General features: G+C 38.9%; 6 protein-coding genes and 1 pseudogene across 11 annotated transcripts; 4 read left to right on the forward strand and 3 right to left on the reverse strand.

Annotated features, from left to right (window-relative positions):
- Window positions 1-13,728: 13,728 nt before the first annotated feature.
- Window positions 13,729-17,384, reverse strand: LOC121983971 (serine/threonine protein phosphatase 2A 57 kDa regulatory subunit B' kappa isoform-like). Of its 4 annotated transcripts, none has more exons than XM_042536693.1 (4): window positions 17,150-17,384; window positions 16,990-17,079; window positions 15,578-16,819; window positions 13,729-14,287 (listed from the first exon to the last, which is right to left on the reverse strand). In XM_042536693.1, the coding sequence occupies exons 3-4, from the start codon at window positions 16,739-16,741 to the stop codon at window positions 13,922-13,924; spliced, it is 1,530 nt and encodes a 509-aa protein (XP_042392627.1). In that variant the 5' UTR covers window positions 16,742-16,819; window positions 16,990-17,079; window positions 17,150-17,384; the 3' UTR covers window positions 13,729-13,921. The 4 variants fall into 4 exon arrangements, with proteins under 4 accessions (XP_042392627.1, XP_042392629.1, XP_042392628.1 ...); XM_042536695.1 differs by having other exon boundaries at window positions 16,894-17,079; XM_042536694.1 differs by having other exon boundaries at window positions 16,990-17,384.
- A 229-nt stretch (window positions 17,385-17,613) lies between these two features.
- LOC121983972 (trihelix transcription factor ASIL2-like) lies at window positions 17,614-20,573 on the reverse strand. The gene is made up of 2 exons (XM_042536697.1): window positions 19,348-20,573; window positions 17,614-17,964 (listed from the first exon to the last, which is right to left on the reverse strand). The coding sequence occupies exons 1-2, from the start codon at window positions 20,463-20,465 to the stop codon at window positions 17,925-17,927; spliced, it is 1,158 nt and encodes a 385-aa protein (XP_042392631.1). The 5' UTR covers window positions 20,466-20,573; the 3' UTR covers window positions 17,614-17,924.
- Window positions 20,574-20,745: 172 nt separating this feature from the next.
- LOC121983973 (heterogeneous nuclear ribonucleoprotein Q-like) lies at window positions 20,746-25,181 on the forward strand. Of its 3 annotated transcripts, none has more exons than XM_042536701.1 (9): window positions 20,746-20,902; window positions 22,810-23,196; window positions 23,272-23,388; window positions 23,482-23,622; window positions 23,751-23,927; window positions 24,027-24,231; window positions 24,319-24,482; window positions 24,597-24,682; window positions 24,857-25,181. In XM_042536701.1, the coding sequence occupies exons 2-9, from the start codon at window positions 22,840-22,842 to the stop codon at window positions 24,969-24,971; spliced, it is 1,362 nt and encodes a 453-aa protein (XP_042392635.1). In that variant the 5' UTR covers window positions 20,746-20,902; window positions 22,810-22,839; the 3' UTR covers window positions 24,972-25,181. The 3 variants fall into 3 exon arrangements, with proteins under 3 accessions (XP_042392635.1, XP_042392634.1, XP_042392633.1); XM_042536700.1 differs by having other exon boundaries at window positions 20,760-20,902; window positions 22,503-23,196; XM_042536699.1 differs by having other exon boundaries at window positions 20,771-23,196.
- A 20,857-nt stretch (window positions 25,182-46,038) lies between these two features.
- On the forward strand, window positions 46,039-46,182 carry LOC121988010 (annotated as a pseudogene).
- A 1,189-nt stretch (window positions 46,183-47,371) lies between these two features.
- On the forward strand, window positions 47,372-48,049 carry LOC121987216 (40S ribosomal protein S30). The gene is made up of 3 exons (XM_042541109.1): window positions 47,372-47,512; window positions 47,629-47,766; window positions 47,873-48,049. The coding sequence occupies exons 1-3, from the start codon at window positions 47,509-47,511 to the stop codon at window positions 47,917-47,919; spliced, it is 189 nt and encodes a 62-aa protein (XP_042397043.1). The 5' UTR covers window positions 47,372-47,508; the 3' UTR covers window positions 47,920-48,049.
- A 774-nt stretch (window positions 48,050-48,823) lies between these two features.
- On the forward strand, window positions 48,824-49,891 carry LOC121987217. The gene is made up of 2 exons (XM_042541110.1): window positions 48,824-49,562; window positions 49,655-49,891. The coding sequence occupies exons 1-2, from the start codon at window positions 49,223-49,225 to the stop codon at window positions 49,717-49,719; spliced, it is 405 nt and encodes a 134-aa protein (XP_042397044.1). The 5' UTR covers window positions 48,824-49,222; the 3' UTR covers window positions 49,720-49,891.
- Window positions 49,892-51,834: 1,943 nt separating this feature from the next.
- Window positions 51,835-54,217, reverse strand: LOC121983974 (sulfite exporter TauE/SafE family protein 4-like). The gene is made up of 11 exons (XM_042536702.1): window positions 54,011-54,217; window positions 53,766-53,925; window positions 53,415-53,677; window positions 53,290-53,338; window positions 53,153-53,208; window positions 52,988-53,074; window positions 52,873-52,923; window positions 52,533-52,772; window positions 52,361-52,454; window positions 52,142-52,282; window positions 51,835-52,060 (listed from the first exon to the last, which is right to left on the reverse strand). The coding sequence occupies exons 1-11, from the start codon at window positions 54,200-54,202 to the stop codon at window positions 51,981-51,983; spliced, it is 1,413 nt and encodes a 470-aa protein (XP_042392636.1). The 5' UTR covers window positions 54,203-54,217; the 3' UTR covers window positions 51,835-51,980.
- Between the last annotated feature and the right edge of the window lie 16,658 nt (window positions 54,218-70,875).

The following is a 70,875-nucleotide window of genomic DNA, read 5'->3' on the forward strand; positions in this document are numbered from 1 at the left end:
ATTTATATAAGTTTCTTTTTATGACCAACCACGAAGGGGGTTTTTTAAAGAGAAATTTTTATTTTAAAAATTTCCGAAAACAAATTAGGAAGTTTTAATTTTGTGTTTAAAACTTTCCTTGATGGGAGGGATTAAGGTGGTCGGCCATGTGTAGTTTAAAAGGGAAATTTTTATTAAACTTTCCTTTCATTGGGAAAGAGAATAAGGAAGTTTTAATAAAACTTTCTTTATTTGCCAAGACCAAGGAATATAAAAGAGAGGGTACAGGTGTCTCACCTCATAAGATATGATCTAGTATTTCTCTCTTCTTTTCCTTGTGGTGGTCGACCCTTCTCTTTCTTCCTCTCCTCCTTTTCTTCTTCATTGGTGGGCGGCGGCGGCATCAACCCTCAAGGATCTTATTGGTGGCCGAATTTTGCTTGGAGAAGAAGTAGAGAAAGGAGGCTTTGTTTCTAACATCCCTTGGAGTTTGGTGGTGGTGGTCGAACCTCATCTTCTCTTGGAGTTCTTGTGGTGGCCGAAACTTGCTTAGAGAAGAAGGAAGCTTGGGTGGATTCTCGTCTCGGTAGATCGTCGCCCACACGACGTCCGAGATAAAAAGAGGAATACGACAGAAGATCGTGAGGTCTATAAGTTATAAATGGTATAACTAGTTATTAGTTTCCGCATCATAACTAGTTCATCCTTTTATTTAGATCTTGAAATACCAAACACAAGAGGCTAATGAATCTAGGTAATCGAATTTATGTTTTTCGATTTTGTGTTTCTTTTGGTTTTCGAACTTATGATTCGATTGTTCCTTTTGGTTAAACCTAGGATTATTATAAGGAAATTAAATATTAAATTTCATTGAAAGACTTTGTCTAGGAAGTGGTGGATGCTCCCATACCCAAGAAGGCCTAGGGCCTCGCCATGTTTAACCTGGAAGCCAATCTCTGAAATTAATATTGAATTGAATTTGTAACATGGGTGGATTTGGATCAATAATGTTAAGCATTGTTTGCGATCCAAGTCTAAACCACTAAGAACAGATAAGTCGAATTTGGAATCAATAATGTTAAGTTCCGTTTACAATTCCGAATTTAATTTCTAAAGAACACAATAGGTTGTTAGAAATGGTTCAAGACTTGTAAAAAAATTTTGTACAGGGGAATCGGTACGATATTCCCAGTAGCAACCAACAAGGGAGACTAACATACTCATGATAAGAAGGAGTCCATATGGTAATATCAGATTTGTACGGTATTTCAATAATAACTCTTTAGTGGAATGAGATATTATTGATGAACTTGAGTTGGGTGTTCAGGGCGAACACGGGAAGCTCAAGTTCATCGGGAGACCAAAACCAATTCCTCCTCTCGGTCCCTGTCGTAACCTCTTATTTATAAAGTCTTATACCCACCTATACCCACCTTCTTACCCATCCTTAGGTGGTCGACCAAGCCAAGCTTGGAGCCCAAGCAAGGGCCAACCAAGACATGGCTTGGATGGGTCGAAGTGTGGTCGACCCTAGCTTGAACCCAAGCTTAGGTGGCTACCCACAATAAATTAAAAGGATTTTATTTTTTTAAAATCTTTCTTATGTGAAAGCCATAGTTTTAAAAGAGAGTTTAAAATTTAAATATTTCCTTTTATAGTTTTCTACAAAATATTAAGAGAAAGGTTTGATATCTTTCCTTATTTGTAGTTAAAAGAAAGATTTTAATTTTTGGTAAAACTTTTCTTTTTTGTAACCATCCTCATGATTTTAAAAGAAAGTTTTAAAATTAAATCTTTCCTTTTATAGCTTTCTACAAAAGATTAAGAGAAAGATTTGATATCTTTCCTTATTAGTAGTTAAAAGGAAGATTTTAATTTTAGAGAAAACTTTCCTTTTTGTAAATCGTCCACATGTTTTAATAGAGAGATTTTAATTTATAAAAGTTTCCTTTTATAACCAAACACGAAGGAAATTTTTAAAAGGGAAATTTTTATTTTAAAATTTTTGAAAACAAATTAGATAGTTTAATTTTGTGTTTAAAACTTTCCTTCCTTGGAGGATTTGATATGGCCGGCCACATCCATAGAAGAAAAGGAATTTTTTTTATCAATTAAATTTTCATTTCTATGGCAAGGAAAATAAGGAAGTTTTTATTAAAACTTTCCTTATTTGCCAAGACCAAGGAATATAAAAGAGAGGGTAGAGGCGTCTCACCTAATAAGAAGATATCCTCTAGTATTCCTCTCTTCCTTGGTGGTGGCTGACTCTCTCTTCTTCTTCTTCCTCTTCCTCTTTTCTTCTTCTTTGGCCGACGGCATCAATTCTCTAGGAGACTCTTGGTGGCCAGATTTTGCTTGGAGAAGAAGTAGAGAAAGGAGGATTTCTTTCTTAGCATCCCTTGGAGCTTGGTTGGTGGCCAAAGTTCTTCATCTCAAGGAGTTTGTTGATTGGCCGAAACTTACTTGAAGAAGAAGGAAGCTTGGGTGGATTCTCGTCTCGATAGATCGTCGCCCACACGACGTCCGAGATAAAAAGAGGAATACGACAGAAGATCGTGAGGTCTATAAGCTATAAAAGGTATAACTAGTTATTAGTTTCCGCATGATAATTAGTTCATCCTTTTATTTAGATCTTGAAATACCAAACACAAGAAGCTAATGAATCTATGTAATCGAATTTATGTTTTCGATTTTATGTTTCTTTTGTTTTTCAAACTTGTGATTCGATTATTCTTTTTGGTTAAACCTAGGGTTACTATAAGGAAATTAAATATTAAATTTTGTTGAAAGGCTTTGTCTAGGAAGTGGTGGATGCTCCCATACCCAAGAAGGTCTAGTGCCTCGCCATGTTTAACCTGGAAGCTGATCTCTGAAATTAATATTTAATTGGATTTGTAACATGGGTGGATTTGGATCAATAATGTTAAGCATCGTTTGCGATCCAAATCTAAACCACTAAGAACAAATAAGTTGAATTTAGAATCAATAATGTTAAGTTCTGTTTGTGATTCCAAATTTAATTTCTAAAGAACACAATAGGTTGTTAGGAAAGGTTTAAGACTTCTACAAAATTTTTGTACAGGGGAACTGGTACGATATTTCGCGTATCAACCAACAGTGCTTGGGCTCCTTCATACCTGCACATCTTAATTCATGCATTTCAAATGTGGAAAATAATTCCTCTAATGAAATAGTTTCTAAATCCTTAGAAATATAAAACACATCTACTAGTGACACCTATTTTGAATTTCTAGGAAAAGAATTGAGTGCGTACCTTAGCGAATCTCGGTTACTTACCTTTTCTCCGAGATTCGAAAGTCCGGTGATGATTTCCTTAATTCTCGAGTGCAGATGCACAACTATTTCGTCTTCTTCAAGTCGCAGGTTGGTGAGCTGGTTGCGAAGTAAATCTCGTCTTACGAGCTTGACTTCAGACGTCCCTTCATGGAGCTCAAGGAACTTTTTCCACAGTTCCTTTGTTGAGTCATAGTTACTAATCCGGTTGACTTCTTGTGGCTGAAGGATGCCCAGCAGATGTAATTCTACTTTGTCGTTTGCCACGTAATCAGTCTGCTCCTCTTTCATCCACTGGTATTTTTCTTTATGTTCTGATGCTGTAAAAACAAACTCCATTATTAATAATAAATCGAAATCAATTTAAAAAAAAATACCTGCATTCACTTTTTCCAGCTAGCGAATTCCCCTTCGAATTTTGGTGGGTAGATGCTTGGTCCGACCATTAATTTGGTGTTTTGTTCGGCGGTTAGTCCTCCTGAAGCGTCCTGGCTCTGATACCACTTGTTAGACCGCGTTTGCCAACTAGAAGGGGGGTTGAATAGTCTGCACAAAAAAAAAACTACCCTTCTCAAACTTTCAAAATAACACTTGCATAAATAAAGTAAACAAATAAAACTGAAAGAAGAGGCAAAGGGATTTTTACTTGGTTACAACCGGGGAGGTTGTTAATCCAAGAAATGAGTCACACTAATATCTCCTTCAGGCAAAGAAGTCTCTTACAACAATGACGTACAAACAAATAGAAGTTAAACTATTAAAAGTAAGTGCACAAGTATTGAGTACACAATTCTTGAATTGATTAAAACTCTTCTGGACCAAGGCTATATTTATAGTCTTGGTCGGGACGTCTGAAAGGGTTCCAGCGCCTGGGAGGGGTTAAAATTTTATCCCCTTCACAACGGATCACGTTTGACCGCGATCCGGTTAAAACTCAATTCCGGACCCCCGGACTGGTCTGGGCGCTCGGACCACTATAGTCAACAAAGTTGACTTTTGGTCCGGGCCCTCTACTCCGAGGTTGCTCGCCTCGGTCCGGGTCTTCCGCTCCGGCTCCGCTCGCTTGGGTAATTTTAGCCAGCCGAAATAAGGCTCACCCAAACCCAATTTCGACCTTCTCGAGCAACCTTCCGCTCCGGCTTCTTGTCCCTTAGAAACGCCGCGCACTTCCTTCTCGTCCGCCTGCGTACTCTTTCGCAGCACCTCGTATCTCAAACGCATCGAGCCCGTCGGCTCTCTCCTGTGCCGTCCTTCTCGCTAGCTGCGTCTTTTGCTCGACTCCCTGTGCTCCTAAGCTCCTGTGCACTTACATCAAAACTGTTGGTGCAATATTCCCTAGGTCAAGGTTGACCTGATTGACTGAGCTTGAATTGGGTCAAGCTCGAGTCTTGATGTTTTGATGTTTGGATTTCGATGTTTGACAATACATGGAGACAAGACATGGAGATTGCATGTGTAATTGTTCATGTGGGGTGATTGTGAAGAAGTGTCAAGTAGGTCAAGGTTGTCTGGATACTTGACTGAAAAATTTTGATAAGTGAAGCCAGGTGAAAGTCCTAACTGGGAGATTAGGCAGACTAGAAAGTCCTGGTGAGTGAAGCCAGACAGTTGTGGAAAGTCCTAGTGAGTGAAGCTAGACAGCCTGGTGAGTGAAGTCAGGTGAAAGTTATAACAGGGAGGTTAGGCAGACTAGAAAGTCCTGGTGAGTGAAGCCAGGTAGTTGTGGAAAGTCCTAGTGAGTGAAGCTAGACAGTAAGGAAAGTCCTGGTGAGTGAAGCTAGGCAGAGGAGAAGTCCTAATGAGTGAAGCTAGGCAGAAGGGAAGTCCTGGTGAGTGAAGCCAGACACAGGAAATCCAGATGGGTCAAGGTTGACCAGACATCTGGTGGAAGTCCAAGTGAGTCATGGAGGACCGGACATTTGGCACGAGTAGAAAAGTTCAAGTGGGTCAAAGGGATTGACCGGACACTTGGTGAGAGAGTCCTAGCAGGTCAAGGGTGGTCGGATGCTAGGCATGGTGTACCAACAGGTCATGGTTGACCGGATATTGGTTTAGAGGATTTTGGACTTGATTTTGGGCAAAAATAAGGAGCTGGATCGATCAGCCGATCGATTGGCTCATGCCCAATCGATCGGCTGATCGATTGGGTGAGTCCCCGCGACAAAGGCTTCCCCAATCGATCAGCCGATCGGCTGATCGATTGGGGAGAATTCCTGATCACATAGAAAGCCTCCCAATCGATCGGTCGATCGATTGGGAGCCTCCAATCGATCGGCTGATCGATTGAGAGCTGCGATTTCGCGGAATAAGCCTGGATGGATCGACCGATCGATCCAGGCAATTCCCAAGAGCACAGATGCGCTCTGGATCGATCGGTCGATCGATCCAAAGCCTCCCCAATCGATTGGGAGCAATCCAATCGATTGGGATCCGACCGTTGGCGCAGATATTAGCCGTTGGCGAGCGTTTCTTCGATATTTTTTCGATCCTACAAAAACAACCCTGCGGTTCCAACATGTTCTACGTTGTAATTAGACACTAAAATGATGTAACATCTTATTTATATAAGATTTTTTTGACATATCCAAAAGTCTTTTAAAATGATCTCTAATGATCTTCACCGCTAAGATATACTCAGTTTCTCCCATATCTGTTGTATTAAATTGTGATGATAATCACTTCTTTGTTGGGACACTTCGAAGCTAAAGGGAGGTGAATAGCTCATCTTGCTCACTCACTCACTTCATAGATGTTGTTGTAGTAGATAAACTCGAAGCAAAGCTTCCCAATGCTAACACAAGGATTTACTTAGTATTCATCTCAAGATAAGGTGACTAATCTAAGGATTCGGCCTTCTCTGACGCATCCACTATGAAAATACTTATTCTCAAAAATAATCCAGAGGTAAAGAATGTTAGGACCAAAAGTAGCTAGAGGGGGGGTGAATAGCTCGTCGCGTTCGCTCGTTGCTCGGCGTTGCTTGTTTCTTCAAAGATGTGCAGCGGAAATACAAAGAAACAATCACACAACGCTAACACGGTTGGTTTACTTGGTATCCACCTCACAAGAGGTGACTAATCCAAGGATCCACACCAACACACACACCCTCCACTAAATAAAACTCTCCTTTATGGTAACTACCAAGGGCGGAGAAGCCCTACAAGACTCAATACAAGAAGAGAGGGAAAGGATACAAGAAATACAAGCTTACAAGCTTACAATGAGTATAAACCCTAACCCTAGCTTCTCTTCTTGGCTTTGATCCGCCTCTTGACTTGGAGAACTTCCAAGATCCTTCAAGAACTGGCGATCTGAGCTTTGTGAGTGCTGTGGAGGAGCCGGCGAGAATTCTGGAGTGAATCGGTGAAGAGATGCCGAAGGAATCGTGCGCCTGCGGCCTTTATCGACGCCAACGGTCGGATCCCGATCGATTCGAATGTTCCCAATCGATCGGGGAGGCTTTGGATCGATCCACGGATCGATCCAGAGCGCATCTGTGCTCTGGAGTAACGCCTGGATCGATCCACGGATCGATCCAGCGCTTATCGCGCGAAGCAGCATCGTCCCGATCGATTCACTGATCGATTGGGACATCTGGATCGATCCACGGATCGATCCAGAGGCTCTCTGTTCGCTAGAAAAGGCCTGGATCGATCCACTGATCGATCCAACACTTGGTTTTTGCCCAAAACCAAGTTCCAAGCCTCTCAAACCAATATCCGGTCAACCTCGATCTGTTGGTACATCATGCCTAGCATCTGGTCACTTCTTTGACCTGCTAGGACTTCCCACCAAGTGTCTGGTCAATCCCTTTGACCCACTTGGACTTTTCTATTCATGCCAAGTATCTGGTCACTCCCTTGACCTACTTGGACTTCCATCAGATGTCTGGTCAATCCCTTTGACCTATCTGTATTTCCTCGTGCCAAGTATCCAGTCAATCCTTTGACCTACTTGGACTTCCCAACACCAGATGTCCGATCGTCCTTGATTCATCTGGATTTTCCCTTGCCTGGCTTCATTCACCAGGACTTTCACCTAGCTTCACTCACTAGGGTTTTCCATCTGCCTAGCTTCACTCACTAGGGCTTTCACCTGACTTCACTCACCAGGGTTTTCCATCTGCCTAGCTTCACTCACTAGGGCTTTCACCTGACTTCACTTACCAGGACTTCCATTCTACCTAACATCCCAGTTAGGACTTCCCAATCAAGTATCCGGTCAACCTTGACCTACTTGACTCTTCTTCAATCAATTTCTTATTGTCAAACATCTAAACTCAAACCAAGACTCAGCTTGGTCAACCAGGTCAACCTTAACCTGAGGGATGTTGCACCAACAAAGAAGTCTCGTACAAGTTCACACACAAAGTAATACAAGAAGAAAGAAACGAGAAGCTAATACAATAAAATCTTACAAAATTACACAATGAAACCCTAGTTTGCTCTTCTTCATGCTTGGAAACACCTCTTGATTAGCTTGGAAGTACAACAACACTCCTCTCTAAACTTCTAAGAGCATATGTGTGCCCATGAGAAATGTGGACGAGAGAGATCTGTAGAAATAGTGCAAGCCAAAATCCTTTTCTAGGGCTCTTCGGACACCTTAATCGATTAAGAATCTTCTTAATCGACTACCACGTTAGCAATCTGTATAACGACTATTTTTCTAAAGATTAATTGACTACCTTAGTCGATTACGCATACCTAATCAACTAGCCTTATTGATTAGGCATGCTTTTGTTTACGCAAGAATGACCCATAAGTGATTAAGCTTCAGAGCTTAATCGCTTATTGTACCTATTATTTCTTATAGAAATGCTTTAATCGATCAGCCTAATCGATTAAGGCGAACTAAATCGATTACCCTAATCGATTCAATTTCATTTATCGCGACAATGAGCTTAAGCGATTATCCTAATCGCTTAAGCTATGATAATTGATTAGCCTAATCGATTATCAAACCCTAACTTCCAAACCTAAGTCTAGGGTTTGTCCACCCAACATAGGTCAACTGTGACATATTGGGATTTCTTCACCAAGTGTCCGATTAATCCTTTGACCCACTTGAATTTTTATACTCATGTCAAGTGTCTGGTCAACCTTGACCCACTTAGATTTACCATATCGTGTCAAGTGTTCGGTTAGTCTTGACTCACTTGGACTTTTAATCACTAGGTATCTGATCAACTTTTGATTCACCTAGATTTTCTACTGTCTAGCTTCACTCACCATGACTTCCTCGCTGCTTAGTTTCACTCACTAGAACTTTTCACCTGACTTCACTCACCAAGACTTTTCATCACTTAGCTTCACTCACTAGGATTTCCATCTGCCTAGCTCACTCACAAGGCTTTTCACTTAGCTTCACTTACCAGAACTTTCATCTACCTATCTTCACTCATTAGGGGTTTTCACCTGACTTTGCTCACCAAATTTTTCATTTTCCTAGCTTCATTTACTAGGACTTTTCACCTGACTTCACCTATCAGCTCAAGTAGCTCCTTGTGTGTGGAGAAACCTCACCACAACTTGTACAAGCACGCTTGGGATGCTAGGGCACTTGGAAGACTACTAATAGGGGTTAACCATCTCTATTTCATCAATCTTTGTCAAACACCTCGAGCTCTATTTAATAGAGCTCGGGAGGAAACACCTAGCTGTATTTCCCGCCACCAGTTTATTGGTAAAGATACCAGTCGACTGGTCCTAAGTGAAATTTGATCGTTATAAGCCAACGGCTAAATACTAGTCGACTGCTACAGTGTACCAGTCGACTGCTATAGTAACTATTATAGTAATGGTTGGCTGCTATAATTCCAAACGATTATTTTCGCAACCAGCGGGCACAAAAACATTCTGTGTCCTGCTCTAGTCAACTAGTTGAACCTTAACCCTAGGATTTGATCTTCGAGTATATTCACTCAGCACTCGTTCTCGCTTGACCAACCTAGACTTAGCCTTCTAGCCTCCTCCATCAGCCTCGCATTCCTGAATGTCTCCCCATCTTTCACGCCTTGCCTTCTGGAGTTTTCTTCGGCCTTGTCCTTCTTATCGGATCTTCTTTTGTCAAGAGGCTCCTCACTTCGGGACTTCAATCATTGCCAAGTCACATTTAGACTTACGTTTCCAAGACTGCATGCTTGGACTTACACCGCCAAGATTCTACTTGGACTTTCACCTTTTCCAAGATCACACTTGGACTTTTCCTTGTTTTACTTGTATCCTGTACACTCACAATGCATATCAAATACAACAATAAACCTAACTTAAACCTTTGCCCAAACATTAAAACCTAGGGGCACATAAATTGCTCCAACAACCTTCACATTCATTAGACCATAAATATCTGAATAAATTAATTGCAATGGTGATTCAGCTCTAATAGTCTTACTAAATGGTTTCCTAATTACTTTTTCATTAAGACAATGCTCACATATAGACAAGTGAATCTTAACCCAAGTGCCCAATAGGCCCTCTCTAGCCAATCGATTCATATATTCTTGTCCTATGTGTCCTAATCTAGCATGTCAAAGCTCATTAGATATACATGCATCACTAGTTAGAACAATATTTGAAAAACAACCCTTAATAACACAATTAACATCTGGTTCTACATCAAGAACCATAATACCATTTGATAAAAAATTATATTCAATTGAAACTAAGTCAATTTTAAGTTCAACACATCGACTGTAGAAATTAATGTTGATACAGTCTGACCTGGCTGTTGTTTTGATGTTGACACTGATTTAAGTTTGTATCGGATATTAATTAAACTCAGATTGATTACTGATCAATGTTGATCAGGTGGAAGGGAAAAGTCCAAGTATGGAAACTTGGCACGCGAAGTCAGAGAGGGCCCGGTAGCTCGTTCTCTGGACCGGACGAAGTCGGAGAGGGCCCGGTAGCTCGTTCTCTGGACCGGACGAAGTCGGAGAGGGCTCGGTAGCTCGTTCTCCGGACTAGGTCAGAGAGGGCTCGGTAGCTCGTTCTCTGGACCGGACGAAGTCGGAGAGGGCTCGGTAGCTCGTTCTCCGGACTAGGTCAGAGAGGGCTCGGTAGCTCGTTCTCTAGACCAGGAAGGATTTAGGGTTTAGGGCTGGGAAGCTCTAAACCTACCTACATAGGCATTGGATATCTGATCGGTCTGTTGACCGATCCAGTGATACTATGGTTATCTGATCGGTCACCAGACCGATCAGTAACCAATCAGTAACTCACTGTGAGAATTACTAATCGGTCTGTAGACCGATCAGTAACCAATCAGTAACACTCTGTGAGATTTACTAATCGGTCTGGAGACCGATCAGGAGGCAATGAAGTTCGAGAGAGAGTATAGGGGATCGGTCTGTGGACCAATCCACCTATAGCCTGATCGGTCCACAGACCGATCAGAGCTCTCCTGGACCGATCAGGCCATAGCCTGATCGGTCCAACAAGCTGTGGATTGATCTGTTGACCGATCCAAATACTGTCTGAAGTTTCTGCTGTTTCTTTGCAACTTCTGATCCATCTGATTTGACCATCTGCTGTTAGCTTTTTAAGTTACAGGTTGCAGGTATCATGCCAATGCTTAAATTCAAATTAAGCTCCATCAGAAGAATAAGACAAAGGGTTCTTTCTACTGTGTTTCGCTGCAAATGGTGCAATTAGAGCATCAACGGTTACTGGCTGCGATCAGGCTGTGATCTGGCTGCGATCAGTTGGGAATCAGCTTGACTCTTGCTCATTGGTTCGAGCTCAGAGATCCTAGTGAAGACCATGGGTTCTATTGGTGTGAGTTCAGAGAACCAGAGGAGGAGGAAGTGTGATTGGCAACGTCGTAGCTTGCAGTAGGGATTCGGTGCAGGTTGACAGCAATTCGGGATAGGCTGAACGCAGTGGAAGCAGAGGCATAGGAAGAAGGATGAAGAGAGGTTCGAGAAGAGAACTCTCGGTCGATCAAGCAAGGGTGCTGAGCTTTGAGTTCTTGGCTGTGCTTCCTTCTTGTGCTCTGTTTAACTGTTGTCTTCGCGTGGCTGTGAGTTTTTTTTTCTTCATTCTCTTTAGCCACTGATCTGTAAGTCTTGTGCTTTATTTACATATCTTCTGAGACTTTGTGGAGAGGTTACTCCACCGAGAAGGAGAGATCTTTAGCCGGTATCTATCCGGGGTGTGATCTACCGAAAGATCAAGGGATCGTCCACCTTACAGACACGCCGAGGAGTAGGGGCAAGTTATCCCCGAACCTCGTACATACTGGTGTTAGTGGTGTGTGTCTTTCTTTTCCTTGTATTAGATTTTCATGTGCATATTTCCGCTGCGCTAACGATTTGATTGAAGATTTTAGTTAAGTTTTAGAGGAGGCTATTCACACCCCCCCCTCTCTAGCCATCCGAAGATCCTAACAATTAATATAATACCCTAAATCAAGAAGACATGTAATGAAAATAAGATTCTTTTAAATTTCAGGAGCATACAGGACATCATATAAAAATAAAACACTATCACCATGGAGGTTGACTTTGCAAGTGTCGACTCCTTTGACTTCAACTCTTGTATTGTTTCCTACATAGATCTATTTGTTGCTAGCTAATTCCCGACGGCACTCTACAAATGTAACTCGCTCCAGAGATACATGGTTTGTTGCTCCTGAATCTATAATCCACAAAGGATAAGAATCAGCTAGCAATACTAAACTAGCAATAAAATACTCAGGAATATGAGTCACACTTGGATTTATCTTTTTTGGCTCAGTGCACTCCCGAGCCAAGTGACCCTTCTTGCCGCAGTTAAAACAATTTAGTTTGCTTTTAGGTTTCACTCCAGGCTTCTTTCCTTTCTTCTTGATTGAGTCATGTCCCACATGTTAGATTTTGAGGGATGTCCTAAGGTAATTACCTTACGATTTTTAATAAATATAAATTTACTATTTGAGTGCATATTATATGTTTGATTTTCTTAAACTTATTTACTGAATGTCTGCAATATAATTCATAGCATGAGAGAAATTATGATTGGATCATAACTAGTGATTATCTCTACATGTGTAATTATGAACGTATTGGAATTTCCCTAGTCATCGAATTAATGCATTCGGACATCATCAATTATATAAGACTAGCACGGGTTATACTCCTTGGTTTTCTAAGTGGTTGCTTTCTCACCGGTTGGAGACATTGGTATGTCGAGAGTTAAATGTGGATGCTAGTTATAGTAACTAGTTCATTGGAGTGACTCGCTGTAAGACTTCATATAATTATCTATATATATGGATATGTCTGTGAAACTCTTACTGCAGCTCGAGTGCAAGTTTCCTTCGACTTGAGGTTTTCAAGTCATCTTGGCTATGAAGATTTATACTTTGACATCTTAAGCAAGCACCTCATCAAGGTGTGGACCCGGGATGATTGGGTATAAGTCGAAATGTCTAAAGATGTTTGGATAGCCCACAAAGGATTCACCGCTACTTGCGAGGAGACGTATACCTTATGACTACTCGTTAGAATTATTACTCAAAGTCTTTGGCCAAAAGCATCACATGTTAAGTGTACGAGACTCTTGTACACATGTACGAGTAATTTGAATCCGTAGAACAAGGAAATATTACTTGGACTATGTATGATGTAGTGGGGCAGACACATAAACCATGTCTTAAACTAAGTGAGTATAAGATAAGTGAAAGAAACAAGACACGATCCACTGTAACTACTGAAGGATTTAGAATTAGTTCTAAGATAACTATGATTTTACAATTAATTATAGATCATGATATACTACTCGTTATTAAAAGAGTGATCATAATTTCACAAACTAAATCCCTTTCTTCCCACGATGAGAAACAAATCTCACGTTCTGGATAATACTCTTTTTTTTTTTTCTTGGGCGCACCTGTTATAATAAAAATTATCTTAAAAATAAAAATGGATAATACTCCTTTTTTTTCTTGGACGCACCAGTTATAATAAAAATTATCTTAAAAATAAAAATGGATAATACTCCTTTTTTTTCTTGGACGCACCAGTTATAATAAAAATTATCTTAAAAATAAAAAAGATGGAGAATATGGACATGCCCACGTTATGAAAACTCACGTTCCCATTTCCTACACCGGAAACATAACCACTCGTTAAGTGTGGGGCCTATCACTCCCGTCTGAGTAATCGTACTCGGAGCTACTTCCCATCATTTTATATGCTTCAGCGAATTATAAATTTTTCTCAAATCTAAACGAAATTGTTTGTTTAATTAATTATTAAATACAAATGAATAAGATAAGTTACATTACTTATTAATAACAATTAATCACTTAAAAAAAAACAAAGTAGGACTCATGGCACTTAATCTTTGTAACCACTGCATTCAATAACGATCTGTCAAACATTGCCAAATTTCACTGAATCTTTGGACTCGCAATGCACGAACGCAATAAGATCTTGACAAAATTCTGATCAAAAGCAATAGACGAAAAAGATGGAATAAGCAATCTGCTTATGCTGATAATAAATATCATCACAACAATGGATGCCATAACTCACACAAGCTTTTCTCTATGACACATCTCAACACGGATAATAGTAACTAGAGGATCCAATAAGGTTCAAATACAGCATGACCTCGAGATACTCTTTGTAGGTTTTCTCACAAACGATAACATCTCTGATACTTCAAGAGAGAGCAGCAACAACTGGAGGAGAAATAACAGGTCTCACCTGGACAGCTACGTTCCTAGTTGCTGGTTGGAAAGCAGCAGTCGACTCCAGATGCTCCCAGGTCATCCTTCGCTTCTCCATTAAATCTTGTTTCACTTCCTCCTCCTCAAACTTCTTTTTGCATGCTAGAAATAGTTCTTCATCCATCTCGTATAATAACTTCTTAATGTTTTGCGTCAGGTTCAAAACAGCTTGATTCCAATGACTGCGAATGTTCCTTTCCAACGCCGGCAATATTAGTGGCATTACTGATTGCCAATTTTGTGATACCAGACTAATCACTCGGTCATTGTTCCACATGAGTAAGGCTCTCTCTGCAACCTGGAAGCCATGTAAACCCTTTTGTAAAAAGAAGGCGCAAAATTGGGTATTGAATATCATTATCATCACCAAATGTGCTAGTCCATGCAGATCATTCCAAGAACCAATTTACTGAATAGAAGGGATAGAAACACTTGCTTAAGAACTAAACATGATTCAAAAGGGTTTAGGTCACTAATTGCCATCTACAGACCACTATTACAATCAAACTAGTGATGAATTTTAGAATACAAATGGAGAATCAGACTTTGAGTTTGTGATCTAAGCTCTGGGAATTACTGCATGTTCTTCATGAATACTCACACTACAGGTAACTTTTTCGTGGACATACAAATGCTTACTTGACCCACAATTTATTGTTAAAGTCAGATTCGAAAGAGGCACTAAAATTGATGTACCTTCATTTATCAGATGCCCTGTGAACAAGGTTTTACTAATCACAAACCATTTGTATCTATACTTCAAATTCGTTCAGTGATTTAGTATAGGACTCCATAAAGAAGCAGCAATCCAATTGTCTATTTGATACTAAATGACTGGTTAAACAATTAACTAACACCAAACATAGGTCCATATTAACACAGATATAATGACAGCATTTAGCTAATTACAGGAGCACGGCGTCATGCAAAAGTAAGAACAGTCAAAAGTTCATTGTAAAGGTTACATGAATTACTAAATTCCATATGCATGCATTCACCCTGTGCTGTTGAAACATATGATACAAATAGAACAAAGTGGCATTCAGCACTTGCAAGTTCAACTAATTCAGCTGCAGTTGAGCTAGAATCGCATAGAATGCACAAATGTTAGAGATAAGTGAAAAAGTTTTCAATGCTTGAAGGTGTCAACTAGCTCAGTTGGACCGTGTTGGTGGTCTTGCTGGAATAAAATCCTAAATTTGTCTAGGGTAGAAGTTACTCCTTTCATTCTCCTTGAGAAGAGGTTTTTGAATGCTTGCCCTTAACTTTTAACAAGCTATGTCTTAAATCGTAAGGTCATTATTAAGAGCAAATAATGGAACATGAAAAAACCCACATTGGACTCTCTTTTTTTTAACAAGAAAACAGAAAGTACGAGGAAATTAACGTACTCGGCGACAATAATAATATTTTCAAGAAAACCTATCAGTGAACCTCACACAAGAATTCATCCCCATTCATCAGTAGGTCAAAAGGATTTACCTTTATGCTCTCAATAACAAGATCAGACATAACTTCGTTACGCAGTCAAAGTAAGTTTACATAAATAAGATAATTTGAGCATGACTGGTTAAAGGGTTTAGATCACCTGGAAATGGGGGCTATTAATACAATATCCAATCCTCTGGAACAAAGGAAGCATACACTTCTGGATATCCACTTCATTAGTGGCTTCCAAGATTTCCTCCAACTCACTTAAAAACATGATTTCCTTTTGACTGTTAGTCACAGGCCAATATCTCAATAACCCATTTATAACTGCAATTATTAGCTTAGGCTCTTTCTCTACAAATTGTGTCACACAGTAAATTAGCTGTTGATGATAGACACCTAGGCCTTTTGGCTTGTGCAAAGGTATTAGGACCCTCCATAAGAACAGTTTATGCTCCTCTTTTAGAGGCAACGCAAACCCACTGATGACACTTCCAAAAACTTCAAGCAATTCAGCAATACCATTATGTCGGTTTGTTTCAAACACAAACTGGTAAAATATATTGCTCACTGCTTTCCGGATGAACGGACGATGCACCATGAATTTTCCATAGATTCTGTGCAAGATTGCTTTCAAGCAATCTCTTTCCCTGGGATCCTCGGAATCAAAGAGGTGCAGCAGTCTCACAATGAAAGAATGATGCACATACTTCTTCGCAATCTTGGCATCAAGTGAGGACGACTCTAAAAACTTAAGGAACAAATCATAGACAAGTTGCAGGTGTGACCAAGCTGGTTCAAACGTGGGCTCTTGCTCTTCAGTCTCGCCACCACCAGAACTGGAGCGAGTATTAGGTGGGAAGGCCCTAAACAAGTTGCTAGCAAACATCTTACAGCTAGAAGAAATGATGGGCTCAGTGAAACAAGAACCCTCAGAGTCAACGTAATCGATGCTATCTAATAGTGCCTGCCGCTTCTTATCCTTCTCAGCAGAGTTCTTGTTGGGATCCGAGAAATCGAAGACAACACAACAAAGATTCAACTTGCTGACGAAAAGGTTCTGCTTTTCTGTATCAGAAACATCATTGAATAAAAGTAGAGGATCGATGCTGGTTACTACACTCGACGGGAATATGGAAGAAGCAGTCCGCTTGACAGTGGTCGATCGGGAGGCAACTACATTACCGCTGCTGGTCCTCTGGATTGGGTTCCCGTTCGCAGACGTCGTCACATCGCTGCCGGATTGGCCATGGGAGGAGCGAGGGGAAGCATCAGATTTGGAAGACTTTCGAGGTAATCTACTTAGGAATTGCTTCCACATGGTGCCCAAGTTGGGGGTGGAGTCAGATCAAAAACTCATGCTGCCAAAGTTTGGCGACGAGAAAAAAATGTCCCAAACCTACAGCAAATTGCAGTTCGATTTCAGACAAGATATAACAAAGGTACTTTTTGCGCAAAGAAAAAGAAACCAACAATTGCAACGCAGGTTCGAATTGTTTCGAGAAGGAAAAAGGATCATTTCTTTCGTAATGAAAAGAACGGACAATCTTGGCGTCAGAAGTACTGTACTTTCCAGTAGAAACCAAGCAAACACGAGGAAGCATCCGAGATTCAAGAGCAAACACAATGCCCGTCCACGTAGCGTCAAGGCCGAGCAACCTGAAGCGAGACCATCGAAGACGTCAACCTGGAAAGCGACTGCAAGAAGGAAACCAAGGGAAAGCAAAACCTCAAGTCGTTGGGGAGTGAAATCGGACGAGGGGCTCCGAGATCACGGATCAGGCTAGAAAAACTCGATCAGAGGCCTTGTTCGGCGAGAAGAAGCCGAGTAGCAGCCGGAACTCGATAGATCGGAGCCTCCCTCGTTCTCCCCGCGCCCTCATTCCGAGATCGGATTGGATCGCTCAGCAGAGGCGAGGTCGCAAGGGGAGGAAGTACAGTGCCCGAAAAGGGTATATAATGAAAATAAGACACGGCGAATAAAATAGCAACAGCAAGGTCCCTTGTCCTCGAAAGCGACGGTTACGATTGCAACTGAGGGCCCACAAGAAGAATCTTAGCCGTCGATGAAAAATTATTAAATTCAGAATAATAATCTGGGAAATGACATTGATGTGATCTGAGAGACAGGGCAACGTCTAAAGTTGCGTCAGGATGTGATTAGTTTAAAAATACATTTAATGTAGCATTATTAGCAAAATTATCGCCAATAAAAATTCATTGATACTCTTGAGAAAAGAATATATCATGCAAATGTATAAGTTACTGATGTCTCGTCATGAACTCTCCATTGTCTTCAGTAGCTATTCAACGTGATGGAAACATCACTCTTCCTATCCACCAACAGCTAAATTGTTCTTCATTCTTGGCACATAATAAGATTATTTCAAACGAAAATAAAAATTTCAACAGCTTCCAAGCACAACATTCTGGTTCTGAATCTCTTGTTGAACGTAAATAGAGTACCCAAATAGCCAATGGAAGAGAAGCAATCACTGGATCGATCATACAAAAGCAGTGAGGAAGAGGGAAGCAGAGATAAACCTACAAGAAGAAGACAACAAATTAGAAGCCTAAAACAATCTGTGCTAAGAATGTTGAAGAAAATAAACATAGTGTTAAAGAAATTTGAAGGTAAAAGGCTTATACCAATCAAGACACCAATCAGAGAAAACTTCTGAAGAAAGTGTTCAAGACCCACAATCTATTATTGTGTCCGAACCAAAAAAATGAATCAAGCCAAAAGTTTCAGTTTTTTTTTTTTGGTGTGTGTGTGTGATTTTACTAAATCAGTTGTGTTTGATTTGCATTGCAAAATTAGTCAATTACAAAAGAAACTAAATTAAATAACCAAATTTACAATTCCAAATAATAAATATATTTGTCATTGAGATTTTCTGAGTGATTAGACATACAAGAATTGTCACTTGATACTAAAATTAGAAAGTACAAACTTATGGTAGGTTGCATGTTATTTTGCTCCCATTATGTTTTTGAAAATTTCAATTTCATCTTATTCGGTTGGGTTTCAACAGGTTTGATTTGCAATACTCGAGCTAATAAAAATGCCTCATAGAGAACTTATCCAATATGGATATACTCAGCTTCAGATCACAGGACCCAGAACATGCCATTGATTCTATAATTCAGATTTCTGATTTCATGATAGCATATCCTAGTAGTACCTATAAGTAAAGCCATCGATTATAGCTTATGTTATTACATTACATCAGTAAACATCAAAGAAATTTTAGTAGTCTATATGACAGGACATTTTATCTGAATCACCAATTACAATAAATAATCTCAGGTTTTATATGAAAAGTTAGCTATAAAGCCTTTGTAAGCTCAATAATTCACAGTAGAGAAATTTGCATGATGAGAATTTGATCAGAATAAATTATCAAAACTTGGTTGAGGAGATATGGTATGAATCATTAATACTTGTAAAGTTGCATCAAATGGATCCATCAGTATGTCAAGCACCACATTTAATGTTATTGTACCCAATAAAAATAGAAGCCTAGACCTTCTAGTCTTCTCTCACTTAGGAGTGAAGATTAAAAATATATCTATATTGCAACAAACTCCCAAATGTTATTATTAGAAAGTCATAAGTGAATAAGGTACAATTGTAGCAACTCACAGCCCACCCTAAGATAATGTGAAGGGAAGTAAATCACACAGTTAGTTTATAGCCGATTGCCAAGTGGATAGAGGGTGGGAGGAGTTTTTCCCTGAGGGCATGCGCCCTAAGTGAATAAGCTACAAGTACTAAGAAAATGTATCATGCACAATTTCAAATTTAGAAGATAATTTGTTATCAATTTACCTAAGAAAACGGTCAGCAAGAAAGTACTGATATAAAAAGAGATCAAACGCAGTATACACAACAAAGGAAAAAGTTAAAAAGTGATAGTAGATTACCCGCCCAAGTTCTCAGTAGAACCACTGTTATCATCTTCGTCTTCTTGTTCTTCATCATTACCATCCCCATGTTCCTCACTTAATTTTGCAATTTCTAATTGTGCTCTCTCCAAAATTTGTCTTTTTTGCACCTCCAAATCCCTTTGGATCTCCTTCCTCATCCTTTCTATCTCTGATATCTGCTGCCTCTTGTTACTCTCCATCTTCTCATAGATCTCCCCAAACTTCCTAATCGACTCAGCCAGCATCCTAAAGGAAGAATCTGAGCTCCCCGATAAATTTTCCCTCTTTGGTGGAAACCCATCAGAGTCGTCCTCACTTACACAATCCCTCATTGCACTATTACCATCACAACTATCTCGGTGGACATAAGAACTACCAAACACATTCTCTCCAGCATCAACACCATAGGGCAGCTTTGGTTGTGGAGGCGGCAGCGGCTGCTTTCCTGAAGATAGAAGGGACGATGACGGCAGTGACATCAAGGCATCCATCTTCTTGAAATACACCCACTTGCTTCCAGATTTTCCGTCCGCTGTCAAAATCGCCTTCTCTTTTCTGTATTTCTTCTTTAGGGTATCGATACGGTTCCGGCACTGAGAATCCGTTCGATGAACCCTGGAACTCTGCAAAACCTTCTTATGGACCTCGCTCCACTGATCTGGCCGGAGACTCTTCCTTCCATTCTGCATATAGCGATCACCCCAGCTATCGAGAAGGACAAAGGTCAATTCTTCCGACCACTCCGTCGGTAAAATCCGGGTGGGAGGCTTGGAAGGAGCCACGGGAGGAGCGGACACATGCGGGGCAAGTTCGAACCCTAAAGCGAATTTATCGATCCGCCGACGCTTCTCGCGGTTGTCGGACGAGGAATCAACGTCTTCGCCGCTGGAGTCCCCATCGCGACCGCCTACATCATCATCTTCGTCGTCTGAAGGTCGATCCGCATAATTCTGCTTTCGCTTCTGCTGCTCCTCCTCGTCGTCTCTGGCGAGATCAGCTGAGTGACGACCAATACGAGGAGGATTGGGGCGTGTCGACGAGGAAAGGGCGGGCCGAGGCTTGAGGTGGCGGGGTTCGGGAGGATATCCGGCGTCTTCGTCGTCGGTGTCGTCCATTGACGGAATCCAGGTGCTTCAGCCCTAATCGGAGAAACGCCCAAACCTATAAATTTCAGTACATGGCGAAAGATGCGATCCAGAAGCGACGCGACACATCATACCCACTAACCACCCAAACGACTTCCGAAACGGGTTCCGAGTCGAATCCGTTAAATAAACAAAATTTATAACTTATTTAGTAAAATTTAAGTGGGACCCGATCAGTCATCCAATTAGTTAAATATTTAATACCAACTAAAAAAAAGGCAAGGGCGTTTCTGTAAAATCATTGAATGAATAAAAGCAGTTCCTGCCGGTTGGATTGATTCCTCTGCTTCTCCGCCGCTAGGGTTCCCAATCCCACTTCTCTTCTAGTCTCTGGTGAGCGGGTGCTTCAAACTACCGCCGCATCTCGAGCGGTTCCCATCTCTTCGTCTCCTGCGCTTGTTTCTCTGGTGAGTCTTTTTGCGCTCTTCTCTTCCTTCTCGAAATTTTCTTTCTAAAAAAAGACTTTTTGTGGGATTCATGCCTCGGAGGTTGGAAAATGGCTAGGGTTACTACTTACTATTTTAAGAATTTTCTTTTATGGTTTCTGTGGGTGAGGACTTCGAGTGATTTCGCATTCTTGTTGTTAGGAAAGTGAAAATTTTCTTAATCTGATGAGTTGGGGGGCCTTTGCCCTTAATGGTTCATCCCTTCATATTCTGAGTTATGTTCACCCCCTTGTCTACTGAATGGATTTTTGTTTTGTATGTCGTTTACTTCTTCTCATTTAGTTCTGCCCGTAATATGATACTGTTAGCTACCTCTTTGGTAGACGAATGACGATAGGAGAAGAAATTGAAGTTTAATAGAGAAGGTAAAACAAATAGAGAGACCATTGAGTTCATCCTACCATATCTGGTTGAGAAACTATCCATTAGCCTGGTTGGAGTAGATTCTTGGCTATTGTTGTCTTCTCTGGTCCGAAGTAAAGCCTATCAGGGATGGCTATATAAGAGCATCCACAGTGGGAGCTCCTTCATTGATTTCGAGGAGAGCTGCTTCTTCGTGTGTTTTTTTATTAAATGTTTTTTTTAATTTCTGTTTAAACAAATAAAAATAATAAAATATTAAAAAAAGGTTTGGTAACATTATTTTCCTTGTTAATTTGTGAATTTAAATTTTATAAAAATTTAATTATATATAATTTAAAATATGAAAGAGAGATGAGAAATATATATAATGAAAAGTGTGGGACTCAGTGAAGGAGTTGTTGAAAGGTTTTTTTTATAGTAGAAAGATGTATGAGGTTTTTTACTTTTAATGTGGCACGGATATGGCAACGAAAGAGCTCATGAAGAAGTTCTACGTATGTGGATGCCCTAAGTGCACCTCAAAGTAAACAATATATTTATGCATATATGCGGGAATGCAATTGCCCAGGGTAGTAGGGTACATGGTCTCTCTTTTGAGAATTTGTTAGGCTATATATATATATATAAGTTGTTTTATTGGTTCTTCAGGTAATATATATAAGTTCTAGTCTGGCTCTAGCTTTGGAATATATGGATAGATGATATGGGTGAGTCATAGTAGCAAGATTGGAATGTTTATAATGTGCATGCAGAAGAAGTTACTGAGTGATCAGTCTTTCTTGACTAAGAAATGTGCACCAATGAAACTTAATCGTCACACTAAGCCATGTATTTAGTTGTTCCCTAATAATATTTGGTACATGGTTTGGTGATTGATCACTAGTAGTCTATACTGGAATTTTATTTCATCGACTGATTAGTACCTTGTGAGATTAGAAATCATTTTGGATGGCTTAACTATTATTTTCTGCTTGCAGTAGCACTAATAGTCTTTTCGCGGAGTAAGTGTTTTTTCTGTTTAATAGTAGAATTCTTCCGTAATTCTGTGATAACATTTGTAAACATGATTGCTCTGCTCATTCTTTTATTTAGTTGTCAATATAATTTCATTTCATTGCTTATTTCTCACATTATTTTTTTCCTTTTCCTTTTTTTCTTTGATTCTTGTGCATTGGAAAATAAATATTTGTGCACATAGACCAACATGATTACATTGGACTTCTGCTTCATATCTTATTTAGTCATATTTTCTCGTTATGTTGCCTCCGCGAGAATCACTTGCTTCATTATCATTGAAATATTTTCTCTTGCTTGTCTCTTAGTACTCAAATTATTACCAACCACAAAAAACTATGACTTTGAAATTCCTTTGAGCCATATCATGGCTCTGATTATCTTCAGATTCTTGTTCTATAACACTTGTTGCCCTTTTCTATTTTCCTCATTCTGGTGTATCTATTTTCCTCCTCTTGGGAATGCTTTTTGCTCCTGTTCCTCTTTCACAGTGCCCTGTGGGCTTCTTTAAAATACACAAGATGCCAAGGGCAAGAGCCGCTTCTGTTCATTCAACTGAACCAGAAAACCCGGTTGAACCTGAGGAACAAGTTGACTTTGATCCAGAGGTGGAAGAAGAGGTTGAATATGAAGAAGTAGAAGAAGAGGTAGAAGAAGAGGAAGAGGAAATTGTAGAGGAGGAGGTCGAGGAGGAACAAGAAACCACCACTACCAATGGAAATATAGATGAGAAAATGGATGAGGCAGAGAGAAAGAAGCACGAAGAACTCCTTTCTCTTCCTCCTCATGGATCAGAAATTTATGTTGGTGGATTAACTCTTAATGCATCTGAAGATGAATTGAGAAGGTTTTGTGAGTCTGCTGGAGAGGTGACTGAGGTGAGCCATATGATATTTTTCTGTTGTGTTCTGTTTATTTGTAAAATCAGTTATATTCAAGATCTGCAACCACAGGTGAGAGTGATGAAAGAGAAGAATTCCTCAGAGAATAAAGGATATGGATTTGTTACTTTCAAAACTGCAGAGTTGGCATTAAAAGCTATTGAAGTACTAAATAATACTGGATTCAAGGTAGACATCCTTCAGCTTTTTCTTTGTGAGTCACTTTGACACTTTGTTTTCAAAATCATTATCTGAATATCCATGGTATGTCAATGTATTTAGGGTAAAAAAGTGAAGTGTTCAACATCTCAAGCAAAAAATCGACTGTTTATTGGTAATATTCCTCGGACTTGGTCATTGGATGATTTGAAGAAAGTTGTAACAAGTATTGGCCCTGGAGTGAATAAAGTGGAGTTGATAAAGGTTAATATTTGGCCTCACAACACATCTTTCCTTCTGTTTTTTTACAGTATCCTTCCTCAAATCTAGCCTCATTGTTGTGGAAGTTTCATAATTTTTTGGAATTAATCGAATAATTATTTCGTTCTCAGTCTACAGACCCCCAAAACCCTTCTCATAACCGTGGCTATGCCTTCATCGAGTATTATAACCATGCATGTGCTGAATACTCAAGGAGCAAGATGTCCGCTCCAAAATTTAAGTTAGATGAAAAGTCCCCAACGGTGAGCTGGGCTGATCCTAGGAGCGGGGACTCTTCTAGTTCTCAGGTAAATTATGTACAGCCTGCTTTGTTATTGTTTCATAGCCAAGGTCAGATCTTTCCCAGAAACTTCTCACTTACATTGTCTTCTTGCTAAACCTTACAGGTGAAGGCTATTTATGTTAAGAACTTGCCAAAGGATGTGACAAAAGATCAGGTTACAGAGCTATTCGAGTGTCATGGTGAAATCACAAAGGTTGTACTACTCCCAGCAAAGCCTGGACATGAGAAGAGATTTGGTTTTGTGCATTTCAAAGATAGGTTCATGGCTATGAAGGCACTCGAGCACACTGAGAAATATGAATTAGATGGTGATTCTTTGTTGTGCATTTTTTATCATGAAAATCTAGTTGTTTTCTAATTATCATTCCTTGTTACATATTGTTTGTCCTAAATAGGTGATGTCCTTGACTGTTCACTAGCAAAGCCTCCGGCAGAAAGTAAAAAACCTGAGCCAGCATTAAGTGCTCAGGAAGCTGCTTTGCTTCCAAACTATTCACCTGGGTTTGGATATGGTGTCCTTGGAGGTCCATATGGTGCTTTCGCCCCAGGGCTTGCTCAGGTATAAAATTCTTGTAAGACAAAAGCAGTTGGAGATATTTACTTGTGTTTATTGGTAATTGCTTCCTCCATGTTTTCCATTTGCCATGTGTTTCTTATTTCGTCTACCTTTCAGCCCATGATTTATGGAAGGGGGCATACTCCGTCTGGCGCGGCCATGGTGCCAATGATCTTACCGGATGGACGACTTGGATATGTATTGTAAGTGAGGAGACTTTCCTTATGTTCATAATTTGCCTCCTGTTCCTTGACAACTTAACTACAACAAAAATATCAAAGTTCTATGAATTCCATGAGAAGTTTATCCATGGTGACATGGGTGGATGTCTCATCTCACTAACTACATTTGTCCTTGTGTTCCCTGCAATGTTTAAGGCAACAACCTGGCTTTCCTGTGGGCACCCACCAGCAGTATGGGCGAAACTATGGTAGCAGTTCAAGCGGAGGGAACAACGATAGCAGTCGCGGGCGCAGATTCCACCCCTACTGAAATCTTTACTGATTCTTGTTTTGGTTGTAGCTACCAAGAACTTTGTACTGGGGGCCTTGTATTCACAAGCTTCCATAGCTAGAGCAAGTTCGTTAAATTATCGATGCTCTATTTGTAGGCTGGAGTGTTTGATTTTCTATTATCCTTGGACTTCAATTGAGTTGCTTGATTAGTAAATACTAGGATAAATCAAACAATTTGGATTGTTTAGTTGATGCGTCTGGTCCACTTCTTTGATTCTTGCAGTTGAACAGTTTTGTGATTCGATATTTGTCAACCCATGGATGTATTTTCAGTAGTTATTATTAATCCACGCAAGTTATTTATCATTGGCTGATAATTATAGTAGAATTAATGGTTCAATGTGCTTTCTCAACTCTAACTCAGTAGCGTTCAAGAACTTAATTATCCTGTTTTGTAATGGATATTTAGTTTTTTTTTACAATCCTATTCCAATAATGTTTTCCACTGGCATGATCAGAAATTCAGAATGTTGAATAACTCTTTAAAACTAATAATAATAATAATGATAATAATAATAATATATAAAAAAATATTTGTGTGGATGCAATACTTGATGCATAGTCTAATATAGAACAGCAAGGGTACTTAGGGTACTTAGTGGACATTGTTTGTGATTTTAGCGTCAAGAACTTCATCTATCCAAGGAATTTTGAAATTTATTTAATTTTCTATTAAGTTATTAGTGTGCCTATAATTAATATTTTTTTTAAAATTTTTTTATTATATAATTCAGATATTTGATTAATTTTGAAGATAACCCATCACATATAAATTTGAAGTCTAATTTATTTAGTGGAGCAAAAATAATATCGTTCGTCTCAAATGTCCAGTATACAAATAGTAAATGACTAAGGATATTAGTATAAATGATCGTTTACACAAGAAAGATAAAATATCTAATAAAATATTTTATATTCATTGAGAATTAACTTTATATATATCTGTATATAGTTATAACTAGTAAACACATTGCAATTTATTTATGCACGTTTAGAGGTTGACTTTTAAAACAAACTCTTTCTTAATTTGAGATTCCTCATATTTTAATTTTGTTTTATGTTTATATGAAAATTTAATTAAAAGACATTTCTCTTATAATTTAAAATAAAATTGTTTTGGATAATGTTATCAGAACTATGAAGTTAACAAATACCAACATTTAAAGTGTTGTTGTAAATGGGAGGATATATATATATATATATATATATATATATATATATATATATATATATATATATATATATATATATATATATATTAAAGACAATGTTAGATATGTTGTAATTATATACAGTGATTAAGAATGAGTAAATGGGTTAAATCAAATTACTTAATCAAATTTCGATTAGGTTAATTTAAAATTATTTTTAAAAAATATTAGTTAATTTGGATAACTCGCTTCGATCTTAATTTTAAAAGTTCAAATTTGATTGAATAAAAAATAACAGTCGATTACTAAGTTGTTACCTATTGATTATTATAGCAGTTAAAATAAAATATTTAATAATCAATTGTTAGATTCGACGATCGATCGTCACTTTATTGATAAGAAACATCTCACCTGTTTATCTTACTATTTTATGATTTTATCCAAAATCTAGACTATTAACACATTAATTTTGATGAAATCAAAATAAAATTATATTAATGTCATTTTTTTTTCATACTAAAAATAATTTTAATATTTATTAATAATTTTCTTTTGTTATTATCATGATTTTCTTTAGTTCCGCATCTTATAATTGATAGCACCGTGAATGAAAAAACTTAAATAAATACTTTGGACTAGCAACGTTAAATATGATATAAAAAATTTAATTAATTTCTTACAAGGAAGAGCTTGTCCAGTAAATTATAATTACTAGTCGATATTGTCATGGAGACATGTGCCTGCTTCGGCCTATGAAACCTTAGTAATCAAATTAAATAGTTTGTCTATTTTTCCTTAAATTCAATAGCCCTATATATAAGGTATATAATCCTGTCTAAAAGCTAGAGGTGGAGTGGTGTTGACTAAGCGAAGACCTTTAGATTGAATCAAGGACCATTGGCTGGTGTGTTAAGCTCCTTACACACACTCAAATGAGCCAATGGAACGTCCACACCCAAAAATCAGGGAAGGAGTCCTAACGAAGGTCCTCCGATGCTCAAATCAGTATATCACCCGAGTGGGAAGTAGCACAGTAGGAATAAATAGCAAGATGCGCGCGAAGTACAATGTATGAAGTGTGCGTACGTCGCTATCGGGAAGGACCCCTGGTTTATATATCACCATTAGAATCTTCACAATCATGAGATAACAGAGAATGTCGAGTGTTAGAAGTTGTCGAGCAACGAAGTATATGTATCTTGTTAAATTTTGAGATATGTCCTTATAGTTTTTTCTATTTATTTGATAAATATATATTCATTATTTGAGTGCATATTATATGTTTGATAATCTTAAACTCATTTACTGAATGTCCGAAATACAATTCATAATATGAGAGAATTTGTGATTGGATCACAACTTGTGATTATCTCTACATGTACAATTATGAACGTATTAGAATTTCCCTAGTCGTCGAATTGATGCATTCGGACATCATCAATTCTGTAAGACTAGCACGAGTTATACTCCTTGGGACGCTAAGCGGCTATTTTCTCACTGGCTGGAGACATTAGGATGTCGAGAGTTAAATGTGGATGCTAGTTATGATAATTAGTTTATTGGAGTGACTCGTTGTAAGACTTCATATGGTTATCTACATATATGGATATGTTTGCGAAGCTCTTACTGCAGCTCGAGTACAAGTTTTCCTTCGACTTGAGGTATATAAGTCATCTTGGTCATGGAAACTTATACTTTGACATCTTAAGCAAGCATCTCATTGAGATGTGAACCCGGGATGATTGAATATAAGTTGAAGTGCCCGAAAGTGTTTGGATAACCACAGAGGATTCACCGCTTCTTGCGAAGAGACGTATATCCTATGACCACTCGTTAGAATTATTACTGAAAGTCTTTCGTTAAAGCATCACATGTTAAGAGTACGAGACTTTTGGACACATGTACAAGTAATTTGAATCTATAAAACGAGAAAGTATTATTTGGGTTAGGTGTGACGTAGTCAGCCTAGTGGGAAATGACACATAGACCATGTCTTGAATTAAGTGAGTATAAGACGAGTGAAAAGAACGAGACACGACTCACTATTACTACTGAAGGATTCATAATTAATTTTGAAATCAATTATGATTTTTTGGTTTATTGGGGATTATGATGTACTACTAGGTGTCACTCATGATCGTTTCATAATTAAGTAGTTAATTATGGACGGTCAAGATAAACCGGAAACCTATTGGGTCACACGGACTACAAGTCTCTAAAAAACGTAAAACAAGTGAAAGAATAGGATTCTTAGATCAAGTGATAAATATTTGGTTGGACCATACATAAGACAAATATGGAAATACTTGTCGAATCAGAAGTATGGATAGGCCACATCTCTTATGAAAGAGTTAGACCCTATTTAAATTAGTCATGAACCAACTTAGTTTATTTGTGAACCAAACCAAAGAATTAATGAACTAATTTTTGGTTATAGGATAATGGGTTGGATTTAGACTTTCTAATCCAACTCATTAATGAGGGTCATATATTGGTATGGTTAAGAGAGAAACATACATCGATTCATTAGTTGGCTTGATAAGAGTTTTGTGAAATCCTGAACTTAACTCTCCTCTCTCGGTCTCCGCTCTCTTTTCTCCTGCCGCCAACAACAAGAGGGTGGTCCCTCTTGTTGCCGTTGTTGGAACCCCAAGGTTGTTTTGGTGTGATCAACAAGTTAAGTTAGATTTTGTGTGTTTTTAACCTTGTGTCTAAGTATGCAGGAGCTTAGGAGCACAGGAAATCGAGCGGAAGACGCAGCTAGCGAGAAGGACGGCTCGCGGTGCGTTCGAGAGACGAGGCGTTGCGGAAAAGTACACTGACGAACGAGAAGGAAACGTGAGGAGGTTCCGAGGGACAAAGACTGCGGATGAGTACACTGGCGGACGAGAAGGAAGCACGCGACGATTCCGAGGGACGAGAAGCCGGAGCGGAAGCCTGCTCGAGAAGACCGGAAGTTGGGTTCGTGTGAGCCCTATTCCGGATGACATAGATGACCCAAGCGAACGGAACCGGAGCAGAAGGCCAGGACCGGAAAGTCAACTTGGTTGACTTAGGGGTCCGGGCGCCCGGATCCATTCCAGGCGCCCGGACCGTCCGGGCGCCCGGAGTTGACTTTTTGACCAGATCATGTCAAGCGTGATCCGTTGCGGCAGGGATAAAGTTTTATCCCCTCAGGGCGCCTGGAACCCTTCGGGGCGCCCCAACCAAGGCTATAAATATAGCCTTGGTTTAGAAGTTTTTCATCAACTCAGAAATTGTGTATTTCAACACTTGCACGCTTTCAGTTGTAGTTTAGCTTCTAATTTTCTGTGCGTTATTGCTGTAAGAGGCTTCTTCGCCTGAAGGAGTACTAGTGCGATATTTTCCTTCGATTAACAACCTCCCAAGTTGTAACTAAGTGAAATTTTTGTGAGCCTCTTCTTTTACTTTCTGTTTATTTATTTTATGCAATTGTTAGTTTAAGAAAAGTCGAGAAGGGTTTTGTGTTTTTTTTTTTTGTAGGCTATTCAACCCCCCTTCTAGCCAGTCGCCGCGATCCAACAGCCGTGACACACAAGGAAGAAGAGCCTCTTCCTGTTTTGCTTCTTTTTCCTCTTGATCCCTCTTCTTTGCTCGTGGCTAGTAACTTCCGAAGGAGAGGCGTATATTCACGGAGTTGTCTTGAGGAGCTCGGTATGGATACGAATAGAGGCGATGTTCGACAAATGTTGCTACGATTGATGCCCTTCTCTTTATAGTTCATCCTTAAGGTATACCTAAAATAATTGTTATTCGTTTTCGTTTTGTTTTATGATCTTATCTAGTGCCATTGTATCCTGCATGCATGTGGTGTGTGTTGTAAATAAATTAAATTTATTTATGTTTAGTCTTCTGCTATGCATGTTTACGAAACGTGTTTTAGCACACTTCATCGGACATATTTCAACATATCTTGGAAGGAGTATATCCCTAGTCCGAGGAATCTTACGTTACACGTATGCACCCTTTTTGTTATTGACGTTATCAATGATACGATTGAAAGATTATATTATCATAACAGGTTGATTGAGGGGAAGCATAAAGGAATATTCTTTGACAAATGGTTGTTATTCTCCAACAGCCTGTTATGATTCTCTAACAAGCTATTAGGATTCTCTAACCATGTTGCTCCCTGGATATATCTCGATGGGAGGTTAGCCTGACGGGGTGCCCATTGTGGTGAAAGATGAATGAAACTTTAATTATGGTGCTCTGAGTGAAATCCTGCCTTGTCTTTAGGGCGCTCGAATATATGTTGTGATTTTGGAGATTTGAGTGAAATTCTACCTTGTCTTTAGGATCGCTCGAATATATATTATGATTTTGGAGATCTGAGTAAAATCTTGTCTTGTCTTGTCTTTAGAACTACTTGAATATATGTTGTTGTGACTCTAGATATTTGAATGAATTCCTGCTCTGTCTTTAGGACCGCTTGAATAATGTTGTGATTCTGGATGAATCCATATAAACGGGTCCCTTGAGTCCGAACGGCTCTAGGGCCATCCTACCGTATACAAGGTTGCTCGTCTTATGGAGAAGGACAAACTAAGTCCCAAGGTACTAAACTAAACTTTAGGTTGGGTGTCTTCTCAACTGGGGACTGGTTTCTAGTCACTAAAGTAATATCTCAAGTTATTTAGATACAATTGGGTTAGTGAGACCTATCTGATTATATCTAGGACTGGGATGCTCATTTCTCAGGCAAGACATGTCCTTATGCCAGCCATCCTTGAATTGAAGGCCTCAATACTAGATGAGAAGCTAAGCTCTGTCCAAATGTAACCCTTTGATCGTTATCTTTTTTGACTTGGATTTCTACCTCACTTTAACTTTGTCTTCTACGTCAGCCTTGACTTCGTCTTCTATGTCAGCCCGTGGTTCTCATTTAATACCCAAATCAGTATATAAGGTGCAAATTAATTTTAAAATTATGTTGTTAATCTTTGTACGTAGAAAAAAGATAATTTTAAATTTTATTGAATAAAATGTTAGATATTTGCGATTGTACAGAGTGACAAGGGATGAGCAAAAGGCTCATTAAGCCATAAAAGTTCGGTTAATTTAAAATTTTATTATTATTTTTAAATATTGATTAATTATGATAATTCAATCGGTTTATTTTTTAAAAATCTAAAATCAATTAAATTGAAAATTTATAATAGTCTATTGATGTAATTTAATTTGATTTAACAAGTCAATAGATGAAAATTATTTCTATGATGAAAAATTAATTATTTTAATTTTCCATACGACGTTTTATCAATTTGATTTATTAGATTTTTTCAAAAAATTGGTTAAATAAAATTTTAATTTATTTCATTTCGATTTAAATATGATTCGGTCGGTTATTAATTGTGATAATTTAGAACATACTCAATCGGGTGTTAAATGACATTATAATACTCATTTAACACCCCTTCTCCATTGTGAGGGGACGTTATTGAGTATTATAACGGCCACTCACAAGAAAGAGGAAAGAGAGTGTTCAAAGGTTTGAACACCATTGAACACTCTCTCTCTCATTTTTTTTTTAATTTTTTTTTTTAAATTGTAAATTTTTTAATATTACTAGTGATCGTGTACACGCGATGCGTGTGTAATATAATACATTGAAATCACATTGACCTTTTATAATGAAATTATATTAATTAAATTATTTTAACATTAAAATAAAGTAAAATAATTAATAGAGTCATTAGGGTAAAGTACCTGACTTTTGAAAATTTGAATTATTTGGGTATTTGAAAATCCGAATTGTTTGGATTTTCGAATGTTACCCTTACGGTTTTCCTATGAAAAAAAATTAATTTAATTTAATATTATACTTATCTTAGTAAAAAAAAACTAAGAAAAGTATATTTTTTAACATTGTCGGCCTAAAATATTTATAGAAGCTTCTTTGATCATAGTGTTGTCAATTTTAAGATATGAGACTAAAGAAAACTATATTTTTTTATATAAAACAATCAGAGAAAATTAATGATGAGAAAAATTCATAATAATATGCCGCAACTGAGTCTCGAACTCTAGATCATTGATTGCTTCACTTGTGGAATTAGTAATAAATCTTGAAATTATTTTTAGTGTGAATAGAAAAAAGGATATTAACGTAAATTCATTTTAGACTTCACCAAGTTAGTAAAGGGGGGAGATTTTTAATAAAGTAATAAGATTTAAAAAAATAGTAAAAGAGATGAGTGAGTGGACGGTGTGGTCCATAAATAATGAGTGTTAATGTTAAAAGGGATGTGAGTGAAAGAGATATGTTGTTATAATGAGTATGTGACAATGGACATTATGCTTTTTATGAGATGATGGATATTATAACGAATTGCGGATGCTTACATCGCTTACATCTTTCTATTTTATTATTTTACTAAAAATATAGATATGACTAATTCTCAATTAATTTAGTAAAGTTTAAAATTAAATTATGTTAATATTATTTTTTATATTGAAAATAATTTTAAAATTTATTAGTAATTTATATATATATATATATATATATATATATATTGTTGGTGCAATATCCCTCAGGTCAAGGTTGACCAAGCTTGAGTCTTGGTTTGTGTTTCAATGTTTGACAATACAAGACTTCGATGATATGGACAAGTGCAGGTGCAGTTGTTCATTTGGGGAGATTGTTTGGTGCAATTCCCCTTTGATCAGGGTCTGATCAGGTTGGTTGAAGAAGAGTCAAGTAGGTCAAAGTTGACCAAATACTTGACTGGGAAGTCCTAACTGGGATGTTAGACAGAAGGAAAATCCTGGTGAGTGAAGCCAGGTGAAAGACCTAGTGAGTGAATTAGGCAGAAGGAAATCCTGGTGAGTGAAGCTAGGTGAAAGTCCTAGTGAGTGAAGCTAGGCAATTGGAAAAGTCCTGGTGAGTGAAGCCAGGTGAAAGTCTTGGTGAGTGAAGCCAGGTAAAAGAAAATCCTAGTGAGTGAAGCTAGGTGAAAGTCCTGGTGAGTGAAGCCAGGTAGAAGAGAAGTCCTAGTGAGTGAAGTTAGGTAAAAAGGAAGTCCTGGTGAGTGAAGCCAGGCAAAAGAAAATCCTAGTGAGTGAAGCTAGGTGAAAGTCCTGGTGAGTGAAGCTAGGCAGAAGAGAAGTCCTAGTGAGTGAAGCTAGGCAATTGGAAAAGTCCTGGTGATTGAAGGCAGGCAGAAGAGAAGTCCTAGTGAGTGAAGCTAGGCAAAAAGGAAATCCTGGTGAGTGAAGCTAGGTGAAAGTCCTAGTAAGTGAAGCTAGGCAATTGGAAAAGTCCTGGTGAGTGAAGCCAGGTGAAAGTCCTGGTGAGTGAAGCCAGGCAAAAGAAAATCCTAGTGAGTGAAGCTAGGTGAAAGTCCTGGTGAGTGAAGCCAGGCAAAAGAAAATCCTAGTGAGTGAAGCTAGGTGAAAGTCCTGGTGAGTGAAGCCAGGCAGAAGAGAAGTCCTAGTGAGTGAAGATAGGTAAAAAGGAAGTCCTGGTGAGTGAAGCTAGACAAAAGAAAATCCTAGTGAGTGAAGCTAGGTGAAAGTCCTGGTGAGTGAAGCTAGGCAGAAGAGAATGTTGGTGCAATCATGCCCTGGAAGTTTCAATGTGTTGACAATTATTTAAGTTTAGGTTAATACGGTGGAACTAACATGCATTGTGAGTTTGCAGGAGGAGTTTCTTGCAGGTCAGAAGACCAGATGCAAGAGAAGACCAAGAAGGTCGAGGACTGGATTCTTGGCAAAAAGAGTTCTTGCAGGTCAGAAGACCAGATGCAAGGCAAGAGAAGTCCAAGAAGGTCGGGGACCGGATTCTTGGCAAGAGAAGCTCCTGCAAGTCACAAGATTATGTGTGTGATAGGCTCACTGTCAGAGAACGACTGGAAAATCGATTCAGACATGGCTGTGCGGCAAATTGCCTCTGAATCGATCAGCCGATCGATTGAAGTTAAGGCAATCGATTGGCTGATCGATTGGTAAAGTTCTGCGCAGCACAGAATGGGTCTGGATCGATCAGCCGATCGATTCAAGGTACTGAATCGATCGGCCGATCGATCCGTGAACATTCTGTGCGAAGCACAGAATCGTTCTGAATCGATCAGCCGATCGATTCAAGGTACTGAATCGATCGGCCGATCGATCCGTGAACATTCTGTGCGAAGCACAGAATCACTCCGAATCGATCAGCCGATCGATTCAAGCAGCTGCGATTTCATGAGCAAGCGGCTGAATCGATTCAAACGCTGCCTCCAATCGATCCAAGTCAAATGAAAGAATCTGCACCGTCGATCTTGACGCGATGGCTTCCAACGGATAGTTGTGAATCGATTGGAATATGACCTCAATCGATCCACGGCGACGGCGGCATGAGAAACGGCTAGTTTTCTCAACGTATAAAGCACGGAAAGAAACGAGAAAACAAATACAACGAAATATATACTGTTCCATTGCTCTCCAAGCCTTTTGAAAGCTCTCAAGTGATAAAGATTCAAAGCAAAGGGTTCAAGCTCCTCTCTACTACGTACTGAAATCTTGCCTGCAAAGAAGAAGCTGGTTAAATCTTGTAATCCTTCTCTACTTCTTCTTTGTAGCGTTTGTGATATTTATTTTGAAGAAAAGGGAGAGGTGTATTTCTGTTAAGGTTTCACCACCTTCGGTGTGATTCCGAGAAGGAGGGTTTTCGATAGTGAAAGAGTGTGAGTGGTGTGGATCCTTGGATTAGTCACCTCCTTGAGGAGGTGGATACCAAGTAAATACCGGTGTTAGCATTGCCTTCAGATTTCCGCTGTGCAAAACAAAGTTGGTCAGCAAAAGAAGTGAGCCATTCACCCCCCCCCCTCTAGCTCAACCGATCCTAACAAGTGGTATCAGAGCATTGGTTTGCTTTTGAGGATTCATCGTCAAGAAAGCACAAGTTAAAGAGCTACAAGATGTCAATGAAGGAGGGACATAGTACTTCACGACCACCATTCTATGAAGGCAGCAATTTTGCTTATTGGAAGAGCCGCATGGAACACTATCTCATGACCGAAATTGATATGTGGTTCTCAATCACGGAGGGATTCATGGCGCCAACTGAAAATGGAAAAATGCTTGAGTCATCCAAGTGGACTGTTGAACAAAAAATGAAGGCTCAAGCAAATGCAAAGGCGATTGTGACTCTTCAATGTGGATTAAGCTCGGAACAACTCAACAAAGTTGGACCCTTTAAGAGTGCCAAGGATTTGTGGGATAAGCTTATTGAACTAAATGAAGGCACCAAGGATTCAAGAATTGCAAAGAGAGATTTGTTGATAAATCAACTTCAAAACTTCACCATGAAGGATGGAGAAACGGTAAGCTCACTACATGGGAGATTCAAGGAACTCCTAAATGGTCTTCATTCAGTTGGAGAGAGTGTGGAGAACCGAGATCTCATAAGGTATGCTTTAAAATCTTTCCCAAGAAACTCTTTATGGTCATCCATGGTGGATGCCTATAAGGTTTCAAGGGATTTGTCAATAGTGAAATTGGATGAATTATTTTGTGAACTTGAATTGCATGAGCAAGCTAACACAAGCCATAAGGAGAAAGGTATAGCATTGGTTGCAGGTGAAAAGAGCAAAAAGAAGCACAAGGAAAAGAAAAAGGAGAAGAAGGAGTCATCTTCAGAATCCGAACAAGATAGTGATAGTGATAGTGATGAAGAGCTATCATCAAGTGAAATGGCAAACTTCGTTAAAAGAATGATGAGACATTCAAGGAAGTTTGACAAAAAGGATGTTAAGAAAATCTTCAATGATGAGAAAAGAAAAGGTAAATCTCTTGTGGATTCTAAGAATAAAACTGATGTAATTTGCTATGAATGTAAGAAAAAAGGGCACTACAAAACGGAGTGTCCAAAGTTGAAGAAGCAAGAGGAAAAGATCAAGAAAAAGAAGAAGGCGTTGAAAGCCACATGGGATGACTCATCATCAAGCTCATCGGAAGAAGATGAAAGGAAGAGCTCAAAGCACATGGCTCTCATGACCTTAAGTCATGTAGAAGATAGTGAAGATGAAGATAGTCATGAAGAAGATGTGGAGTCTTCAAGTGAGTCATCTTCTAGTGATGATGAGGTAATTTCTCCCAAGCTTGATAAGATGTATGCCACCATTGCATGCTTAACCAATGCACTAGCAAAATCAAAAGGGAAGGTCAAAAGATTGCAAAATGAATTGAAATCACTCAAAAATGAAACTGTGCCATGTGAAAGTTGCATGCTTCATGAAAATGACAAAAATGATGTTGATGATCTTGAAAAAGAAAATGTATCATTGAAATCACAAGTTGATGATCTTAGATGTGCTCTAGTAAAATTTACTTCAAGCTCAAAATACTTAGACATGATTCTAGGAGCTCAAAGAGGCGTGTACAATAAAGCGGGACTAGGTTTCAAATCTCAAGATAAGGAAGTTAAATTCATGTCCCTAATTAGTAGAAACCATGCTTCAAGGGTTAAGGTTGTTCAAGCTTGGGTACCCAAGCAATTTGTTATTGATGCTACCGGACCCAAAGTGTGGGTACCAAAACATTTGGTTCATCGTGTTTAAACAGGCATGCGCAAAGGGGGAGCATCCAACAACATGGTTCGTAGATAGTGGATGCTCTAAGCATATGACGGGAGACTCATCAAAATTTTCATCATTTAGACACAAAAGTAAAGGTACCGTTTCTTTTGGTAATAGTGGTGAGCTAAAAGTTATAGGAATTGGAGATATTAGAATTTCCGAGAAATTTGTAATAAAAAATGTGTTACTAGTAAAAGGCATGGTTTTTAATCTCTTGAGTGTTAGCCAACTATGTGACTCGGGGTATAGAGTTGAGTTCAACTCATCTCAATGCCTAGTCAAACATAGTGAACTAAACACCAATGTTCTCATAGGCCATAGAAAAGAAAATATTTATCAAGTTGAACTATTTGGTGCTACTAATGTGTTTGCTAAGTGTCTCATGTCCAAAGAAGAGGAGACGTGGCTTTGGCACCGGAGACTCGCTCACACCAACATGAAAAATATCAAAAATCTCTCAAGGAAGGAGTTGGTGCACGGATTGCCAAAGTTGAAGTTTCAAAAGGACAAAATATGTGATGCATGTCAAATGGGTAAGCAAACCAAAGCTACTCATAAAGGTAAAAATGTTGTAAGTACTTCAAATGCTTTAGAGCTCATTCACATGGATTTATTTGATAGTAGCAAATATAGTTCTTTAAATGGTAGTAGATATTGCTTTGTAATTGTGGATGATTACACTAGATATACATGGGTGTTTTTCTTGAAACATAAGGATCAAACTCTAGATACCTTGATTGCTTTTTGTAATAGAGTAGAAAATGAAAAGGCTCATAAGATAAACAAAATAAGAAGTGATCATGGAGGTGAGTTTGAAAATGATAGATTCACAAGTTTGTGTATGGAAAAAGGCTACAAACATGAGTTTTCAACCCCTAGAACACCTCAACAAAATGGAGTTGTTGAGAGGAAAAATAGGGTGTTACAAGAGGCCGCTAGGAGCATGTTAAATGAATATTCACTACATAGTTTCCTATGGGCCGAAGCAATCAATACGGCTTGTTATGTCCAAAATCAAACTTTAATACATAGGTTTCTAGGAAAAACACCTCATGAATTGTGGTTTGGTAAACAACCTACAATTAAGCATCTTAGAGTATTTGGGTGTAAGGTCTATATTCTAAACACCAAGGATCACTTGGGAAAGTTTTCCGCTAAGGCGGATGAGGGGATTCTTGTAGGATACTCAAGTCATAGCAAGGCATACCGAATCTACAACAAAAGATCAAAACTAGTTGAAGAATCACTAAATGTTGTATTTGAAGAAAATCCCTCTTTAAACGCTATAAGAACAAACAATGAAGAATTACAATTTGAGTTAGAGAAACTAACACTAAATGAGGTAAATCATCAAGGAGAAGAAAATCAAGAAAGTGATGGTGAGAAAAATGAACCTTTGCCACTTGAACCCGAAATTATAACAAATCAAGACTCAAGACCTATTAGGACTCATGTAAATCATCCCTTAGATCAAGTAGTAGGAGATATTACTCAAGGAGTGAGAACTCGATCTTACTTTAGAAATGAAGGAAGTCAAGTTGCCCTAATATCTCAAATAGAACCAAAAACCATTGATGATGCCTTGTTTGATCCGGATTGGATTTTAGCAATGCAAGATGAATTATCTCAATTTGAGAGAAGTCAAGTTTGGGATTTAGTTCCTAGGCCTAACAACAAATCAATTATTGATACAAAATGAGTTTTTAGGAACAAACTTGATGATAAAGGGATAGTGGTGAGAAACAAAGCTAGATTGGTCGCTAGGGGTTTCAATCAAGTAGAAGGGTTGGACTATGATGAAACTTATGCACCCGTAACAAGATTGGAGTCAATTAGAATGATGTTGGCCTTTGCCGCCCACAAGGGCTTCAAATTGTACCAAATGGATGTAAAATCAGCATTTTTAAATGGTGTAATAAAGGAAGAAGTATATGTTGAGCAACCACCGGGATTTGAAAATTTGGAGTGTCCAACCCATGTATATAAACTTAAAAAGGCCTTATATGGACTAAAACAAGCTCCTCGGGCTTGGTATGAACGATTGTCAACATTTCTAGTATCAAAAGGGTTTCATAGAGGAAAAATTGATCCTACTTTATTCTTGAAAAATAATGGTAATGATTTGTTTGTGGCCCAAGTATATGTAGATGGCATTATTTGTGGTTCCACAAATAAAGATTTTTTAAATGAATTCATTAATCACATAGAGAGTGAATTCGAAATGAGTTTGGTTGGTGAGTTGACATTTTTCCTAGAATTACAAATTAAGCAAACAAAAGAGGGCATTTACATTCATCAATCCAAATATGTCAAAGAGCTATTTAAGAAATTTGGAATGGAAAATGCAAAGGAAATATCTACCCCCATGGCCACAAATACTAAGTTGGATAAAGACATTGAGGGGAAAGAAGTTGACTCCAAAGTGTATCGTAGTGCTATAGGAAGTCTTCTCTATCTCACGGCTAGTAGACCGGATATACTTTTCGCCGTAGGTATATGTGCTAGGTATCAATCTTGTGCCAAGGAGTCACATTTGAGTGCCGTTAAGCGAATTCTTCGTTATCTCAAGGGGACTCAAAATGTTGGTCTTTGGTATCCTAGAACCGAAACTTTTGACCTAGTGGGCTATACCGATTCCGATTATGCCGGATGCAAGTTGGATCGCAAAAGCACTAGTGGTAGTTGTCAATTTCTAGGGTCCTCTTTAGTAAGTTGGTCAAGTAGAAAACAACATTGTGTAGCTCTCTCCACAACCGAAGCGGAATATATTGCCATGGGAGAGTGTGTATCGCAATTATTGTGGATGACTCATACTCTAGAAGACTATAAACTTACCTATAACAATGTTCAAGTACTTTGTGATAATGTGAGTACAATCAATTTAACAAAAAATCTCGTTCATCATTCAAGAACGAAACACATAGAGGTTAAGCATCATTTTATCCGTGATCATGTAACTCGAGGTGATATCATTTTAAATTATGTTGGATCAAAATCTAACTTAGCCGATATCTTTACCAAACCTCTTCCCGAAGTTGAATTTAGCTTTCTTAGAAGAGAATTGGGAATGTGTTGTATTGATTAAATCAAATCCTCCATGGTCACTTTATAGGTAGAGGCTTTGGGTTCTTCCCTTTAATTTTTGCCTCTCACAAACACATAGGGTTATCTTCTTTGTGTGATTTAGATGGGGGTGAGAGGTTAGGAACATTTATCTTGGTCATAATGCTTGTTATGATGCATTAAGTTGGCCAAGAAAAATGATTTTCACATGAAACATTCATTTGTTCAATCATAGGGAAAGCAAGTGTACAACTCATGTGCCCGTTGCCCTACTATTATGATTGAAAATTTCTAATTGATCATGTCACAACTCACTTCTGAAACATTGGTTGAAGTGTGTTATTGGATGGGGATTATTATGAAAAAGATAGATACAAACTTTCTCATATCTTTGAAGTTTTCAATAATTTGTGGTTTTGTGTAAGTTTTCATTAAGACGAGGTTATTTTTATTAAACTTTATTTTTCCTTGATAATATGGGACATATATAGTGTCTATGCAAAATTTTGTGATTTTTGGAGTCGTGTACAATTAGTTGTGCTTTTCCAAATCTTGGTTCTGAAAGTTTTTCAGACATGCAGAACTATCAGGCTTCCCAATCGATTGGGCAATCGATTGGGAGGCTCGCACTTGGCCACAGAAGGCATCTGAATCGATCAATGGATCGATTCAGAGTACCTCGATCGATCAATGGATCGATTGAGACGCTCGTCGGTTTTCCACAAAAGGCATCTGAATCGATCAATGGATCGATTGAGACACCCTTTCGTTTTTCCACAGAAGGCGTCTGAATCGATCCATGGATCGATTCAGACTTTTGTTCGACTTTCACAGAAGCATTTTGAATCGATCGACCGATCGATTCAATTACTCTCAATCGATCGGTCGATCGATCGAAGCCCTAAAACCCGTCTTAAACCCGTGGATCCGAATCGATCCCTTAATTTTTTCTTTTCTCGTTCTCTCTCTCGACGCGACTTTTGCCCTAGGCGACTTCCCAGGCGACGGTTCTGCCTGTCTCGATCGTCACTCCGGCGTTCCTCTCCGGCGAAGAGGAGCTATTCCACTTCTCTTCCAGTTCTCTCTCGACACACTGGACAGCTCCTTTCCTCTTCTCCGCGTCCTCACACAAAATGCGGACTCAAAACCCTAAACCTAGGTAAAACTCGTTGCTCTAGTCCTTGTTGTTCTTTTTTTTTTTGCTCCTATTCTTGACCTAATATGTATTTTTGTGTGTCTTTGTGCATTGCATTATCCCTCATGCATTGCATTACTTGCATTATCCTTGAATCTTTGCATTACTGTCAAACCATTCACCGTCCCTTCCTCACGCACTTTGTATTCCTTCCCGTTCACTGTCAACCCTGGGCATCTCGTGCATTTGTTTTCTATCCCACAGAAAGAAACAAAAGGTCCATGAATCGGGCGAAGGGTCGTCTGTCCCTTCCTCACGTCCTCAACCTCCCACTGACCCTAGGTTTCCAAATGCTGCAATGCAACAAGCTTTCACCAAAAATGCTTTCAAACTTATATCCCCTAGATCAGTGAATTTGCAATATTATAGATCATCTTGCTTTGATACCTATAATAGGTTCAAACATTATAAACTTGACTCCTTGTTGACTTGTGAGAGGGATATCAATATAGGTCTAGTCTCCGAATTTTATAATAATTTACACACTACAGATGGTGTACATTATCGTACTCGTGTAGCAAAACGGAGCCTAGACTTCTCCTATGAGATTCTTCAATCTTATCTTAAATGTCTACCTTCAAATAATGATTTTGTCTTTTATCCCACTCTTCCCGATGAGCTTCCTCCACCTTTTGAGCGTATTAGCATCGCATCCATGCATCAATTTCTCTTTGGTCGTCCGCGTCCGGATGGGCCAGATGCTCATGTCACCAAATTCTCTTCTCTTGAGTTATCGGCTGAAAATGCCGCTTTGTTTAAGGTGATCATCAACTGTCTTTTCCCCATTGCCTCTCGTGCCCTAGCCACTCTCCGACCGCCTCATATGTTTGCTCTCTACGCCATTCGTCATTCCCTTGACATCAACATCACTCTGAATATCTTTCATTGCATCATCCATTTCACCCAGCCTGTACAGCAGACGATACATATGCCTTTCGGGCATCTTATCACAGATTGGCTGGCGTCCCAGAAGGTTGATGTCTCCAGGGGACGTTTGGAGCACATGACCGTGGCTTATTCTCGGATTTCTTCACGCTCTTTCAAGAAGTCGGGTCTGATTGGTAGTCCAACTGGAGTTAGATGGATCGATGGCCGTGATTTTGGGGAGGGACCCCGAGCTCGCCACAGGGGGGAGGCACAGGCCTTGGCTCCTGCGGAGGATGAGGCTGAGGAGGAGTTCCATGGGCCAGCTTCTCCGAGTTTTGAGGAGACGGTTTCCACTCGCCTTGAGGAGCTGACCCTGGAGGTAGCCAGCCTGCGTACCACGATGGATACCGTGGTCCAGCAGCAGACTTCGATGCAGCGGACTCTGGATACACTAGTGGACTTAGTGGGCTCGTGGGTGACGGTTCACCCGTCTCAGTCTGGTTCATCCACCGCCCCTGTTCCTCCTGCTGAGGATGCCCCTGATCCTGACTCTGCGGCGGTTCCTGCTCCGGCTACTACGTCCGCTCCAGCTGCTGATCCTGATCCCACCCCTTCTGGAGACGAGCTTATCGAGTTTTATGTTCCTATATGATGTATTTTTATCTTGTTGTATGGATGGTTGTTCTGGGGTCCTTTTTGTGAACTCTCTTTTATTTTGAATGTATGATATACTTTTATGCTACCCTCTCCTTTTGATTCTACATTTCAGTGTTGTTCTGTTCTATTGATATATGTGTGTTTTAGGGGGAGCATTCCTTGGATTTATCGTATTTGCTTTGTGCACTTATTGAGGGGGAGTTATTTGCTTTCGATTTTTGACAAAGGGGGAGATCTATGTTGAAGTTTATGCTTATTGCTTATGACTATCTTAGTAAATTAAAATCAAGCTTACTGCAATTATGAAATTATTATTTCAGCAAGCTACAATCATTATTTATCATTGTATTGGAAATTAGCCTAAACTTAAATAAATTGTCAAACATCAAAAAGGGGGAGATTGTTGGTGCAATCATGCCTTGGAAGTTTCAATGTGTTGACAATTATTTAAGTTTAGGTTAATACGGTGGAACTAACATGCATTGTGAGTTTGCAGGAGGAGTTTCTTGCAGGTCAGAAGACCAGATGCAAGAGAAGACCAAGAAGGTCGAGGACTGGATTCTTGGCAAAAAGAGTTCTTGCAGGTCAGAAGACCAGATGCAAGGCAAGAGAAGTCCAAGAAGGTCGGGGACCGGATTCTTGGCAAGAGAAGCTCCTGCAAGTCACAAGATTATGTGTGTGATAGGCTCACTGTCAGAGAACGACTGGAAAATCGATTCAGACATGGCTGTGCGGCAAATTGCCTCTGAATCGATCAGCCGATCGATTGAAGGTAAGGCAATCGATTGGCTGATCGATTGGTAAAGTTCTGCGCAGCACAGAATGCGTCTGGATCGATCAGCCGATCGATTCAAGGTACTGAATCGATCGACCGATCGATCCGTGAACATTCTGTGCGAAGCACAGAATCACTCCGAATCGATCAGCCGATCGATTCAAGCAGCTGCGATTTCATGAGCAAGCGGCTGAATCGATTCAAACGCTGCCTCCAATCGATCCAAGTCAAATGAAAGAATCTGCACCGTCGATCTTGACACGATGACTTCCAATGGATAGTTGTGAATCGATTGGAATATGACCTCAATCGATCCACGGCGACGGCGGCGTGAGAAACGGCTAGTTTTCTCAACGTATAAAGCACGGAAAGTAACGGGAAAACAAATACAACGAAATATATACTGTTCCATTGCTCTCCAAGCCTTTTGAAAGCTCTCAAGTGATAAAGATTCAAAGCAAAGGGTTCAAGCTCCTCTCTACTACGTACTGAATTCTTGCCTGCAAAGAAGAAGCTGGTTAAATCTTGTAATCCTTCTCTACTTCTTCTTTGTAGCGTTTGTGATATTTATTTTGAAGAAAAGGGAGAGGTGTATTTCTGTTAAGGTTTCTCCACCTTCGGTGTGATTCCGAGAAGGAGGGTTTTCGATAGTGAAAGAGTGTGAGTGGTGTGGATCCTTGGATTAGTCACCTCCTTGAGGAGGTGGATACCAAGTAAATACCGGTGTTAGCATTGTCTTCAGATTTCCGCTGTGCAAAACAAAGTTGGTCAGCAAAAGAAGTGAGCCATTCACCCCCCCCCTCTAGCTCAACCGATCCTAACAGAGAAGTCCTAGTGAGTGAAGCTAGGCAAAAAGGAAATCCTGGTGAGTGAAGCTAGGTGAAAGTCCTAGTGAGTGAAGCTAGGCAATTGGAAAAGTCCTGGTGAGTGAAGCCAGGCAGAAGAGAAGTCCTAGTGAGTGAAGCTAGGCAAAAAGGAAATCCTGGTGAGTGAAGCTAGGTGAAAGTCCTAGTGAGTGAAGCTAGGCAATTGGAAAAGTCCTGGTGAGTGAAGCCAGGTGAAATTCCTGGTGAGTGAAGCTAGGCAAAAGAAAATCCTAGTGAGTGAAGCTAGGTGAAAGTCCTGGTGAGTGAAGCCAGTCAGAAGAGAAGTCCTAGTGAGTGAAGCTAGGCAAAAGGGAAGTCCTAGTGAGTGAAGCCAGACACGGGGAAATCCAGATGGGTCAAGGTTGACCAGACATCTGGTGAAAGTCCAAGTAGGTTAAAGGGATTGATCGGATACTTGGCAAAAAGGGAAAAGTCCAAGTAGGTCAAGGGAATGACCAGATACTTGACACGATGAGGAAAAGTCCAAGTGGGTCAAAGGGATTGACCGGACACTTGGTGAGGGAGCCCTAGCAGTTCAAGGGTGACCGGATGCTAGGCACGATGAACCAACAGGTTATGGTTTACCGGATGTTGATTTAGGAGGCTTTAGACTTGATTTTGGGAGAAAATCATGAGCTGGATCGATCAGCCGATTAATTGGCTCATGCCCAATCGATCGACCGATCGATTGGGCGAGTCTTTGCGACAGACCTCCTCCCAATCGATCAGTGGATCGATTGGGACGAGTGCGCGATCGCACAGAACAGCGCTGGATCGATCCGTCGATCGATCCAGAGCCCCCAATCGATCAGTGGATCAATTGCGTGTATATATCTTACTATCTTACTATTTTATTAAAATTTCCCCCTTTACTAACTAACTTTGGTGAAGCCTAAAATGAATTTACGTTATTGTCCTTTTTTCTATTCAATTTAAAAATAATTCCAAGGGTTATTAGTAATTCCACAAGCGAAACAATCATTGATCTAGAGTTCGAGACTCAGTTGTGGTGTATTATTATGAATTTTTCTCATCATTAATTTTCTCTGGTTGTTTTATATAAAAAAAAATATAGTTATCTTTAGTCCCACATCTTAGAATTGACAACACTAGGATCAAAGAAGTTTCTATAAATATTTTAGGCCAACGATGTTAAAAAATATACTTTTCTTAATTTTTTTACTAAGATAAGTATAATATTAAATTAAATTATTTTTTTGCATATGGAAGCCCGTTACAGTAATTTGTTGCTGGGATTCTCTAGCGTCACCCTTGCATTATTGCACTATTGCATGAGTCTAACGAATCTTACCCAAATAATTAATTCTTGGTTCTGAACATAAGGGTGATACTCGAAAATCCAAACAATTCGGATTTTCAAAGATCCAAATAATTTAGATTTTCAAAAGACAGTTACTTTACCCTAATGACTCTACTTTAGTATTTTAATACTACAATACTTTAATTAATATAATTTCATTATAAAGAGTCAATGTGATTTCAATGTATGCTGCACTTTCGAGAGGAGTTTCTGAACAAACTACGAAAATTCTGATAACAGGAAGATAGAAAGGTTAGTATTATGTTTTCCTTCAGTACATTAGATACAGAATGAACATTGGATTTTTTTTTAGTCGTTAGAGATATTTACACGCAATGCGTGCGTAGACCCTTTACCAACTAACTTTGGTGAATCTTAAAATGAAATTACATTAATATCATTTTTTCTATTCATATTGAAAATCATTATAAGGTTTATGAGTAATATCTATGAATTTTTCTCATTAATCAATTAGGAATTTATAATCTCTTTAATCCCACATCTTAGGATTGATAACATTGCTAGCAGAGAAACTTTTATAAATACCTGGGCCAACAATATTAAAAAGAATACTTTTCTCGGCTTTTTTGCTAAGATCAAGTATAATATATTAAATTAATTTTTTAAAAGGGCGAGTCTGTTACAATAGCTTGTTACTGAGATTCTTGAGCATCACTCTTACATTGCATTATTTCATGGGTCTAGCACATTCTTACCTAATTTATGGGCAATTTACATACATACACGCAATGCGTGTCACAATCACTAGTATATATATATATATATATAGTTCTAACTTGTATTAAAAATTTTTTTTATTAATCAATCAGACATTTAAAATTCGAGATTTACCTATGATATATTATTAATTTGTTTTTATTAATCAATTAGTAATATAGAGTCTTTTTATTCTCACATCTTAGGATTAATAATACTATGAGCTGAGAAGAAAAATATACTTTTCTAATTTTTTATTAAAAAAATTATATACTTTTTAAATTTTTTATTAAATTAAATTTTTCAAAGAAAAATCTGTTATATTAATTTATGAGATTCTCGAACAACACTCTTACATTATACTATTACATAGGTACGAGATACCATTATCTAATTTACGATTGATTTTAGATTAAGATTAAATGTATTATATTATAAACATGGGACTAAAATTAAATGTATTATATTACACATGTAATACGTGTATAATCGAGCCACTAACTGATGTTATTGACAGTAATGATGAAATCATCAGCTTTGCTCAGCATAGACATTATCGCAGAGACATGTGCAGGTCGCGTTTCTGAGGTTATAAAAGTCCCACTTCGGTCTACTTTAGAAACCATAGCCGTCGTTTAAGTTATTAATTGTGATATTTTACGTTGCTTAACTAAAGTATTAAATTAAAGACCCGAGGCTATAAAAATAAAGTGTCCACTTTTTAAAAATTAAATAGTTGTCATACATAAGGTATCAAATTAACTTATTTTAAATTAATTTTAAAATTATGTTATTAATCTTGTTACGTGGAAAAAGATAATTTTAAATATTATTAAAAAAATGTTAGATATATTGTAATTGTATACTGTGAAAAGGAAGGATTGATGATCGAATTTAAAAAAGTTCGCTTGGATTAATTAGAAAAATTAACTTTTTTTTTAAAAAAATATTGATTAATTGAATACTTCGTTTTTCGATTTTAATTTTAAAATTTTAAATTTTAAATTCTGTTAAATAAAAAATAACAGTTCGTTGATGCGAATCATCAATTGTATTTAAATCGAATAAAAATTTAATTTATTCATTTAGATTAATATATTTTAGAAGACTTGAATTGTTTTCCTATTAATATATTTTAAATCGTTTAAATAAGTATGAAATTAGACATCAGCAGAGATCAGCAGACATAGTCGTGGAGACACGTGCGAGTCACGTTTCTAGGCTATAAAAGTCCCGCATCGATCTCTTTTAGAAACCCTAGCCGCCACCGGAGAAAATAGAGAGCTCGCCTCCTCTGCCGATCCTGTTTGCCGCACGACGCGATGGGTTAGCAATCGAAATCTTCCTTTGTTTTATGATTACTGCGCCTTTTTCTTGTTCTTCTTCTTCTCATTTCTCCTTATCGGGAACCAATTTGGCGCATTGTCTCTGCTGGACTTCAGGTAAGGTGCACGGATCTTTAGCTCGCGCCGGAAAGGTCCGAGGGCAGACGCCTAAGGTGGCGAAGCAGGACAAGAAGAAGAAGCCCCGCGGCAGAGCCCACAAGCGTATGCAGTACAATCGCCGCTTTGTCACTGCGGGTGATGTTCTTGCCTTCCTAATTTATGAAAATGTTGTGAATTCAATTTGCTTTTTTATTCTGGATCAGAGCATTCTCTGATCGTTTTTTCCCCTTGTTCTTCGCAGTTGTTGGATTCGGGAAGAAGAGGGGTCCAAACTCGTCAGAGAAGTAAAGATCTCGGTATTGATGGCAGATCCGAAGTGCCTCTTTCCACCATTTTCGTTAGTAGACATTTTCTTTTTGTTTTTGCAGTGTATTTGTTATTTTATTTAATGTTAAATTATATCGATTAAGTTTGGATATGGATTGAATCGTGGAATTGTGAACTGCCTTGTGTCACATCCGAGTTCGTATGTGATGTGATGCTTGCCATATGAGATCGTTGGGTCAAAAACTCGGGACTGTTGGGGCGTAAATCCCCTAACTATGTGCAACTCGTCTCACCTGTCATATGCTCGCTCGGATGTTGTTATTTATCTCCCTCGTACTTAATTTGATAGAAAATATATTAAATTCTAAGTTAATATATTCAATTTGTAATTAGGTAAAGATGTTTAATTGGGGAGAATAAAGATTTTGTAAAAATTTGTTTGATAATAGAAATTGTATACAAAATTACCCCATTCTTATGCATCTTTGATTAGTGCAAAATAATTGACATTTAAGTCAGGTCTCAAGTAGGCAGGAGGATGAAAAGAATAGTCACATCTCCTTATTAAAGGATTATATCATCCCCATCTTGTACTATAGATGTGATGATCCTATTTGCCCATTTGGACTTTGTACAATATCTCAGTAAGAATTGATCTTCCTAATAAAACTTTTACATATCAACGACAAACATTTATTTTAGATGTGATGATCCTATTTGCCCATTTGGACTTTTACAATATCTCAGTTAAGAGCATTTATATCAGTTTCCTTATTTAAAATGCATAATTTAGGGTAAAAAAGTTACTTTATTAAATTTGGATATTCATTTTTCAAAATATCATATATCAGCTTCCCTATTTCTTCTCTCTCCTCTATAATGTTTAGGGAATGGAATTCATTCTCTAAATTTAGAGAAGTACTGTTCATAAATGCATAATTTAGGGAATGGATAGGGTAGCTGATACAAAGATTTTTTAGCTACCCTATCTAAAATTTAAGGTAAAATATTTAAATAGGGTATCTAATACAGATGCACTCAGAATTGATCTTCTTAATAAGACTTTTCCATATCAACGACAAACATTTATTTTATATTTTGTTAACAATTTATTTATTTACCAATTACCAATATGTTTATACTGCCAACGTGGCGAGAGCTTGACATATTATAGAGAACCGTGTCAGTCAAAACGACGAACACGTAGCTGCATGCCCTGTCAACGCCTGTCCTAACCTATCTCCTTCCACGAGCTTCTGAAGTCTTTATAAAAAAACCAGTAGAAGATAAGCAGATACGGTGGAGGTTGTTACATGGTAGCAACATGCTTCAAAATTTAGTTCAAGGTGTTGCTGTTCGTCTTCATTCCAATCCCATCAGGTGCGTAGCTCCGTCGATTTGCGGAGCTGCTACAGGCGGAGTCTACCCCATCTCCTCAGAAAGGAATAAGAAGATGCAGAAGGAGGAGGAGGACGACAACAAGAAGGAAGAACAACAGCAGCAGCAGAAGGATCCTCCAAAGGACGACCATCATCACGGTGATATGATGGCGCACTCATTCGGAGAAGGGTACTCGACGAGGTCCGACGAGGAAGGTTTCGGTGGAATCTACGGCAGAAACCAAGTGTTTGGAAATCCGTCGCAGGGCGCTCATACTGCAGCAGGTAAAATATATGCACAGGCGCTCGCCTCAATTTGCGTCTCCTATTTCCGATTTAATTAATACTGTTTCTTTTATTTTGCTGCTGCGAACAAGATTTTGACAAGTCGCAGGGAAGTGAAGTGAAGGAGAAGGAGAAGGCTCGCAACCAACCGCACTGAAAACATTTTATATAGCTGTTAAAGTATTAACGCATACGCAGTTTCATGTCTGCTTCTACTTGTATATATCCGCTACGTGTCTATATATATATATATATATATATATAACTGGAATTATATTAATCTGTAACTCATGAGTCCAGTATACTCATTTTGTTTAATATACCAACCACGAATTCTCAAACAGTCTTTACAACATTCTTCAAAAAAAACTGCATGATCAAGGCATGGACTAGCTTGATGGGGCAAGGTCAGACCCTGGATGATTTTCAGTATCGTCGCCTCACTGTCATGAGGCTACGTGTTGATTATAACTGATATCTCTGTAATAGTTTGGGATTGAAGGTGGTGTTTGTGCCGGGCTGGAGCTGGGTGGGTCGGACCCGAGGGGTTAATAGAGGTTCATGGTCTTCGGCCAATGATGTTGGTAGTGGGTTGCAGCAACGGCAGTGTCAACTCCGCACAGTTGACATCCAATTGCACTTGCAGTTGGAAAGGGTAGAACAGACACTTGGGGTGCGTTAGACAATTTAAGATAAATATCTATTTTATTAAATTTAGATAATCATTTTTCATTACACACTATATCAAATATCTTAAATTTTTTATCATTTTTAATTTTTTATTATTTTTTCTTTTTTCCCTTTTATTTTTTATTATTATATTTATGAAATAAGTGAAAAGAAGAGAGATTGAAAAGATTGAGTGGAAGGAGAGAGATTAAAAAGAAATATTATTTTATTTTTAAAATAGAGATTTATTCCTTAAATTTAGATAATCATTATTAATAAAATCTAAATTTAGGGAATGAATAGTGTAACTGTTGTAAAGATTTTTTAGTTATTTTATTTAAAATTTAGAATAAAATTTTTAGATAGAATTGTTGATGTGGATGTTCTATAATAGAACTCGGAATGTGATTATCTCCTAATTCTAGGGTTTTTTTTCTTGATTATGTGATTAATTAGAATTCAGCCACGGTCATCATCAAGCGCGAGCAAAAGGGCTTGTGAATAAGCTGAGTTCAGCTTTCAGACAGTTCATGTTCTAAGTCGATTAGATTGCTGTTGTCGAAAGCAATCATTGATGGAGGAAAGAAAAAAAAACATTGTGGTTTTTGATCTGATTCTAGGAGATAAGAAAGCCTTGTTTCAGAATCTTTGCTGCGACTCAGCTCGTATCCTTTTCGCTTTCGCTGTCATCTTTGAAAATTTGCAGAAACAACAACGCGAAGTGAATTGTTGCGAAAAATTCAGAAAAAGATGGTTGATGAAGAGATGTGTCCTTCGTCATTGCTAACAACATCAACTAGAAAAAAATGAAAATCAAAATAAGTACATGAAGGAATTGAATCGAAGACTTATAGACATTGTTTCTAGCTTCGTGAGGAACCGACATTTAATCTTTGCTCGGGACTTTGCTGGAGTAGGGGTGTAAATGAATCAAGTCGTTCATGAGCTATCCGAAATTCGATTCGATAAAAATTCGTTTGATCTCATTTAATGAAATTCGTTAAGATAAATAAACTAAGCTCAAGTTTCATAATATTCGACTCATTAGCTCGTTAACATATTCGTTAAATTCATAAATCAATTTTTGAATAAAAAAAATAATAATTTTGATATTAAATTTATAGATTTTACATTCTATTTATAAAACATATAGACAAATATATTAAATATATTTATTAGAATAGAATTATAAATTTTAATAAGAATATTATAATTTTCTCTAAATATATAATTTAATTTTGAATAGATATTTAAATTTATAATTTCTATTTATTAATCTCGTTTATGCTCGATAAAAGTTCGAATAAGCTCATAAGCCATGAATATATTTGTTAAATAAAATTTGAGTTTGGTTCGATTATAAATGAGTAAAACTCAAACATTTTAAAATTCGATTCGCCTCGATTACACCTCTAGTTGAAGAGAGAGTTTTCATTAGAAATTTATTGCTATGGTAATTCAGTTTAAAAAGCATAAAATTTAAAGATATATTCAAATTCATTGCTTCAAAATTGCTGTTTGTTATCATCTTCTACTTTGTATTAGTTAAATTAGCCGTTTCTTGTCATCTATATATTTCAGTTTTCATCTGTAAGCACAGTCATGAAATGATGAATTTCTAATCAAAATAAAATCTACAAATTCAAACAGACAAGACATGATCTGATCAACTAGGTATAAAGTATAAACCACCACTGACTGCGTCTCTACTGACAATTTACTCCTTTACCTTGAGAAAAAAAAAACTAGTTATTTCTGACAAAAGCTCAGGAATCCCATGTATTCATGGTGTTTAATCATAGAAATGGACTTCTGTGTGCCAACGACTCCTGATAAAAATGGAAGAATTCAACTTGAGTTAGCAATGCTCATGAACACACTATTTAATGGTGATCTAAAGGCAGGCGTACCCATGGTTAGAGCACTGGCGAAGATGACTGCAGAGAGAATGAAGACGATTATGGATGCTCTTTTTAGGATCTTTACAATCTTCCTGACGAAGGACTGGCCCCAGAACCCGGCCAACACAGACACAGCAATGAGGTAGAGAGCTGCATGCCACAGGAAGAACAAAGATCTTCGTAACTGTCGAGTGTTTTGATGCAGGTTTCGAGCAATTACTGGCTTACCGTAAGGGATGGGGAATCTCTTGAGGAAGTAGAACTCCAATACTGATAAAGACGACGAGAACATCATCACAAATGTTGCTGTGGCGCTAGCAACCTGAAATTCAAACAATATAAAGATTAGATTTTTCTTTATCTTTTTGTTTCTTTTCAAATTTTGGGGTCGAAGGCGGACTTGAGGGATGACGCCGATTTCGAGGAGGAGGGGGCCGAGTATGAAGCCGCCGCCGGAGCCCAGGAGACCGCCGACGGTGCCGCCGAGGAGGCCGCAGAATGCGCAGAACAGCAACTGCACGGGCGTCCACTCGATGGAGGCTTCGCAGACGCACTCCCAGTTGCCTCGCATCCGCCGCAACCGACTCTCCCTCCACAACTCTGCCGCCTTCTTCCCGAACACGATCAGCGCCACCGGAAACTGCTCGTCGCCGACCACCGGCAGTAACTCGATTAACAATCTCCAACGAATATTTGGGCGGCCAAAACGAGGTCTCTAAGTAAACTACGAAGCCACCCACCTGGCCGACGGTTACCACCCAGTGGAAAAGGCTGCAGCTTTCCGACTTGCTCTGCAACGTACAGACAAATGTGAGCACAGAGCGCTCGCAGAGAGGAAAAAAGTTGCAGGCGTACCTTAAGAATCTGGAGGAGTAAAAAGGTGAACCAGACCAGCATCAACACAGTGATCCCCTTCCACCTTATGTTGAACATCAACACCTCCTTCAGCATTTCATCAACATACCATGGAATCAGTGACAAGATCAGGAAGTATCTCGAGCAGGGAGGAGCAGCACTTACAAGTGTGGTTTTCTCCGGTTGAGGAAGGAGAGGCTCGTATTTGGTGTCAACATCCACTGTCGAAGAGGTGAAGAACATACATATTTAATCATTTATTAGTTTCTATAAATTGATCAAATGTTTATCTTGCTACACACCCTGTTTTTGATTCGATTGCTGAGCCGCTACTTGCTTCTCCATCTCCATCTGCGGTTGCTAGGTCAATAAACAGAGGATTGCAGAGAGGCAGAATCTAAATCATGAAAGGAAGATATAATTCGACCTTGAGGAGAGTTTCCTGCTTCCACATCTGAACGCCCCTGAACATTGATCTTGAGGAAGTGCCTATGAAGAGGATGATGATGAGCACGGTGATGAGCCAGTAGGGGAAGATGACGCTGAGGTCGACGCCGATGGTGATGCCCAGCATAAGCATGGGCTGGAACAAAAGGGCGAGGTTGTAGTCGATGATGGGGACTTCCTTGGAAGGGTGCGCCACCCGGAGATTATACCACACCGACGAGGCCGACGCCCCCATGATCATGCCTGAACACGGAAATCACCATTGTGATAAAGATACTGTTTTTATAAAAATTCAATTTTTTTTCCCCCTTTGGATCAAGATTGGTGGTACATTTGGAGAGGGCGGCGGCAGATTTGGTGTCGAAGCCGACGATGAGGTTTAGCATGGGGACGAAGATGCCGCCGCCGCCCACGCCGCCGACGGTGCCGAAGGCGGAGCCCAGGAAGCCAATGACGGTGGCCAAAGCGCTCCTCCAGCTCACCTCCAGATCCTGCTCGTGATGGCAACGAATAGATACGTAGCAGAAGAAACGAGGGAGTTGGATTTGATCAAGGAGAGGGAGGTGGACGACTCACAGGCCAGGCGTGGACGGTGGGCGAGGATAGGGTGATGTTCCGGCGTGAGAAGGCGGATGTATAAGAGGGCAGGAAGAAGGCGGCGGCGGCGACAGCGAGGGACGATGCCGCGACGAGGTAGACGGCGAAGCTTCTGCTGCTGACGCCGTTGATGATCCGGTAGGCGGAGCAGAGGCCGGAGACGACGTCCATGGCAAAGACAGAGACAATATGTGGAGCTCTTCAGAAATCACAGGTTTGTGAAGGAAGAAGATAGAAAGATCGCCTTACCATTTAAAAAATAAATTTATTACTTATTTCACAAAATAAAATTTAAATCTCATTTTTAGAAAATAAAAAATATATATAATTTTCCGAAATAACCCTTGGATTTCTGAAATGACACTTGAGTTAGTTTTTTTTTTCCCATCCAAAAATGCAAGCTATTGATTTCCCTATGTAAGAGTAATTATTGATTTCTAAAATAGTAATAATGATTATAGTAAAGTATTAATTATATCAGTTATATAAATTTAAAATTTTGATTAATATTTTTATTATTTTATATAGTAATTTTGATCAAATTATTTAATAATTAATAGAGTGAATCTTCCTACCAGATAGTTGGGATCCTCTATCCCAAAATAACTCTATCCCTATATTTTCTTGTCTATCTCAAAAAAAACTCTATCCCTATATTTTCTTGTCTATCCAAAATAACTCTATCCCTGTGTTTTCTTGTCTATCGGATAGTCATGACATTTTTAAGATGTGTACGGTATCCTCATGATGTGTAGACATTCTTGAAATGTAATCTGGTCCGTTCGATCGATATAAGAACATGGGGATAAAGATATTTCGGGATAGAGGATCCGAATTCCCTACTAGAATAAAGATGTAACTCTATTTCTGATTTATTGAACATCTTATTGGCCATTTTGTTACGAAACAAAGACAGCCAAACTCTAAGAAAGGATGGATTTTAATAGTTGAAGCAACTTGGGTGGCGTTCGAAATATGGCGAAACAAAATCTCCCCTTTTCTTAAAAGCTTCTGGCGTAATAGTCAGGGGTCGAATATCAGGAACTGACGATATAAGATTTACCTCACCATACATATGGCGCATGTGTACCTGTATATATCTCCTTTCATATACATGGAATTGAACTAGAGAGATCGTTAATATAGCGGATCTATATTTTTTCAAAATTATTTATAAGTCCTAAAATGTAACATAGACGATGAACATAGAATATTTTTAATATAATGATTAGGAGTCTATAAACTATGATATGAAGTTTCAGTAAATCTTGCTGGTCAGAATCTGGCCAGCTAGAAATCTCTATCTCTCAATTAAAATATATGCATGGACATACATATAATTAATGTGATCATATGAAATTACTAAAATACTCATGCATATGTATGCATATAACGGATTAATTTTTTAAAATGACGTCCATTAGTCAGCTTGACTATATGCCTCGAACAGTGAACGAATAGTTAGTTCCCGAGGTTGCACACAAGAGATAAAAGTCTGTTGTAATTCCCAACTATGTTTTTTTTTTATGGAATTCGTATTTAATCATTAATGATTAAATAATATTGTATTTAATTTATAATGCAGAGAGTTATATAATTTATAATGTAGGAGGTATAAAATTGCAGAAAGATTTTTTCATTATAAAGATAATTATAAATTTTTTATTTTTAATATGATATTGATATAAAATTGGACGTTATAAAAAATTTTACTATTAGAGATGTCCTAAATCAAAAAGTACGATCAATGAGTTATTAGTCTCATCTTTTTAAATAAAATGTCTATTTAAAAAATAATCAATTAATATGACAAAACTTAGATATTTGAGAAAATTAAGAAGTAATCTATCACTATATCATTCTCCTGGGTCAAAGGAGGATAGATTTTTTAGATCATTTTTTACAGTCTAGAGGATGACCGTTAAGTATTTATTGATGAAATACAAAGCGGTCCAGAGGATCCCCATCAATACATATCCATTGGAGGATCCGAGCCAAAGGAGATCAGGTCCTCTGGTCCAAAAAATTTTAGATTAGAAGAGACCCTGTCCATTTATTGATTGGATGAACTGGACCCCACCTGTTTAATAGATGGGGTCCAATTCATCGAATCAAGAATGATTCAGGGATCCTGGACTAGAGAATTCTTGCCCGGGCCAAAGGGGTCATTTAAGTTCAATTTTTGGAATCGCAACCAGATTTTTTATTTCGCCTGCCTAATTAACTTTCGTAATATCAAAAACATATAATACGTTCCCATTATACCCTCCTTTTACGACTTACAAAAAATTTATCTATCTTCTGTAAATTTTTATTCACCCATTTATAAAACGGACTATTCTCATTTTATGCTTTCCAATTGAGATCTAAACATATATATACATTAGTAAGACTTTATGACTATATTAATTTTAATTTGAAATGATTTAAAATTCTCTAAATCCATTAATTAGTTTGAGATCATTAAAAAATTTAAAATTTTAATATTTTTTAAATCTAGGAGTTTATAAAAAAAAAAGATTAATCATATTGGGTAACGAGTCTGGGATGATCGACTCGATAAATTGGGAAGTACTCGTATCGGGTAGTCCAGAAACTCAGCATCCTTTAGTTACATGTCTCATTTGGAGGAAAAATTTCTATAAATTTATCATAATTGGACTCGAACCGTGTATATCTAGATGACAACTTGAATACCCTACCACTGCACCATAATCCTGAGGGCAAATCTAGGAGTTTTAGAATTTATTGGAGGTATTAAATAATGACTATCATTATCTTATATCTTATAATAAAATTGTAATAAATTTATCATTAAAATTCACTGTTGTCAACTGACAAAACTAAAATGGATCTGAAACACTCTAAATTATTTCAATCAAAATTAATATACTTTCCCCTCTATCTAAATTCGATAGTGTAAATTAAGAATGGTAACATAACTGAGAAGATGAAAACTTTTGAGAGCAATGAAATGAGAAGGGGTATCCGTGCTTTGTTTCATGATTTTGATATTATGGAAGTTAGGTAAGTGCGATTTTTCCATCTTTTGCTCTTATTTTTAAAATGGCTAAACAGTTGCCCAAGAGTTTTAGTTAAAAGTAAAACAAACTAAATATTTTAAAAAGTAATTTTTAAATAAAAAATGAACCATGCACCCAGGGATACAATGGTAATGGTAGAACGGTAGAGTTTTTCTTAATTTCTTAAATAATAAATTTCTTTAATAACATTTGATCTCAGAATACTGGATTGATAATTTTCTTTAATAACATTGACCTCAGAATACTGGATTGATACGGCCGTTATGAGCACTTTCTAAAGCAAATGCACCACGCATATCCACATGTATCCCTTTCACAGTCGGATATGCTCTATCCCATCACTAGCTCAAGACGACAGGGGATGAGCAGGTAGGTCTTGAGGTCCAGAACAAAGCTTCACCCCTCAAACTTATCTTCTTCATTCATTCATTCATTCATTCATTCATACACGTGTTTCATATAAATATAAACTCCAAAACATAATAAATACTCCTAAAAACTATATAGGATTAAGTATTGCATTAGTTGTTCTATCCTATTCCTAGGTTGATTAGAATATTAATATGAAATCATACAGAGCCAGCTTAAACTAATATATCCTATGTCAGACACCTAAACTGAGACTACAAATTAACTCGGCGAACAAAAATCTCCAAATTGATAAACACAAAGATATCCACAGCATGTGACGGGTACTAACATGGCCAACAAGCTACTCTTCCTTCCATTGTGTGCCAAGGGAGCAAGTCACAGCAGGTGGAAGTTAATTGAAGTTATCATAATTGAGTTGCTAGCTACAGTCCTTGGTTATGCTCTTATATATCTTTGTAGTTTCAGGTAGGGGGTCGATTGTCATGGTAGAGATCAAAGCTAAGATGATCAACACCGAATAGAGGACAATGGCAATGGCCGGTTGGGTTGGTCGGGCAGTCAGGGCTTGACCGGCAGGATGACATGTAAGACAGTTGACTCTTAATGTGGAGTATCAGGACGTCGAGGGAGACCGGATAGCTGGTTCGAACGGGGAAGGATATGTTACTATACAGTCACCGCACGGAGAGCCCCCTGAGGTCGCTAGGGCGGATGAATCTCGGCCGAGCGGCTATCCCGTTCGGCCAAGCAACGAGACTTGACGGTGGACGGAGCGGAGTCCCGGCCGAGCGGCTATCCCGCTCGGCCTAGCAACGGGACCACTGTAGTATCTCTCGACATTGTTTGGGAGATAGTGCCGCTAACACGAGGCATGACCGACAGACGTATTGTACGGCAGAAACTTCTACTATCGCGTTAGAGATATGCATACCCTGTTAAGATATGATGTCAGAGGTACTTTCCTAACAAAGCCCTTTCATGAGACACATGGGAGAGTGTGTCCATGCCTCAAGAAGCACGCACGCTGCCCACCAGGGCTCTATATAAAGGAGGTTCATCATCGGCGGAGATAGGCGTTATTCTTGAGTTCTACTGATGTTTCACTTTTTCCACATTCCGATGACTGACTTGAGCGTTGGAAGGCCAACGCCGGGACCCCTTCCTTGGTCCGACACTAACGTCATTTGTTTTGCAGAACGGAGCGAAGTCCATGTCCAGTCAGCGAAACCGCAACCTCCCAATTTTTCAGCTTCACGTTTTCGGGCTTTCGGACAGAATCAATGTACTTTCAAAGAGGCAATTCCATATCTAGAAAATGGTAAGAGTTAAACCTTGGCCGCTTCTTCATCTCACACCCATGACACCACCTCCCAAATCTGCCAGAGGGAAGTTAGTGAGATGCCTTTTTGAGAATGCATTGGGGACCAATGCTAAGGGAAAGGTCATTTGGCTTCTCAGTGAATATAGTGTGTGCAGTGTCATGCTAGTTCTTGTTTGATCGCCGAAACTCCAACTAATCAGTTCCTGATGACCTAGCCTCTACCTTATGAATAGAGAACTCCATATTCAAGTGCTAAGAGGGATAGAATGAGGACTGGGGGTCATTCAACCATGATGATTAATGAGGAAGCATTATGAACCGAAGACTGTGAGAAGGGTTTGGAAAGTGAAGTAATATTATCATCTAATAGAAATACAATAACCAGGTCCATTTGTCAAGGACTACTAAGTCTGCCTCGATCTAAAGGAGATCCTGCAAGGAAAGGATAGATGAGTGTGTGCTATCCAGTGTCATAGATGATGCTCAAGTCAACCTCTAAGGGATGTGAAAGTAAATAATAGACAAAATAGACTAACTTATTTAATTATAGATAAAAGCAAATCAGGATTTTATCATAGTTGATCAAAGTCCTTTTAAATCCTACTTGAGGTTTAAACTGGAGTCCAATCTCATCTAAGGTGAAAGAGGTGTTGGATATAACTGATGTGAATGGAGAAGAGGTGGAAGAGGAAAGATGCTCTATTCTGAATGGGTATTTAGTCTCATATTGGGAGTTTCATGGCATGTCGGTTAGTTTATATTGATTCACATGCATTGAGAATGTGAACAAATGTATAGGGGAGGTTCTCTCTCACGCTCAACACATTGAACCATGTTGACTCGTGTGCGGGCACAACCTACTCGCACCGAATGTCGGACCGATCAAGACAATCTTTGTCCAAGTGGAACAATCAACATTTTATCATGTAAGCCTTTTTGCCGCTTGTGTAACGAATGCATTAAAGAAAGATTAATGCAGCCGAGTGAAACATTAGCGTTTCACAGCTAGCGAATAATGATCTTTAAACGATCATTAACACGGTCCTTTGGTCTTGAGCTCTTATATAAGGAGGCTACGATTACAAGCAAAAGGTTACATACATAGAAAAGCAGCAGAAGCTCTCTACCTACGTTCCCTCCTCCTCTGTCGTACAACTTTTGCTCGGCTTAGTGCCCGTGATAGTTCAGGTACCACTCAGTTTGCTGTGATCACCAGTGACTGTGGAATCACAGTTTATCATTGTATCTTAGGAAACAGACGACCCGTGTAAACCTCGAAGCACTGTTGGAGGTGGGGCGAATATGTTTCTAGGAAACTACGTCAATTGCAGGCTCTATACTGTTGGCCCCGTTCAGCGTCAAAGCCTAGCCGACCACTTGCTCGGATGCTTGGTAAGCTCGCTTGACCTCTATGTCCGCTCGTCCCGTCGGTCTCCTTGTCCGCTTGGTCGGCCTCTTCTTCTGCTCGGTTAGCCTATCCACTTGCCTACTCGGCCTCTTTGCTCGACCGACACCAGCTCGCTCGGCCTGTCTGTTTGCCCGACCGGTCTCTCACTCGTCCCGTCTATTTGCCCAACCGGCCTCTCACTCGGCTTTTTTGTTCACCCGACCTGCCTCTCGGTCGACCTGTCTGCTCTCCTGGCCAGTCTCTCGCCCGGTCGACTCTTTGTCTGGTCGATCGACCTTACTGCCTACTCGACCTATCTGCCCGGTCGACTAATCTATTGCTTGCCCGCCTGACCCTTCAGTTTGCTCGGACTCGGAGCTCGGACTGTACTCTGCAATTAGCAGAAACTAGCCCTTGTTGGCAACCTGAGATTATCAGCTCAGGTTATCTTGACAGATAAGTGAATTTAGTTAAGTGTAATTTAAATTCAGCTAATACCTCGTAAATCTCCAGTAGCAGAGATTGTCTTCGCCAACAAGAGGTTAGTAAGTCGTTGGCTAGAAATATTAGGAGAAAAGTTCAAACTATATCTGCTGTTAGTACTACACATGTGGCGCGAAAATGTAACATGCTACAATCATTTCACCTTCTGATTGCTTGATTAGTCTTAAGTTGCACCTGGAATCTTGCAGAACTACACAGGGTGCACAAATCTCTTCTGTTTCTTACACTTTTTGAAGTGATCATGATGGTCCTTCAACCATGGGAGGTTGGGAGATTACCATGAGTATCTGTTTATTCAGTATAGAAATTGATGGGTAGCCGAAAAGATCGATTAACTAGATTTTCGTTCCTCAAAAGAATGCCACGCTATAAGTAAAGGAGTAAATACTCGAAAGTAAAGAGTGACTTGATCCCAATAGATTAGCGTTACTCTGTTCATGTCTGCCTCTCTATTGATGATGATGGAGCAATTACCATTTATCAAACACCACAATCATAATAAAAACATTCTCTGAGATGCTCCTCCTAAATGTGATTTCCTCTTTGTTATATGTGATACAAATGCTACAGGCTGAAGCAGCAAACTGACGAGGAGTTCAGTTTACAGGCTAGTCAATTAATTACAATGGAGATTGAATGAAACAAAAGGAATATCTGATATTTTGAACTCAATTTCTTAAAGCACGCCGACTTGGTGTTTGCAAGGAGGAACTAATGAAAATATAGTTGTCAGTCTTGCTAAATTTACCCATTACAATGCGTTTCTTCTGTTTCTCATGATCTTGTTGAATGTAATGAGCTCATCAAAGTTACGACAGAATAAAATTTTGTCTGTTTTCCTTAAAAAAAAAGAAGAAACAATTCATAGCAAAATTGCAGTATTTAGAAAACTAGGATAGGAATAAAGAAAATAGGGAATAATTATTTCTGTGATGATTTTATTGATAAAACCATCTAACTAATAATGAAAATATAAAATATGACATACAAGCATAATAATAATAATCGTAGTAATGAATATAATAAATTTGAAAATATTATCTTGTTAGACAAAACAATCTACCGGTGATATTTGGATCTCTATCGAATTTAAATTACAAAAAATTAAATTCAACTTATCTATCGAGATGACATGAGCTGATAATCTCAGGTTGTCACCAGGGGCTGATTTTTACCAATTGTTGACTGTTGAGTGTAGACCGAGCAACAAAGTCCAAGCGGACGAAAGGGCTGGTCAGGTTCAGTAGCCAACCGGGTAGCAAGGCCGACCGAGTTGCTGATCAAACTGAAAATTCGACTGGGTAGTACGGCCGCATGAGCTAAGCGGCTGAGTGAGCTTGCGGTCGGACGGGTGGAGAGGCCGAACGAGCTTCTGTCGAGAGAGTTGGAGGTCGTCCGGATAGAAAGCCGAGCGAGCGAGTTAGCTACCGAGCGAGTTGGAGGTCGCCCGAGCAAAGATGTCGAACGAGCGAGTTAGCTGCCGAGCGAGCTGGAGGTTGTTAGGGAAGAGAGGCTGAACGAGAAAGTCGGGCGACCGAGTGAACGTGCGGTCGGGCGAGCGAAGCAGCCTAGTGTCGAGCGACTGAGCGAGTGAACGATCGGCCAAGCGAGTGAACTAACTACTGAACAAATGCGGCCGACCGGGTTGAAGTTGAGCTTGAGACTAGTTGGATGTAGAGGTTGGCCGGGCGGATGAAGTAACTAGGCAATTGAGCCTTTGACCAAACGAATCAACTGGGCAGGCAAAGCGTAGAACTTGACCGGGCGAGCGAAGCGTAGAACTTGACCGGGCGTGCGAAGTGTAGAACTTGATTGGGTGTGCGCACTAAGTGAACCGAGGCCTGTGATGAACGCAGTTTCCTTAAAACAGATTCGTCCCACCTCCGGCTGTGCTTTGAGGCTTTCTCGGGTCGTCTGTTTCCCATGATACAATGACTAACCATGATTTCCACTAAACACCGGGGATCACGGCGAATTGAGTGGTACCCGTCTGCTATCACGGGCACTCCGACGAGCAAGAATGTACGACAGAGAGAGGGACGTAGGTGGAGAGCTTTTGCTGCCTTTTTTTTATGTGTGTAACCTCTTTCCCTATGATTGCAGCCTCATTATATTGAAGCTCAGATCAACGACAACGTTAATGATCAATTAAAGATCATTACTCGACGAGCTGTGAAACGCTAGCATTTCGCTCGACCATTTTGATTTTGTATTAATCTTGCTTTTATGCATCAGTTACACAAGCAGCAAAAAGTTTACGTGGCAAAATGTTAGTTATTCTACTTGGGCAAATTTTATCCCGACCGGTTCGGCATTCGACACACATAAGTCATGCTCGCACACGAGTCAACATGGTTCAGTGCAATTCGGGCCCTGGATTTGCACCCTCTGCGCATCAACCCGTGAGAGAGAGTCTCTCCCTATGCATTTGTTCATATCATTAAAGCATGTGAATCAATATAAACTAACCAAAGTGCCTTGAAGCTTCCAATGTGGGACTAAAGTCCCATTCACAATGGATTTCCATGCCTCTTCCACTTCTTCTCCATTCACATATATCCAATAATTCCCCACATGAATGGAGATAGGATATGTGATAACATTCAGTAGTTGAGTCTAGTATAGGATAGATAGGTTTTACCCATTGAACCTTCCCTTGTGAGGATCTGTTTGCTTACTGGCTGACAGTAGACGCGATGTTCTTGAACTGTTTTGCCGTTTGTGTAAGCATTGACATATCTCACCCAAAACTCTCCCTGATACAACTCAATTCTCATGAGTATTTTTGTTCTTGGCAATGAACACACTTGGTTCTATGAGAAGCTCTAAGAATTGTGCCTCCAATTCTCTTCGAAGTAGCTCAACTTTTTTCTCATATAGGTGATCTCTTAAGAGTATTCCACATTACTCTTCTTGGATCATTGAAAGCCATGTGCTTAACCTCCATCCTTCACTAATTCATTGGGTCATTTCCCCACAGTGAGCAACTTAGTCGGTGCAGTTAGGTTATCCCTTTGAACCTAATCCTTGGGATCTCCAATCTGCATAGGTTGGGTTTCCTTTGCGCCAATATTTCCCATCGGCATCAAGCCCATCCCTCGCGATGAGCTTGCAACTAACTCTCTATTTAACCCCTTGATTAGCAGATCCGCAAGGTTATCTTTTGACTTCATAAAGTCAATAGCGATAACTCCCGTTGAAAGTAGTTGCCTAATGTTATTATGTCTACGACATATATGTCTAGACTTACCATTATACAGATGACTTTGTACCCGACCAATTGCTGACTGACTATCGCAATGTATGCAAATTGTTGGCATAAGTTTCGGTCATCTCGGAATATCTTCTAAGAATTGTCGTAGCCATTCAGCAGTTTTACCATATTTGTCAAGAGCTATAAACTCAGATTCCATCATGGATTTGGTATTACCGTTTTCTTAGAAGATTTCTAAGATATGACTGCACCTCCAAGAGTGAATACATATCCACTCATAGACTTAGAGTCTTTTATATCATATATCCAACTCGCGTCGCTGTATCCTTTGATCAGAGTAAGATATCTCATATAGTACATACCATATTCACGAGTATACATCAAGTACCTCAGTACCCTTGTTATCCCTTTCCAGTGCTCAACAACGAAATTACTCTTGTATCTACTCAGTTTACTTACTGCATAGGACAAGTCTGGTCATATACAACTCATCAAGTATATCCGACTTCCAATCACTCAAGAGTACTCAATCTGAGGGATAATTTTACCTCAATTTTTCGATAGATATTGACTCGTATCTATTGGTGTTCGTGCTAATGTAGTTTCACCTTTGGTGAATTTATTAAGAATTTTATTCACATAATGAGACTGATTAAGAACAAGTCCTTCTGTTGTTCTAAGAATTTTGATTCCTAGAATCACATCAGCAAGACCCATGTCTTTTATGTCAAATCTTGAGTTTAACATATCTTTAGTGGGCTTGATTATCTTATCATTATTCCCAATGAAAAGTATGTCATCTATAGATAGACACAAGATGACGTAGTTATTCTCTGTGACTTTCATGTAGACGCATTTATCACATTCATTAATCTTGAACCCACATTCCTTCATGACATTATCAAATTTTTCATGTCACTGCTTTGGTGTTTGTTTCAAGCCATATAATGACTTCACCAATCTACAAACCTTGTTTTTCTATCCTAGCATAGAAAACCCCTCAGGTTACTCCACGTAGATTTTCTCTTCTAAATCCTCGTTTAGAAAGACTATTTTAACATCCATCTGATGCATTTCAAGATTCCATAGAGCGTCAATAGCCAACAATATTCTAATGGAAGTTATTTTCTACACCGAAGAATATGTATCAAAGTAATCGAGACATTCTCGCTGTCGGTATCCTTTGATTACCAACCTGGCCTTATACTTATCAATTATTCCATCTGACTTCATTTTCTTCTTAAAGATCCACTTGCAACCTAGTGGTTTACTTCCCGGAGGAAGATTCACAAGTTCCTAAGTGTGATTTTACAAGATAAATTCTATCTTAGATCCAATTGCCTCTCTCCAGTGAGATTCATCAGAAGAGCTTACAACTTCCGAGTAACTTCGGGGTTCACTTTCCAACATGAAAGTAATAAAATCTGATCCGTAGGAATTTTCTACTCGAGCTCTTTTGCTCTATCTAAGCTCAACCTCAACTGGTTGATCATCATCATCTTCACCTTGTGTTTCATATGCCCGCTTTGAAGAGCTAGAATCCTCTTGGGTCTTATATGGAAACACATGTTCGAAGAATTAGACATTTCTCAATTCTATTATCGAGTTCTTGTGTATCTTCGATATTTGTGACTCATACATAAAAAATTGATACACACGGCTGTTATGTGCATATCTAATGAATATGTAATCAACAGTCTTTGGTCCTATCTTAATCCTTTTCGGATTAGGCACCAAAACTTTGGCAAGACACCCTCATATTCGTAAATATTTGTAGGACGATTGTCTTCTATTCCACAACTCATAAGGGCTCTTATCTATTTTCTTCCGGGCACCTTATTTAAAAGGTAATTAGCTGTTAACATAACTTTCTCTCACATGAACTCTGGCAGTCCAGAGCTCAATAAAAGAGCATTCATCATCTCCTTTAGAGTTTGATTCTTTCGCTCAGTAACTCTATTTTGCTGAGGACTATAAAGAGCTGTTATTTCATATTTGATCCCATGTTCAGCGCACAACTCAGTGAACGGTGATACATATTCACCGCCTCAGTCGCTTCGAACCACCATAATCTTTCAATTAAGTTGGTTTTCAACCTCATTCTTATAGAGAGAAATTTTTTCTATAGCTACATCCTTACTTTTGAGAAGATACACATAACAATATTTTGTATTATCATCTACAAAAGTGATGAAATATTTGTTCTCACCACGTGTTGGAGTACTTTTGAGGTCGTACACGTCGGTGTGAATTAGCCTGAGTGGTTAGTTGTTTCTTTCAATATGTTGAAAGGATGACCTTATTATTTTTGCTTCAACATAAATCTCACATAGGAATAGCAATGGGTCGAGGCGGGGGCGGGTTTGCCATTCCCATCCCCGCCCCGTTCTCATTTTTTCGGGTTCGGGGATTCCCCGAACCCGAACCCACGGGGATAAATCCCCATCCCCGCCTCTTTCCCAAATTTAATTTATATTATTATTATTATTATTATTATTTAATAATTATTATTAATGATAATATTAATATTACTATCAATATTAATAATATTATTATTAATAATATTTTCAAAAATTTTAATATTAATATTAACACTATTATTAATACTTTTTTTTTAAAAAAAATCATATTATTATTTAATAATAATAATAATAATAATATTCGGGCGCGTGGGTTCGGGAATGGGGATAGTATTCCCATACTCGCCCCGAACCCGCCCCATCCCCGAAAAATCGGGGATCCCCATCCCCATTTCAGGTTTTCCCCGCGGGGCCCCAAACCCGCGGGGAAAATTGCTATCCCTAATCTCACACTTGTGTTTCGGGTCAAGGTGGAATCCTGATATACTTTGCATATTTATTAATCTACGTAATACATCGTAGTTAATATATCCTAGTCTACCATGCCACAAATATGAAGACTTAAGCATATAAGTGGAAGAGCTTTCATTTTTATTTATCTTAGGCCTAATCGTCATTACATTGAGCTTAAACAACTCATCAAATACATAGTCTTTTCCTACAAACATTTCATTCTTAGACAGTATAACTTTGTCTGACTCAAAAACAATGTGAAAAGACATGCTTGCTTAATAGTTATCTGGACACTAAATTCTTTTGAATCTCTGGAGCATACAACACATTATTCAGAGTGAGGTCCTTGCCCGAGGTAATCTTCAGCACCACTTTTCCTTGGCCCATGATGTCTAAGGTTACCGAGTTCCCCATGAACAGCTTGTCTCCATTGGCTTCTTCAAAGTTGTGGAGCAGCTCCTTGTTGCAGCACACATGTCTGGTGGCTCTAATATCGATCGACCATTACCGTGGTTTTGAACCGACCAAGTTCAGTTCTGAGACCACTGTGCGGAGGTCATCCATTTCTGATTCCTCGTTCAGGTTAACCTCTTAATTCATTTCCAGAGAACTTCTTTTTGCTTATACCTCCTCTGGGTCCCATCTTGAAAGACTTGGGATTCTTCTGTTTTGAGCTTTGACCGTGCTCGACCACGTTGGCTTTCACAGTAGCCTGAGAGAACAACTTCCTCTCTAAACTCTTGTTATCTTCTTCGATGCAAAGTCTAGCAATGAGTTCCTCCACATTTATCTCCTTCCGCTTATGCTTCAGGTAGTTCTTGAAGTCCTTCTAGGTGGTGGTGGTGGTGGGGGACCTTCTCAATGATAGTAGCCACCTGGAAGGTTTCACTCAGAACTATCTCTTCTGAGTGGATCTCGTGCAAGATCACCTGAAGCTCCTAGACTTGGCTGATCACTGTCTTAGAGTCAACTATCTTGTAGTCTAGGAATCGACCCATGATGAACTTCTTGGCCCCTGCATCATCCTGTAAGGAACTAGAGTACTAAACACGTTTATGCGCAGCGGAAATCATCTAGTTCCTCTAGGAGATCCATGCGAAGGGAAAAAGGAAAATATACTAAGTTTTCTAAAAGAGCATGAAAAAGGTTATACCTTTGGTGCGTGCACACGGACTCCAGACAACTTAGATCAGAACACGATCACACATTCACGCCTCTATGATATCCACACGAACAAGTCTTGCCTTCGTTTGTCTCACAAACTCACAAGTTGGAGAAGGAAAACACCTAAGGTTTTGCTAGCAACCTAAAGTAGGTGTTTCAGCCAAGAAGAGAGAAGAGGAAGGAGAGAATGAAGATCTACCCAAAAATGAAGAGAAAAATATTTAAGCATTTTCATCCAATGAAAACACTTAATGAGCATTAATTCAATTAATGAGCCTTAATGAGTATTTACACTCCATTAAGGACCACACTTGAAACTCCTCATTTTAAATTTAATTTAAAAAATTGAATGAAATGATTCATTGAATTTCGAAATTCAATGAATATCTCTATTAATCCTCACTTGAGTCTAACTCAAGTCTAATTCACTTGATTCTAACTCAAGTCTAATTCAATCGAGTCTTACTCAATTAATCTCATGCAATTTCAAATTCAATGAATCACATTTCATTAATTTGAATTGACTCATTGAGTCTAATTTGAATTGGGCTTAATCCAATAATTAGATCCAATTGAGTCTAACTCAATAAGTCTAATTCGGATTAGACTTAATCTAATGATTCATCATATGAACCCATCTTCAAATCTACTTGTTCTTTGTGTGTGACCCAATATGTTCTTGTAACGTTGGCAATGTACCCAAATCAATATTTAGATACATAAGTAATGAATGACATCTAGCAAGACATCATTGCTACCCAAGTGATGAGAAAATCGAGATCCGACTTAACCTGTTCGTGGCTATTATCTTGTATGGCTTAGTCCCTCTATCCTTGATATCTAGATTGATTAATGAGGCATAGACCGTGTTATCCTCTTATCAACCTTTGTGTTTCTTGATCTCTAAGTAGACATAATCAAATAAGCTCAATATCTCATATTGACTTATTTTAGCATGATCATGCTTTCTTGTGTCCTACTAATCAAGAGGTCTATATATATCGCTTCCGTCATATGGAAGGGATAGATCCCATCTACATCACTCACATCCCTCCGAATAATTTATTGCATACCCAGTGATCGACTTTATTGTCTACTTTGTTACAGGTGACATTTGCTGATACTAAAGTACACAACTCCTTATGTAGGGAACTGTAGTGACTTCAAGTCTAAGGACTATTTATACCAATAGTCACATGAGAATGTTTATGACACTCATATAATGATCCATGAAATATTCTCATGGTGGGTCATTCAGTATATATTCTCTAATATATACTCATGTGTCAACCTGATATCTCATATCCATGACTTGTGAGATTAAGTCATCCGTTGACCTACATGCTAGTCTTAACGCATTAATATTGTCCTTGTATATTAATGCTTGACTAGGAATAGTTAAGATTAGTGTTCCATGTATATCTACAATGTCTCACTATCAATTCAACCAATTGATATACTGTAGATAAGAACCTATTACCGAATGACATTATTATACTTATTCAATTGACACTGAATTGAAACAAATATAATAACCAACTTTGCCTTTTATTAATAATGAAATATGATACAAAAATGAGCCCTTTACAATCATCTCATATTTGGTACTAGGGCAAATACTAACACCTCCGTCTATATTTCTTATCCAGGGACTTCCACAGCTCCTTAGCCGTTCTCTTTATGCTATACACAGCGTACATCGAGTCGGCAAGGCAGTTGAGGATGTAGTTTCGGTAAAGGAACTAAGAATGAGTCCATGCCTTCACTGCACTAATGGTTTACACATCAACATCCTCGACTCACTTGGGAGGGTCCTCGGTCAAGAACCGGGGCAGATTGAGCGTGGTCAAGTAGAAGAGCATCTTCTGCTGCCACCTCTTGAATTTCAGTCCACTAAACTTCTCCGACTTTTCCCCGTGGTTGATTGACACAGTTCCAATCAAGACGGAGGGGGCCTTCATGTGTTGAATCTGTTGTATCTCAACATTCTGTTCTGTGGCCATCTCAATAGAAGCGAGTCTGTTTCAAGATTTTTAGACAAAATAATTTACCAAAGATATTTGGGTCTTTGTCAAATTTAAATTACATGAAATTAAATTCAACTTATATGTCGAGATAACCTGAGCTAATAATCTCAGGCTGCCTGCAGGGGCTGGTTTTTGCCAATTGTTGAGTGCAGATTGAACACCAAGTCTGACTAGCAAAGTTCGAGCAGACTAAAGGGTCGATCGGGTTCAGTAGCCAACCAGGTAGCAAGGCCGACCGAGTTGCTGATCAAACTGAAAGTCCGACTGGGTAGTGCGGCCGAACGAGCTAAGCGACCGAGTCAGCTTACGATCGGACGGTTGGAGAGGTCGAGTGAGCTTCTGCCGAGCGAGTTGGAGGCCATCTGAGCAGAAAGGCCGAGCAAGCGAGTTAGCTACCAAGTGAGCTGGAGGTCGTTCGGGTAGAGAGGTCGAACGAGAGAGCTAGAGGTCGTTTGGGCAAAGGGGCTGAACGAGTGAGTTAGCTGCCAAGCGGAGGTCATCCGAGTAGAGAGGTCGAATGAGAGAGTCGGGCGACCGAGTGAATGTGCGGTCGGGCGAGCGAAGCAGCCTAATGGCCAGTCAAGCGACTGAGCGAGTGAACGGTCGACCGAGCGAGTGAACTAGTTGCCGAATGAATGCAGTCGGTCGGGTCGAAGTTGAGCTTGAGATTGGCTAAGTGTAGACGGTGGCCGAGCGGATGAAGTAGCCAGGCAAGTGAGCCTTTGACTAAGCTAATCGACCGGGCGGGTGAAGCGTAGAACTTGATCGGGTGGGCGAAACGTAGAACTTGACTGGGTGTGAGAAGCATAGAACTTGACTGGGCATGCACACTAAGTGAACCGAGGCCGGCGATGAACGCAGTTTCCTTGAAACAGATTAGTCTCACCTCCGACTGTGCTTTGAGGCTTATGATCGTAGCCTCCTTATATAGGAGCTCAGATCAATGGCAACATTAATGCTAGTGTTTCACTCGTTTTGATTCTGCATTAATCCTGCTT

The sequence above is a fragment of the Zingiber officinale genome, chromosome 5B, assembly GCF_018446385.1.
Source record: "Zingiber officinale cultivar Zhangliang chromosome 5B, Zo_v1.1, whole genome shotgun sequence".
Lineage (NCBI taxonomy): Eukaryota > Viridiplantae > Streptophyta > Magnoliopsida > Zingiberales > Zingiberaceae > Zingiber > Zingiber officinale.

Coding starts and splice junctions, on each gene's coding strand:
- LOC121983971 (XM_042536693.1), bottom strand. CDS start 16,741: ATGTGGAAGCAATTCCTAAGTAGATTACCTCGAAAGTCTTCCAAATCT. Junction 14,288..15,577: donor TTAATAGCCCCCATTTCCAG/GTGATCTAAACC, acceptor CATGGCTTCCAG/GTTGCAGAGAGAGCCTTACT.
- LOC121983972 (XM_042536697.1), bottom strand. CDS start 20,465: ATGGACGACACCGACGACGAAGACGCCGGATATCCTCCCGAACCCCGC. Junction 17,965..19,347: donor TCTACTGAGAACTTGGGCGG/GTAATCTACTAT, acceptor TTCTTCTTGTAG/GTTTATCTCTGCTTCCCTCT.
- LOC121983973 (XM_042536700.1), top strand. CDS start 22,780: ATGCTTTTTGCTCCTGTTCCTCTTTCACAGTGCCCTGTGGGCTTCTTT. Junction 23,197..23,271: donor CTGCTGGAGAGGTGACTGAG/GTGAGCCATATG, acceptor CTGCAACCACAG/GTGAGAGTGATGAAAGAGAA. Junction 24,483..24,596: donor TCGCCCCAGGGCTTGCTCAG/GTATAAAATTCT, acceptor TCTACCTTTCAG/CCCATGATTTATGGAAGGGG.
- LOC121987216 (XM_042541109.1), top strand. Junction 47,767..47,872: donor TCGCCGCTTTGTCACTGCGG/GTGATGTTCTTG, acceptor TGTTCTTCGCAG/TTGTTGGATTCGGGAAGAAG.
- LOC121987217 (XM_042541110.1), top strand. CDS start 49,223: ATGCTTCAAAATTTAGTTCAAGGTGTTGCTGTTCGTCTTCATTCCAAT. Junction 49,563..49,654: donor GGGCGCTCATACTGCAGCAG/GTAAAATATATG, acceptor GCTGCGAACAAG/ATTTTGACAAGTCGCAGGGA.
- LOC121983974 (XM_042536702.1), bottom strand. CDS start 54,202: ATGGACGTCGTCTCCGGCCTCTGCTCCGCCTACCGGATCATCAACGGC. Junction 53,339..53,414: donor AGCAGGAAACTCTCCTCAAG/GTCGAATTATAT, acceptor TAGCAACCGCAG/ATGGAGATGGAGAAGCAAGT. Junction 52,455..52,532: donor AAATCGGCGTCATCCCTCAA/GTCCGCCTTCGA, acceptor TTTGAATTTCAG/GTTGCTAGCGCCACAGCAAC.